The sequence below is a fragment of the Pempheris klunzingeri genome, chromosome 2 (assembly GCF_042242105.1).
Source record: "Pempheris klunzingeri isolate RE-2024b chromosome 2, fPemKlu1.hap1, whole genome shotgun sequence".
NCBI classification, from domain to species: Eukaryota; Metazoa; Chordata; class Actinopteri; order Acropomatiformes; family Pempheridae; genus Pempheris; species Pempheris klunzingeri.
Window position 1 is genome coordinate 22829880 of NC_092013.1, and position 72089 is coordinate 22901968.

The window sequence follows — 72089 nt, forward strand, 5'->3', positions numbered from 1 at the left end:
ACCAGTCAGTGTGTTATAGGGCTAGTACTCTACTTCCTACAGCATTAGACCCAACCCAATATAATTCTCTGTTCCTGCTGAAATGCGGCCATTACCATTTAAACACAACACAATTATGCAGATTAGTTTATTAGCTAATCTGCAAACAACAGCTGTTACAAAGTAGCTGAACTTTATTTTTTTTAAATCACTGAATTTCATGTATTTTGATTTTCCAAATGATTTCCACATTCTCTCAGTCTTTTATTCTATTTGTTGGATTATTTTGTTCTAACAGTTGGTGAGTGTTTGTACAGCTAGTCACGGTTGCTCATCTCCTGTTCATATTAGTTGGATATTTTCTCTCCACTCATGTTACTCGAATATGTTCCACTCTTCCACTTTTCTCTCTGTAGCTCCGCCCCGCCGGACTGCCGCGTTTTAAACACGCAACACACCTCCTCCATTCACAGATACGCTGCAGCGTCAAGCGCGCCGAACTCAGCATCGACCGGAAAGCTGCATGCATTCAAAATAAAAGCTTCAGAGGAAACGTGCACTATAGGAAAATAATTAAACATTTTTTAAATTCTAAGTTTTGTGTTTAGTTCTATCAACAGTTTGTCATCCATACAAACGAGCTTGTACAGATAATTCAAATGCTATATTAAAAACAGTCCTTTATTACTATTTTGGCTCATAAATGTCAGATGTGTTGAATTTGCACATAAACAGTAAAAGATACACAAAACAAAAGGAGAATTTTGTTTTAGAATTTTGTTTCATCAGTAATCAATATTCTAATCAGACAAAACAAACTAATAGACCAAATATAACAAAAAAAAAACCTGGCAACCCATGTGGTCCCTGTACGAAAGAGGAAGAGAGTGAGACAAATAGGAAAAGGTGTAAAAACAATAAATATAACCCTAAAAACTTTGTATTTCTTTGGTTATTTTCAAATTTGATTGTTTTTGTTTTGCAGTCAAGGCATCACATTACTTGGCCTGTAGGTGTCAGTGAACGGTGAGATGAATCAGATGAATTCAGATGAATTTTCCTAAAATGTTTGCGGATTCAGCATGAAAATTCGTGATTAGCATTTTTTATTTATTTCTTTTTCCTAAAATATGACAGAATTCATTATCAAGCCCGTAAAACATCCTGTGAAAACGTGTGTGAGAGATCTGCAACAATGCCACTGCTTAACAAGCTTCACCAAGTTTCACCAAATCAATGATGCCCTGCAGCTCATGGTTAACTCCCAATTAGAACTCAATATCTGCGTAAGTGTGTTAATGCACAGCGTTACTCATTGTCATAATGTGTGTTATACTTTTATATTCATTGATGCATATTTACTTAAATGCTACAGCTGTAAAGGTGGACACACACACACACACACACACACACACACACACACACACACACACACACACAGGAAGCTTTTGCATTTCACAGAGGATCAATAAAGTCTTATACACTAGAATTTATCATTAATCTGAATTTTTTAAGTAACTAGTAATTGAAGGTAACAGATACATACAGTGGAACACTGCATTTGGATTCAACTTTATTGTATTTGCACACAAATACAGAAATACTGAGTGCAGTTTAACATCTAACTATGCTTACAGGTGATTTAATATAAAATTTAATAATTACACTACAGATATATACAGTGTGATACACACTGTAATGACAGACATATGACATAAGTAGCAGAAAATCGAGATAAACAATTAAAATTCACATAAATGACATTCCACTACGGTTTAATTGCACTAACCTGAACGACAGGAGCCACGTCCACATTTTGGTCGAGGCTTTAATTGTGAAACTCCTAACCGGATGTGGCTCTCGTCACCGTGTGACGCGGTGTTGGGGGAGACGCTCGCTCCTTGCAGGTCAGGACTCCCGTCGGAGCCGCCGGAGGAGGAACAGCCGCCTGGAGACACGCAAGGAAACAACGTGAAATCACTCGGATACACTTCGGGACATAACGGACTGCGGGGGGATTTAAATCCGAGCTGGACGTCAGAGAAGAGACGCACTGATTACTGAAGGCGAGCTGATTGATCTGCGCGTGTTTTTTCCTCTTGGAACACACTCACACACACGCACACCCGCGCGCGCACACAGTCACAGGTTGCTAGCGGAGTTAACGCTAACCTAGCTAGCCAAGTTAGCTAGCTGCGGTTAGCTGTGTTTTCCCTTCACCGGGACTCCACGCCGCCAAAAAAACAAACACTGCCAGACATTTTCCAGACAGGCTGCTCCGTGATTCAGGCATGATGTGCTGCTTCTGCGGACGTTTATCAAGTTGGCCGGCCGGTAGCATCGGCTGACCGAAGCCCAGCGTTAGTGCGAGTCTCCCTCGACCTGGATTTTACTCCCGTGTGTGTGTGAGTGTGTGTTTTTTCTCCTCCGTTTTGCTGCCTTTCCGCGGCTGTTTTTAGCTGTTTTCTTTTTTAAAGGTGGACTTCGCCCTCGGGGTGTTGTAACTCTTCCCCCCCTCTTGAATAATAATAAAAAAAGCCTCTATCGGCTGTTCTGTTGGAGTGTTTCAGAACTTGGCTGGGAGCTTTTTCGGAGTTTGCGTGTGTGGAAGTTGAGGATTTTTTTTTTTTCCGAGCCTGTGGAAAAATGGATGCGGGTATAGAGAAGGAATGCAGCGCCTTGGGAGGGCTCTTCCAGCTCATCATGAACGACATGAAGGTAACAAAAAATCTTATTAAATCAACGTGTGTTCTCCCTCCTAATCACCTCAGCATGTTTTGGTCATGCATTTACTTCTTTTGCCCTCATTTACTAAAGCTGGCATGTCTGTAGTGAAGGGAAGTGATTCTCAAAATATTCTTCATGCTTCTCTTTAGTCTTCTCTTTTCCCTCTTCATCACTTACTGAGCTCCTCTCTGCGCTTTCCTTTCATAGTCTAAATGCTTTTACAGCTTTGCTATTTACTTGACACACTCAGTGATATCAAGGCAGTTCGTTTCTCTCGATTAAAAACAAAGTAAAGTAGATTTTTTAAAAAGTAGCCAGAATCTGCTGCTCCATTCATTGTTAACGAAGATTTTCCTGCAATGCTTCACTCAACATTTCTACTTCCTCAAATATGACGTCCATGTTTACATTTGTCCCCTTTTTATTAATGCAGGCATAACCTCATCCGTCTGAGCTGGACAGCTTAAAATAATGCTGAGACAGAAGTGAGATTTGAAATAATGGCTCTTAGAAAGGAAAGAGTGAGCCTGAGGTCCTTGTAAAGGTTAAAATGTAGGTTCTCAGTGAGAGGATCCGGGGTGACTGGACATGAGTGCTGGGGATGTTGATTGGGTAATGAGTGAGCAGAGGTTAAAACTGGAAGTGGGCCATCTGAGAAGGGAACAGAGCTGGATGGGGGTGGATTTTACCAGCTGTGTGCTCTTTGATGTTTGCTAAGCAGGCTGCCCTTTGCTGCCTGCCTGCCTGCCTGTCTGTCCGTCCGTCCGTCCGTCCATGTTTCACTGCTCTCAGATGTTCATCGTTAGCAGACTCTGTTTTCCAGTTGACCCTGAATGCGTCTTTCGGTCCAAAATAGTGAGGACGGTTCCTGGTGTTGGTGGAGTTTGTGCTCCAACGTTTGTACTGAGTGGAGCCTGAACAGCACATCGACATGTCTGCTGTTACTGACCAGTTGGAGCTTCTCACACATAGATTTGCATCCGTGCACACATTGGTGAAAAACTAACAAGCCCACACCACACACGACTTTATTCAATGAGTGTTCGCATTTTGAAACGTTCTTTATGTTCTTCTTGCATTTAAATTTTCAGCAAAGTCTTTTGTGTATCTATCAGATCAGCATGTCTTGGTAACAATTCCTTCGTAACCAGATCTCAGGGATCCTTATCAAACACATTGATGTGTCACCATTTGAGCCACACAAATTAGGTGGTTAATCGATCAGCTGATAAATGGATATGATTATCAGGTTTGTTTTTCACTGTTTCCAGATGTTTTACAGACCAAACAATGAATGGACGATCGAGAAAGTAATCAGCAGTATGATCAATAAAATAGTATGTTATGAAAGTATGAAAACAATCTGATTTAAAAAAAAAAAATCAAATATTGTTTGGTTTATTGGGATCAGTTTTTAGTGGATAATCCAAATATCAATATTGGCGTCAGCCTTGTTATTGGAAAGGTTGTAACAATGAGTCCTTATTGACTTGCTGTCTGAGAAACTGCAAGCCCCCACGTCACAGTAACACGTGTTATCACGTCTGTGCCAGTTCTTTTTCCATGTGCTTCTATACCAGACTTAAGTCTCTAAACTGTGGCCACAGAATGGACGGACATTAGCCTCGTCAAAGTAAACAAAAATGTGAAAAAAAGTTTAAGTCAAAGTTACAAGAATTGTTTTTGTTTTTAGTCCTGAGTCATGTGCTTTTATTTTTTTAACCCATTTGGCCTCATGCAGGAACCTTTTTGTCTTAAACTCTTCATACCTTTTTTTTCCTGTGACGCTCTCTTAACTGGACAAACTCGTCGTAAATCAACTCACCTCAGCCTGATAAGTGTCATCTGTTCACGAGGAAGGGCGTGCTTGTAACTATTAGAATAATGGAGACTTCCTGCTCCTCTCCGTCTGAGGGCAAGTTCTCTCCAAAATGTCACCAAAGTGTACAAAGAAGAACTGTGACGCTGCGGAGCCTCAAGTTCGAAATCGGCAGACAAAAAGGGGAGTTTCTCCTCGCCATTTCTTTCTTGATTTCTTGAATCGTTGGGTCTCTCTTAATCTCTCTAAAGAGTTTGGATTAGAGCTGCTCTTCGTGGGAAGTGTCTTGTGATAACATTTGCTATTAATTGGCGCCATATAACAAAAGATTGATAACAAGTTCAGCAGCGTCAGCGGTCATGTTAGAGGGCCCGGAACGATCAGGAAATATTAATAGTACCGCTGCCAACAGTGTGTCATCGGAGCAGCGCTGAGCTGTGACCATCACAGACATGGACAGAGGATGGCATGAAGCTAGTTGCCTCAAAACATGTAGAGCGAAGTGGCCCATGGCTAATGTGCCATGTTAATGAGAGACTGTTACACCTACAGCAGGCCATGTTACACAAAGCCCCCGAGGCAGCTGACGACATTTTCCTTTCAACGACTGAGCCGCTGAAGGTTCTGATGCCGTTAACATTTATAAAATCCAACCACACCTCTCTGAACTGACAAGTCTTGATGATCTGGTGGGCAGAATATTCATTTCGCATTAACTCTGACTTACTTATATATTTTCTTTTAATTGTTTTTGGCATCCTGTTTAGACTTAATAGGCTAATTAAGTCACATCAGGGCATTGTGATTCTGTGCAGAAAGGCAGGCTGTCTGTACCTGACTTGTACGACAGGCCCGGACCGATCGTAAATTCTAGAAAACTGGCGAATGAATTCCGCGGAATGGCTCGTGCGTGCAGTTTAAGAACGGACGTCTTTGTCAGAGCGGTTCTTGCACGAGGCCCTGCGTCTTATGATGTGGGAATGATTGCGACTTATAAAACCACAGAGGATGATTCAGCCCTCAGAAATACAGGAATATTGTGTAAGAGTGGATCTTCAGATGACTCACAGAATTCACAGTGGCCCTGCTGCTCATTTTCTGCTTTAAATTGGATGTTTTCGTGTCAGTCACCACATTTGTGGACTGCAGCCTTCCAGTTTTATCTCCATCCCAACAGAAGACAGACAGAAAAGGCTACCGTAACGTCACCCAAGAGGGTTCGATGCCTAGCAAAACCATCCCCGTTTTGTCCTGCAGATCATACGTTTTGGACGTAGCGTGACGGAGCTCGCAGCTGTCCTGTGGTGAGAACAGCGAGCAGCACGCCAGTCACTTCTGCTGTCAGATGACGGGGAAGAAGGATGGCTGTGGTGTGATTCAGAGCTGGTGCTATCATATCCTGGTATTTCACCAACATGGCAAAGAACCAGCGAGGGCACTCCTGCCATCTGCCACATGCACACACACGCACACACACACACTGAAGTCATGTCTAATTAAGTAGAGAGTTTCTGCTCAGATAAATCTTTCCTCAGGGCATCATGACACGCCCGTGAAGAGCTCACACTCTGAATCAGACTCTAGACTTTGGGACACAGAAATTATTCTGTAGGTCCTTCTGTGAATGAACCAAGCAGCCATTTTGAGCAAAGCACAGGATTTTAGTGTTGCTGTCAGATGAATTTAAGCGACATAACCAACCCAAACAGGTTTCTTCTTAATATGGTAGGATTTGCACAGAAACTGCACAAAAGAACCACATCAAGTCTAAACCAACAAAATCAGAAAACACTAGGTGTGTGTGTGTGTGTGTGTGTGTGCGTGCGTGCGTGTGTGTGTGTGTGCGTAATGTGTGCCCATGCTGGTGTTTTCAGCTTGTTTGCTAAGATCTCCCTCCACTGTGAACACCTTAACATCAGGGAAATAGCTCAATCTTCTCATCTCTCGCAGCGTGTGCAGGTGTTGATCAGAGCCTCCACGTCTTCTTCAGCGTGACTCTGTCTGTCTGTCTGTCTCCCTCCTCCTGCTCTCTGTGACCACCCTTAAGTTCTTCTGGGCAGAGAGACAGACAGCTTATTGATTTCTGTCTCAGCTATAGTAGGAGTGGCATTATTAGCCATCGACCTTCCTCACTCCTCCACCTCTGCTCTAATCTATACCTCCATCCTGACAGGTTCCCTGCATCGCTTCACTCTCGCTCTCTCTTCTTCCTGTTGTCCATCTTTTCTTCTTTCATTTTTCTCCTGCCCCCTCTCTCACTAAATACTTCTCCATCCACTCCTCTTCCCTCATTTCCCCTCCGTTCTTTCTCTCCACTTGTAGTTTTCATTTTCTCCCCCATCAGCTCCACCTGATGTGATTCTCCGTCCACGAGGATTTGATTAGTGTTTGACTATCACATTACTCCCCTCGTTAACTTGACTTTAAAGGAAAATGCCACTCAAAACAACAGTTGGCCTGCCCTCCTTCCCTTGGAGTTTGTTTAGCGAAAATGCGAGTGTGTGCATTTACGTGTTTATGCATTCATGCTATGTGTGTGTGTGCTATCCGTCCTGTACTGTTTACTGAAGGTAAAGCAGATAGCTGTCAACAGCAAGCTACAGCCGTATTCACTTTCTACAGCAACGCACACACACACACACGGTTAATTACATATAAACTGCACTGATTATAAAACAGTAATACAGTCATAACCATTATTTATTGGAGTGTGTGTGTGGTAACATACAGGCATTTCCCACACATGAGTTGTTTTGACCTGTGCACAATTACATCACATACACACTATCACACACACATGTATACAAAATCACACTGTAAACTACAGGCCATAAAGTTATGTGGTATCATCAAGCCATTGTCACATCACTGATATACTTTTATAGTTCCTGATAGTTAGTCTGCGTGTGTGTGTGGGAGTGGTTGATTTTAGAGAAGTCTCAGTGCTGACATGGAAATAGGCAGCCTCAGGTGATTGTAGGTGTGGACAGGCACACACACACACACACACACACATAGAATGTGCAGACTTTGCTGCAAAACTGGCCAACAAACACATATTATTGAAATCCACCCACTGTCACAGGCACATATTATAGAAACACGCACATGTAAAGCTAAATCACCTCTGGGTGTTAGCTGCTTGGGAGGAGACAAACGAGGGATGAGGTATGAAAGGATACAAGGAAAATAGTAGCTAATACAGGACGGAAGGAAGAACACGGGAAAGGACGAAAGAGAAATAATGATGGAGAGGAGAATAAGACCTGCTCCTCCTCCTCAGATGAGATGATCATACCTCACAGAAACCAAAACCATGGCGGCAGCTCAGATCAGCTAGGTCACTTGTTAATGTTAACTCTGTGAGTGACTCTGTGACTTTCTACTCTTTACTCAATAGTATGCTGTGTGGTTTACTCCAGTTGTATAAACGGGGACGGTAAATTTAACAAAAAACATGTTGTTTATTCAATATTTCTGTTTGAAGCAGTGAGTTTTTAAGAAGCACCATAAAAGACATCATTCTGACAAGGGGGACATAGAATGGATAAGGGAAAAACAGATGTAGTATGCAAAGTGTAGAGCTTGGAGAACATCATGGGTGTTGTAGTTTTGTAAATGCAAACAACAAAGAAGTCGTTCTTTAACTCTGTTGAAATCATGGAGGTTTCAGCTTCTACTATTAATTGCTGTAGCAGATAATCATTTACGTTAGAGTAGCTTAGAGCATGGATTTTGATAGTAAAGGCCAGAAGCACGTTTCACGTTATTTCAGAGAGACACTTGAAAGCAACCGCCAGTGAGACACTTTGCGGTACCAGAGGGAGCAGAACAGAGGCTGCTGATGTCAGGCTTCGGCCTCTCTGAGGGATACTGACTGCTGCTGCGAAGAACACACCCTTTGCTCCCTTCACATTCAGTCAAAGAGGGCTGCGTGTCTCAACTCCATTTGAAGAAGCATTTTAGATCAGGCAGACCCATTCTGACGTGTTCAGTCTAGAAACGGAGACTTTGGTGGATCCGGCTCGTTGACTGGGCCGCAGCCAGAGAGTGTGTGTGGAAAGCTTGGTAGAAAGGTGGAGGGATAGACGAACATGAGTGGGCAAGTAGAGAGACATGGAGGTGATGATGATGATGATGATGATGCCGCATGGATGGCTGCAGCTCAATGGAGGGTGTGGATTCATAACACACACACACAAACTGATATTACTACCGACTGATGGAGCTACCCACATACACTAGGCACCACAATTTGAGGACTGAAAGTTTTTGAGGGTTTGTAAGGTTTCATGAACAGATGTTTGAGAATTTAAAAATAGGACTTTTTAGCTTTTAAAATTTAATGTTTAGAGAATATGTCTCATGTGGTTAACTGTTCATTCGTCTGTGTCATAAAGATGCTTTTTGAGATTTCCTCTCCACATTTTTCAGCCTCCTCGGTATTGTTGTTTGGTTTCATCAGCTACTGGAAATAAGTTTGTAGTTTTAAAGTCTTAGTCAGTTTTAGAACTGTGAATTTCATCATCTTGGCTTTGGATTTGACAGATTTGATTTTGCTGAATTTTACTGGCAACCTTTTCTATGTTGTGCTGATCTAATTGAATTAATCACAGACACAGATGCATAATTGGCAAGAGACTGAGTGATGTGCCAGGAGACATACACAAATAGTATGCAAAGAAATAGACAAGTCACATGGAGATCAGCTGCCATTTACTTCCTCTCCTCCACACCAACGGGAACCCATGGCAACACTTTGGCAAAAAGACAAACACCAGGGAAGAGGGAGGGAAGAAGAAGAAGAAGAACAACAACAAAAAACCCAAACAAAGTATTGGTTCAGTTTTCGAGTTGGATTTAGACATAAAACTAACAGATAGACTAATAGAAAGTTTTCATCAAACATTCAGATTCCTCCCAGAGAACCACGTGCGAAGTAGAAAGAGAATAACTTGAACTGAATCTCTTTAACTGCCAATGAGCCACAGGAACTGGAGGCCAGCAGGATGGTATTCCAAGTGTACAGTCCCAAACTGATGAGTACACGGTGATTTTTACTCATCTGGTCGGGGATATCACACCTGGGACGGAAACAGTTCATTAACTGTGGACCACTAGACTTTAAGCTGGAAATGGACTGACTGAGCCTGGCAGCTGTGAGAGCTAAGAGGTGACTCTGTCTCCAGTGTCAGTGATTCAGAGAGGAGGGTGGTCTGCAGCAGCCCCTACACCACAGTGAAATGGTGAACAACAACAAAGGAAAGGGCAGTGATCTGCCTGTTCTTGCAATTAAAGAAAGAAAAGATTGAGAGTTATGTAAGAGTGATAAGAGGAATGAGAAGTACACGCTCTCCTCTGTTTGTTTGTCTTACTTCATAAAAACCTCATTGTTTCACATATAAAGGACCAAGCAGTTGACTGTGTTGAGCACATAGACTTCACTGAACAAACCATTAGCCCGATGTTGACACACCCTTGTGTGTCTACTTTCCCCTCTCTCTCATTCCTCTCTCTCTCTGACTCAACCAGTGTTTCTCAAATACAACATTAAACAAACCATCAACCTGCTGTTTGAACAGTCTCAACCTCCCTCGCCCTCCCTCGCCCTCCCTGCTGCTTTGACATGGCGGCTGTTTGTCTGAAACATAATTGCCAGGGCAGCGTATAAAATAGCCAGTGTTTTGTTTTATTACGTATTTTATGCTACATAGTTTTTAGGAATGAAACTACATATTTGTGAGCGATTTGTGTGCACAGTAGGAACCGATGGATTTAGGACAGAGAGCAACAAAGAGAAGCAGAGTAGAGAAAACAAAGTGCTGAGAAAGACGAGCATATGTTTGTGTTTGGTCTGTACAATGCGTTTGATTACGATAAGAACAGTAAAGAATAACACCGGCCTCAATAAAATGCTCACTAGAACAGAAATCCCACAGGCTGTTGCGATCCAGACACGGAGAGCTTGAATGCATACACAAAGCCTCAACATGGTCTTCTCTTAACAAAAGGAAGGTAAAACAAAAGTGACAGATGAGTCGTGATCCTCTGTAGTGCATAATTGTCAAGTTTCACTCTCAAACTGGTTTCAGAGGAATTTGCACCATCACACTCTTTTGGCAAATGCCTTCTGTGCTGTGTAACAGTGACACACTGTGTGTTATGATAATAGGGTCATCAATATTAACAGACATTGCAAACCAGAATATTTCCCCCCCCTGCAGCTAATTATTCAGAAGTGTAAGGCAAAGTGGTTAGATTTCCTCTGGACAAGGCACTGAAGGGTCACCTTCTCTGTGGTTACCAGTCTGTTTCCTCTTGAATAGGTTTAGTTCTGTAAGCTGCATTAAAACCATTTTGATTAACCTTTAATCACATGAGCCTTTTCTTTTTGCTTTTCAAAGTTATGTTTAACAGAAGGACAAGGAGGTTTGTTTCTAAGGAGGAAGTGAACATTTAAATGGACCAGCAATTGTAGTCCCAGCGTTTTCTTATCATTTGTTTGGCTGCCACACAGTGAAAGTGGCAGGTGACTGATGTATGAATTATACTGCACATAACGTTTCTGCAGATGTATGCAGAGAAGGGTGTTGTAGGCACAGTCACGCCTCTCGAAGGCGCTTTGTGAAGCCTCCCCGTGAAACAACGGGATTGGCCGATCCAACGTCCTGTGGTTCGAAATGAAAGACTGGAAGTGACTTGAACATGTTAAATACAAATGGTACAAGGATGAATGCTGTTGTCTCTGCAAGTTCCAGCCTTTAGTCTCAACGTTTCCTCAGGTCAACCTCTAAAACCGGTTCCCCAGAATTTGTGCTTTGAACCTGTTTCCACTGAAAAATAGTTTTGCTCTTCTCAATTATACCCACGCCTGTTTGAACATTTTACACTGCCTCTGTTAAATGCTACCATTTACTAGCCATATCAGGTTTCTTTAACCACCATAACAGCAGCTTTTTCAGCATGAATCTTCTCTCTTTTTCAGAGGTTTCTATTGAGCTGGTTCATGTTTTCTCCAATGAACTTCTCACTTTGAATGTGGTTCATCCTGTCATGCTTCTCCCGTCAGGTTGTACATTTTAGCCACAGCACTGTGCAGGGTGTATTATTGTCATCATAATTTATGATTGCCCTATTAGTGTGCTGTTGGTAGGGCTGAGCAATATGGAAAAATAATAGAATTTTTTCCTTTAGACCCGTATTGCAATTCAGTATGTGATTTTAAGTTCTTATACTATTATTCACTATAAACAAGCAATAAATCATTCTATAGTATGACCCACACAACAGTAGATACAGTTGCTTTTTCCTGTAGCCCAGGCCTATGTGTTATAATGAACTGAGATGAAATGATGAGAATGATGTCTCCATGCATACAAACATGCCTGCAAACTTGTATCACATGACCAATCGCCGACCCTAGCATGTGCATGTGCTGTTGTAAATAGGAAGAAATCAACTAAGATGTCTAAGATGAATTTGAGTACTTTATCAGTCCTAACCGTTTCTTCTTTGTACTCATTTTAAATTCAGTATCTTTGGTCAGACAAAACAAACACTCAGAAGACGTCACTTTGGGAGGTTAGGACCCATTTGCTCAGACAAAATTAATTATCAGAGTCAAGAATCAAGAAAAATGCTCATTAGACGGCTGACTGGCTGACTGAGCGTCTAAATAAAAGTCTTTCTAAAGTCAGTCAGGACTCTAGACAGGTCAACAGGGCAGTATTCTCACTTTCCTGAGATGCCACGCCAGTCCCTCTTCACCTCTGTGTCTTTTCTTTCTGTCGGTCAGTGGAGCAAGTCAGGATTATCATGGTAGGATTAGACGCTGAAGGCAGGTGACTACACACACAGACTATAGTAACTGTATACCTGGTCATGCTGACTGGTTGACTAAGCAGATAGGATAACAGCTCTGTATATCTCCTATACGTGGAGAGCTCAGGCTCTGTGAATAGAGTTTACTGTGTCAGTGCCAGTGGAGCATGTTGACCGCTTCCACTCATCTGCCCAAGGGTTTTAGGCACGTACCAAAGCTGCTTGACTTAATGAAATGTCTAAAATAAAGACAAGTGCTTCTCACATTGGCACATTGGTATTTTAACTTCATAAATTAAAAACTTGTCCTCAACCCATCTTCTGTGAAACATCTGATGGATTAATTGACCAAGCCTCTCAGCATTAGAGATAACTATCATTTTAGGTACACGTCTCACTCATGTCTCGCTTCCTATGTGGATTTCCAGTTAGACTTCCAGCTCATTCATTACGTTGTCTAGTCACCACCTTTGTTCCATTTTTGTTTTCCTCTGAGAGCAGACAGTTGTTTTCTTCGCAGCTGTCTCAGGGAACCCTCTAGACACCGCCAGTGACCCTTGTGGGTCCCAGGACCCTAATTTAGCAACCGCAGCTCTAAAGCTCTCTGGACCAAGCTGCAGCGGACCCTGATACTCTGTCTGTGGTGTTTTCAGCCCTGCTTGCTGCAAAAAACCTCTGCTGAAATATTTTGTCTGCAACTAGCTGTGACATTCCTGGTAGTCACAACAAATCCTGACAGAATTTAAGGTTTAGGCGAGAAGTGGCGAGGGAACAAGAAGGGCCCTCTCAGACTGAAATCCAAGCAGCAGAGAGATTTTGTGGTGCACATTGTTGGTTTGTAGCTTGACACTCCTGTCCTGAGTGACCTTCAGTAACTGTTTAGGTAGAATAAACTTCATTTCTTAGATAACCCACATTACACAATGGAAGTTAAGAGTCAAGAGCTACAGTGCCGGGTTGATATTCCTGTGATCAGTAGGGGTGAAATACTGCATAAAATTCACAGACAATTGATCAGTGGTGAGTGGTATGCACCACATGTATGTTTGGTATGTTTTCCATAGGAAATACGAAAGAAGTGCAGTCACTAAGGTTCAATGGCTCAATGACCATTGTTCTTATTTATCGCTGTAAAACTGTTAACATGCCAGTAATGCCCTTTTCCCACTGTCACTTAAATATAGTGGAAAATCATAACACTTTCGCGTTCATGTGATGCACGTGCAAAGATATAACCCTAAGAATATTAGGCTAATCTGACTGTAATTGTTTGTTTACAGGGCGCATGAAACTGAACGTGATTTACTAGAAATTTGATTCCATGCAAGTCCAGGCAGATTTATACATGAGTCAATCTTCCATGCATGGACAAGAAAGATTAATACAGCGGAACTCTCGCTGGAAAATGACATCAATGTTCAGATCACCCTAAATGTGCTTCATCTTAAATTTTACTTTGTGATTTCATGCTGTTTCATTCAATAAATCTCAGTATAAGTTTTGTTCCAGCCACAACCTATTTCTGTCCCTATAGGGATCACTAGAGGTTTCGGAGTGCAGTCCATTTCTGATCATGTCCTTCTTCCTTCCGTTTATCCCAGGTTCACTGTTAGTTGTTCACCAGAGGCATTCAGCTGGTCACCTGCAGTATTTCATCAAGCAGTGCTAAATCCTTGCAGCTAGTAAACCTGTCACCCCCATGCCGTGTGCATGCCTGGCTGGCTGTGAAGCAGGGCCCGGCTAACGGCTTTAGCGGTGTGGAGCTAAGAGGCTAATGGTGTGGTGTTAGGGGTTAAATCGGTATTATCCCCTCTCTGGTAGACCAGCAGATACAGAGGACGGTCAGGGTGACTGGGTTCAGGAAAATAAGGAGAGAGAAAGTTGGATTCAGCCCTCCGCTCCAACAGGGCTTTCCTGCATTTTTAATTGAATAACCAGAACTCCGTACCAGCAGCTGTTGGTCACAGATGTAACCCAAGGTCAGAGCCTGCAGCATGAAGCAACCTTAGATTACATAAGCAATCAGCTGCTGTTACAAAATGCAGACACAGAAACAGTTTTAACCCCCTAAAGGACGCATCAAAGCACCAGGAGGCTATTTTAATCTCTGCAGAAGAAAGAAACAAAACAATTTTTTCCTCCTTTTAAAGCTTTCGAATATCTTTCAGTGATGTTGTGCTGTGACATCAACAAAGTTGTTTTTTAGTAACTAATTCAGAAAAGAGTGCAGATATTCTTTAGTTTGTTTCCATTAAAACGTTGCACGTTTGAGCCAAATTGCAGAAAATTAATCAAAGTAAAAAGTGAATTAATGTTGTGACCCGATTTAGATCTTAAAGGTGTAGTGGATTAATTGCTTAAATTCTTATGTCAATTGACATAAATTTAAGCAAATATTTTGATAATCAATTAATAATTCGTGTAAATTTCAAGCCAAACTGCCAAATGTTAGCTGGTTTCAGCTTCTAAATTCTGATGACTTACAGCTTTTTTTTTTTTAAATGTAGTTTTTGATGTCTGCCATTTCTATTCGGGTGTTTTTAAAGGTCCAAATTGAAAATGTGCACGAAAAGACCACTATGGGGTTGGAACAGGATTCGTGGCTCAGTGGTGATAAAACAGAACGTTGAGATGAGCTCAGAGAAAACGCTGCAGTTTCATGGAGAATCAATCAAAGCCGCATGACAGCGGCATCGGTCTCTGGCCCTGCTTCCCTCCCTTTGTTTCTATATGTTTGCGGTGGGCCTGAGAGGCCCGTCCTCCGTCCTCATGTGAAACCCAGAGAATCCAAAAATAACACGAGTCAGTCAGCTGTTGTTGTTCAGAGCAACTCAGAGTGAAAACTGTAAAAGAAATCTTTTGCATTCAGGGACAAAGAATGCAAAGGTCACAGGTAAAGCTGCAACTGTTGCTCGAGTAACTGATTAGTCGACAGAAAACTAGTTGACAGCGACTTCTGTGTTGACCAGCTTTGTGCCAGTGATGCTGACCTCTGACCCCAGAGACTAATCTTTCCTGAACTCATTTCTCAGCACCACCAGAATTAACAACACTGAATACAATATCAGACTTCTGTCTCCATCCATCGTTTGTTTTGTCTTCTTCTTTCATTTGCGTGCTTCCTGGCTATCTCTTTTCTTATTCCCTACTCTTTTTCTATCTGTATGGCTCATGTCTCTCCTTTTTTCACACCCTGTAAACATTTCATAGCCCTATGCTCCTCTTGCCACTCTGACTTTAATTTGGATACGATCTCTAATTCATGTCGCTCAGTCCGTCAATCCTCACTGGCACCAGTGACACATTCTTTACAGATCTCATTCTCTCCGTCTCTGCACTGAAAATTTGGCAGTTTTTTTATTGCTGCCATACATACACAGTAACGTTATAAAACAAGATTAAACAGATCATTTGTACTTTCATTATCATATCCCTATGTCCCTTTACACAAAGTGTTTATGTTGACTGTGCTGCTTGGATCAAAATAAGATTAACGTTAAATACTTCTATGTGCTATGTCAGGTTAGTTTTGTTAGTCCAGTGCAGGGAAATACCTGACAGGTTTATTATTAATACTTTAATAATAGCTCTCTCTCCCTCATTAAAGTCATAAGCTCTTTAGGATTATTGGTATGAAATACACGTTGTTGAAGCTTTGGTTTTAATAATTCAGTTGAACTCGGTGAATCCCGTTGTGGTCAGACCTGTGCTGCTGTCGGAGGTTTAATTGATGTTCTCTGTGTTTGCTGCAGGCCAGTTATCCTACATGGGAGGACTTTGTAACCAAAGGAGCCAAGCTACAATCACAGCTCAGGTAAAACACACACACACACACACACACGTTCAAGCTGGTAACATTTTTTTCTCTGACCACTGGCCAGCAGGTCATTGGCTACTAACACTGTAACCAAATCAGATTATCTGTCAGATTTAGCCTGAAGTAAATCTCAGTTTGCTAATTTAATCCAGTATTTGTTAAGCACATTTTTTTATAGCTCCATGTATTAAAATAACACTACTGATGAGAGGTGAGAAGTTTGTCTTTGGAACCAAAACTCATCAATGTTATTGGCAGCTTTAAATGATGATCTCCCCATCTGGTGGCTTCCTACTGCCGAAACCCTTGCAGAATTTAGCAAAAACATATTCAGGTTATTGTTTTATACTGTTCTTGACAGTAAAATGCAGCATGTGTTGTGTTCTGAGTATGGCCCTCTCTGTCGCACAAACACACACACAGTGGCCCAGTAGCTGGCTCAGTATAATAACAGTGTAATGGCTGTCTTTCCCAGTAGGCCAGTTTACTTTGATAAGCATCACTGTGCCTGCTGCAGACAGTCACAGTCCATTAGCCCCGTCAGTCAGCCAGCTGCACACACACATAGGCAGAAATAGGACATCCATGCTGTTCAAACTGCTCTAATGTCTAATGCTACTCAAAAGACCTGCTGTGGATAATTTGCACAAATGAACCTTCAATCCAGAGTCCACAGTTTGTTTGTTCATTGAACCACCATAAAAATCAAATGCCCTTTTTAATATAAAACATCCAAACAAAGATGCATAGATGTTTTTAAGGAGATTAATGATTCATTTTTGTGCTGATGAACAGTTTTCACCGGTGGACTTTTTGCAGTTTAATGAAGTCTTAGCAGATTTTGTGCAGGAAACGTTTAATTAGGTTATTATCAAAGAGCTGCTGTGGCTCAGGCTAAAACAGGACTTCACATGATTCACATGAGTCAACTTGCAGACAAAAGGCTTCAGACAGAAAAACATCTGAAATAACATAGTCATTGGAAAAATGGCATTTTCAAATAGAAAAAGGCTAGACTGAAATAAAAACACAGTAATCTCTGTTGAAAAAAAAAAAAAGAAAGCAGGATGATGTTACCTATAATGAGCTTAAAACATGTATAGGATTGTTCCATTCTCCTGTGTTCCCTTATTCATTCTTATAATATTTTTGAATATTTCCATTATTCAATAGCTGTGTGGTTGGATAGATGGATTTTAATTCAATCATTGATATTAGGAATTTTCATCTGTGCTCAAAAATAACAACAGTATCACTGCCTCTTTGGAGTCAGGGACACAATTTCCTCCTCGTACACTGCCTTAAGCTAAAGATGATTTTACTTTTACAGGCATTTAATGAGACTGTTGTTAATTTGGGGCACCTAAAGTTGACTCATTAAACAGCTGAATTATTGTCTTAGCATCTTTTTAGCGTCTCATTTCCCTTGCAAGATGGGACAGAATGAATTTCATCACTCATTAGAAAACATTGTTTAGGAAGGGAATGATCAGAATATTTGCCCGTGCATTCTGGTGTGGGGTTCTGAAAAACTCTCTCAGTACCTGAACTTTAAACTTCAAATTGTGTGCCAGCTGAACAAAGACAAACCAAAGCTCCTGTCAGGCTCCACTGGGGTTTCTAGTGCCTTGTTGAGGAATGTGGGAGTGAGTTTTCCCGCAGCGCCACCAGAGTGTTCAGGCAGCCGGGGATCATGGGACGGCACATCAAACATGTCTGTGCACACATGAAGCAACAGCGGTGCGCTTTAATTTACTGCTTCTGGTACCAGATCTACTTAAACACCAGGTTTTAGTGTCTCATTAGTAGATTGGAGATACATTTTTAGCTCAAATTAAAGGAGATGTTTTGATTGATGTATTAGCTGTTTCAGTCATGTGTTCTTCACTACACACAATGTGATGATATATTTAGTGTGTGTGTTTATTTTATGAAAAAGATTTTCCACTAAGGTCAGACAGACACACACCCACACACACACACACAGAGAGTATTGGCAGCAGTGTCATCTGATCTCCTTAGTTAGGTTTTCAGGGGTAATGACTGTGCGTGCATTTGAAAGTGGGTGTGCACAGCTATAGAAACATAGAGCCGACTGGTAATGGAAGACACACACACATGCACGCACACACAGACAGATAGACACGCACACAGACAATAGATCCATTGATGATGATGATGTGTGTGTGTCAGAAGGTCTCCAGTTGCACTCCTAACACTGGCCTTTGAGGGCGACTGGCTTCTCATGTGGTTACCCCAGCCCTGCTTCCAAAATAAAAGTCCTTTATTTTTCCTTGTTAAACCCAGGTAGAGGTTTGTTTGTGTGGCTTCAACAGCAGATTGTAATCCGCCTGATGCTGCATTTCTCTGATCTGAACCAGAGAAGGAATTAGTTTTGCATTTTTTTGCTTTTGGTTCACACTGGCCAGTTATAAGCATGACTCGCATGGTAAACTGCCATCTACCCTGCGAGAGTACAGTTAGAAGATCTGATTCAGTCAATGTAATTTCAGTTTATCATAAGCGCTGTGAATGTGCCCTTTTTCTCTAGTGCTCACACCAGAATAGGGATGGATATCATTAGAATTAGATCTTGTAATTTTGAGTTTCAAGTTGTTAGAAATGCAACCTAATCTGAAAGGCACCCAAGAGCAGTCAGGAGGTGGTAGTCGCGTTGCCGTGTTTTTTTCGATTGGTTGAACTGTCCTCTGTCTAGGTGCTTGTATATGATGACACTGTTTTGAGTCAATCCGCTGACTTTGAAGACACTCTGAAGTGTGCTCTTGTCGGCTAGCGTTGCTAGTACGGTCTACGGGCTTACAAGGCAGACTATTAATGACACAGGTGTGAGGACAAATATACAAATTGAACATGAAAAAAACATAAATAGTATATTCTATATGCCTCCACATCAAATAAACTGATTTAATGTGAGTTAGGGGGAGGGGTGGGATACTGGTTGCAGCCCTGCTCAGGCCAGCTAGCAAACAGGACCTCAGTAGCACAGCTACTGTGCACTGTGACGCTGTAGTGGAAACACCACAGTTTGGCTTGGCACAGCACGACTAATGTGCTGTCCCCAGCACAAGTGGGGGGCACTCTAGTAAACCTCAGGAACCAGGCTGTGTGGGTATCATATATGTTATGTTGTCTTCAGTCAATATATGTGTAGTGTTTGTCTTTGAACCAGGACAACCATCGTGGTGACCGGAGCCTTCCTGGATGCTTTTCAGAAGGTGGCAGACATGGCAACTGGGACCAGAGGTATATATGCACACACACACACACACACACACACACACACGTATACACAGTGCAATACAGACATATACAGTTGGATTGTGTTCTCACCTGTGATACACACCATGAGAAAAATCCTGAGATCAGCCTTGTTTCTTATGTAAATGTGTGTGTGGATGTGTGTGTGTATTTTTGACATTATGCAAGTCAACTGAGGAAAATGTTTCCCTCATGATCAGTCTATTCCTTCCTTCCTTCCTTCCTTCTTACAGTGAGATCTTTTATTGTCTCTCTTTTTATTATAAATAGTGAGATCATGAGGGAACTAATTAACTAAGTAGCTCTCTGTTGACCAGGGTGTGTGTGTGTGTGTGTGTGATATAATATAATGTAGAATCTGTAAAGCATTGTGCTACTTGAGGATGAAATGGGCCAGGAAAATTACTTTGGCAGTTTCAGTACATCTGCGTTTCGTTCGTGTAATGTAATGTCTCTCTCTCTCTCTCTCTCTCTCTCTCTCTCTCTCTCTCTCTCTCTCTCTCTCTCTCTCTCTCTCTCTCTCTCTCTCCCTCCTCTGTGGGGGTGTGTGTTTCTGAAGTGACACAGTGAGACCTCGTGTGCAGCTGCCTTGTTTTACCCTGGATTAAGTTACACACATTCATACATACACTTCATAGAGGAGGGCGGTCATGGTTCTTCAGTGCTGAAGAGGTACTCCAACATTGTGGGAGATACTTTTGTATTCCTAATTACATGCGTCAATCAGTTTCACCATGTTAGTGAATCAAATATAGAGCTATCAAGCTCCACTGATTTAGTTTTGTACTCCCATAACTTTGTGAGACTCACAAAGTTGCGTTTGAGTTTACACCGAAGATTCACGGTGAGACAAGTTCAGACTTGCAACTACTTGTGGTCTCTAACAGTCTAAAAGCTTCCAAAAATAATGTGTCCATAGCAACAACTCTTTACTTGACTATAGCTCAATAGTTTGTCGCACAGCTCCGTGCTGCTTTCATGGGAATGGGATACCAGAATGTCATCTATAAAATTTCACTAACATGGCATTTAATCAGCTTGGGAAAATGGACACCCATCCTTCATATTCCCTGAAATAGGAATGAATGCTTTCCCCTTGAAAGCATTCATTCCTCACAAGGATACAAGGATACACTTGTGAATGCCATGTTACTGTGGTTACAGATTTACAATAGGGATAGTCTGCTGTCGGACTTCCCATGAAAGCAACTTAGCATGTAGCTCCCAGACACCTGCCACCTGACGAGCTGAATCACAGCAGCAACAACAGCCGCTCTGATTCCAGCTGAGATGGAGGAGTTCACAGCGCTGCAACACACACTAACAGCAAATGTCACTGCGAAATAGATTATTTCCTGCAGAATATAAGTATAATGTATATAAATAGGCATAGAATACACAAGCACAATTGCCACGCTGGAATGGGGACACATGCCCCCATTGTACGAAAGAGGGAAATTTGTAATGTTACAAAAAGAGTAGTGGTGTACCACAAAAGAGGCAGATGATTTGTGTGACTGTGTGTGTATGTGCACACACCTGCTGGTAAAGAGAGACACATGAGGCAAAGAGGCGAGTTGGAGGTGAGCACCAAGGCACTGATACTGTTGTAGTTTATCATTTCAGAGCTGGGCTAACAGCTAACCTCCATATGGATAGCTGCTGTCCTGAGGTCTCTGTGGACGCTGGCTCTGAAATACTTGACTGAAAACTGCTCTGAATTTCACTTTGTGAAATTCTCAATTGTCACTTCCAAGTTGCTCAATTGTAAAAAGTTGATTTTCACCATATATAACGCAAATTCAAAGAGAAAATTCATGCAACTCAAAAACTGGTTGCTTCAATGTGCTAAATCAAATTCAGACACTAAATCAGGCCAGAACTGAAGGGACGGGTGGCACATGAGTTCTCTACCTGAGTTTGAGAACCCTAAAAATGACTCTGGAAGCAAAGTTAGAGCTACAGAGGTCTGGTGAGCTCGCATGTTTAATTTTTAGACTTGTAATATTGAGACCCAACAGCAGAGTAGCACTCCCCAAGACCCGTGAACACACACATGAGTAAAATCAGGCTTCCCCTTTAATGTGCTATCTGGTCCAATCGCCTCCGCTCTTTCTGCGAAGGCCCTCTACCAGATGTTGGAAACTGGCTGCAGGGATTTGCTCCCATTCGGTCACGAGTACTGGTGAGGTTTGACACTGATGGCGATAAGGTCTGACTCGTGGTCTGCATTCCAGTTCATCTCAAAGGTGTTGGCTGGCTATGTGCATGGATGTGTTGTCATGTTGTAACAGGAAAGAAGGAACCGTCACTGTTTGAATTATCATTGTATGTGTAGCACTGAGATGGAGACTGTGGAGGGGTGTGAATATCATGTTTATAGTGGTGTTTTTTTCTTTACCAAAATAATTAATTGAGGTGTAACATTTTTGTTGTTGGCCCACTTTAAATGTTAACAGGACATCTTCTCTCCTGAGGATAAAGCAGTCTCAGCACTGAGACTCACTGATGCAGACTACAGTCTGTATTAATAGATACAAGATGTGGACAGGGACTACCAGTGTATTCAGAGCTGCAGTGATTGTGTGATGGGGCTTTGTTAAGACAATCAGCTGCGGGTATGATTATGTAACACAGAAATCGTTCGTTGGTACTTAGTTGGTGTGTGTGTGTGTGTGTGTGTGTGTGTGTGTGTGTGTGTGTGTGTGTGTGTGTGTGTGTGTGTGTGAGAGTGAGTGATGAATCATTGCCACTCCCCTCCACGGAAGCCTCTGTAGACCTGCTCTGTCATGTCCCTGTGTTCATGTTTGCTAACATAAGCATGCAGCACACATTGAGAAATAAAAATGTTAATCGGGCAACTCCTTTTGGCTAAATTGTATCTGTAGTGGCTGTTGATGCTCAGACAGAAAGAACACAACCTGTAATAACACAGACAGAGTATGTTAAATACAGAAGTAAATGTGAAATAAGCAGCTTCAGGCAGCTTCAGATCACATTGTGCAGCACATGACATCACCTGAAGCATAGAGAGCAAAGCCTGAACATCTCAGTATCTTAAGGTATCACGAATCTCATATCACAAGACAAAATTATAGTTCAACACCAAGAGGGGGAAAATTTCAACAACGTACAGCACTTACACCTTGTGCTTTTCTCTCTGTTAAACTTGCATGGACAGTGTCTCATACCTTTTCTAATATGCACCTCCTGTGTGTGTGTGTGTGTGTGTGTGTGTGTGTGTGTGTGTGTGTGTGTGTGTGTGTGTGTGTGTGTGTGTGTGTGTGTGTGTGTGTGTGTGTGTGTGTGTGTGTGTGTGTGTGTGTAAATGACAGCAGGCCATGATTGTTGAAATCCCTAAATGTGAGGGGTAATGTAAGTTGCTTTGTACAGAAGTGTGTGCCAGATTAATTTAGTTGCATTAAAAAAAGGGACCCCTTTACTCACTTTTCTGCTTTGTGTCTGTAAAACAAACTGTTGACTAATCGACGTAAAATTGATCAACAGCCTTCAGCATGAAATCTGTAGAGGATATTTCTAAGTAATGACATTCAATAAAGAAAACAAAGGTCACAGATAACACAGCTGTTGATGTAAGCACGGGCTGCTGCAGGGTGGAAATAGTGCTGAAACTGTTAATCAGCTATGGCCAGACAGTATTTGTGTATGGACCTACAAGTGTTTCCCTCCATGGATTCAGGAAAAAATTTTACCCAAGTCTGAAGCCCCACACAACAAAATGTTCCAAATTTGACAGAAACTCTTTTTCGGGACCTGTTAGGTAGAAAAATGACGCGACACCCTTCTTACCCTGCGGCGGTCCAGCTTGCATCAAGAGACATGTGTTGAACAAGACTTACACAGGGTAGAAAACTGGTATGATCGTGGTGGTTCAGCCGTGCTTGGTCCTGGCCTGGTTTAGTCCCTGTTACCCATGTCTGGTTTAACCTTATTGGCTCTACAGCAGACACAGGCCAGTTGCCATCTGTTAGCAGTTAGCTCAGTGTAAAGCTAATACACTGCATGTTGAAGCACATTCCTCTGTTCTGTTCTGTGTGTTGTGTGTTTTGACAGCTGTCTCCTCCACTGTGGAAGTATACTGACGACAAAAGGCTTGAAAGAGCACAAAACAAATCCTGAGCGCTACCCAGTCTGCTAGTCAACATTAAACAGGGTCCGTAAAGAGCAGAATCACATTTGAGTGATCAGTCCTGGTCAAACGCACATACTCTGAGTCTGCTCCTTAATTTCCTCCAGCTGTTTTGGCAGCTTCTGCGCACTTGAGATTTCAAGAGATAGCTTGCCAATCGTTTTTGACGAGCAGGCTTTGATTGAGGTGAACGTGAGGATCCCTGTTGTTGGCTCAAATGTAGTGACACGATTCCTTTTGCATGCTCAAATCATGTGTTTACTGACTTAAAGGAAGGCCACTAGTTACCTCTATTCCATCACCTAATACACACACATACTCACGCACCCGTACACACGATGACAAGTCATGTCAGCATGTAAAGACACTTAATTGTTTTCCTCCTTTCAGTCCACCTGCAGAGGAGTGTGTGTGTGTGTGTGTGTGTGTGAGCGAGAGAACTGGTCTGGTGGGTCTGTGTGTGCGTTTTGTAGGTGTTATACCCATGTTCTCATCTTTCTGTAATCTGGGAAGTGGAAAATGCTGCGTGTTCTAAGACTGTTTACCAGGATACACAGACAGACGGCTGGGAACCCAGTCCCTTGCTCAAAGGCATTTCAGTAGTACAACACGCCCATGTGGATGTTTCTACATGGGAACGTGCCAGAACATATCTCAGATGACTTTAACTGTACTTAATCAGTGCATGTGTCTTATGGAAACTGACAGCATCCTCGTGGTGTGTCAACACTGGTAACATCAGTACTTGAACTCAGTGGCAGCCACAAGGCTCCTGACAAAAATTTCAAACAGGTAAACTATAGTAATCAAGGGAAAATTCCTAATCAGCGTCTCCTAATGCCTGACTTGTCTGTTGGACAGTAGAGCCCGTGAGCATCTGAGCTTTGGTTGAAAAAGCAGGTGCAGCAACTGAGTATCACTGAATAAAAACACCTACAAGCAGCTAGATGATAAAGTCATACTCTCACCTTGATCTTAATCTAATAATGCCATCGTCTTTGATGTGAGAGAAGCAAGAAAAACAGAATTTAAGCAGAAATTTTGTGGAATGGTGATTTCTAATCGGTGTTGATAGTCAATGTGGTCAGTTGAAGAAATATAAACTTTAATGCTTGCTATATTGTATGAGAAAGCTGAGTTCTCCTGCTCACAGAGCCATGCTGACAGTGCCTATACACATAATAGGATGCACTGTGCGCAAGCTTCTGACACCCAACACCCAAATATTCCTCGCTCTGCTCTCTCGTGCTTGGCTTTGGCAACAGACGGCTCAAAAAGGACAAACACAAGACTCAACAAAACTGCCCACAGTGAAATTCATTGCAGCTCAACAGGCTGATTAGTAATGGAGGATCTAGTATGGACAGCTTAAGCTTACACAGCTGAAGGCTAGTAATGACCATGTGATAAGCTAGCGATTAGCAGACACTGAATAAGCATTCAAACTGCCCAGCATATGAATGACAGTCCCTGTAAGAGTCACTATTCATCAAGCATTCGGTAGACAGAAATATAAACAGCAGAAACCTTACTGTCGCACACTGTTACAAGCTAACTTTAGTAAACAGACACAAAACAACAGCTCTAGCTGTTGGCATGTCCCTCTCGCTCCGCTGTGGTCGGAGGTACGCACAGCGTTTACAAGAATGATTCAGTTTCTGTTGGCATCAGTTTGAGTAAAGGCACCACGAGCCGCTGGTTGCTCTCTGCAGCTCAGGTTGTGGATGGTCCCTGCCAGCCACACTGTCCCCCTACACTGTTAATGCAGGGGCAGCCTCGGTTTCTCTCTGCTGCATTTCTTTGGCCTTATACTTATGTTCGAAGAAATATGGGCTGAATATCATAGTCAGACAAAACCGTACAAAATGTGTCCTCACCCATAACGTCCCCTGCACTCATATTTTGGGATGCCATTTTGGTTGGCACGGCTAGTTTGAATCACAAGCGAGCAATTTTTTTCCCTCCTTCCCATCTTTCCAGTGTTTTATTGAGAACACATTCGAATAAGCTGTAATAGCTGGTAGTTCAGTTTTAACAAAAACCAAGGTTGCTTTAATTGACTACATTTGACAACGGCACTGATTGAGCATCCACATTGGTGGGCAGTGACAGTTTTGTTTCGGTTATACATTAATGTGCTTTAGCTATCCCATGGCCAGTTTTTCCAAGTGCCAAGTTTTAAGCCTAGATGTCATATTAATGAGCCATTGATTGCCTGACACGACTGACACCTTATCGATGAGCGTCCTTAAATAGGTGTAGAGTGGCGTCAGTCTGTCTCTCTGCCTCCCACTGATGTAAGCTCTTTCTGCTGGCAGTGTGTTGGATTAAACCAGATTGAGTTTACATCAAATTAAATCATGTGACTTCATTCTGTTATATTTCAGTAAACAGAGACGAAGGCTCTGCTCTGTCTGAAAGCTCTGATTGCTCTGATCTGCTTTGCTCCCTCCCTCTGTCCCTGTGTTGCACTTTTGGCTTTTTTCTTCTAGATCTAGTCCTTATTTTTCTTAATTTCAAACTAAATTCACCCACCCTTCAGAATAAAAGTGCAAAAGTTGAACATAATATAGATTTACCGTATTTTTGGATTCTACATTTTAGATTATTGACTGTACATGAACTGACAGAATCTATTTGTAACACACGACGAATGTCTGCACACATGAGTGATAATGTTCAGGAGTGATGGTAAGAACAGCACCACAGCTAAATCTTGTCATAATCAGCTGATTTTGAAAGCAGGTTCCTCTTGTCCCTTCTCTGATGATTCCACATGACTGGTTTCCCCAGCAACCAAGGAACAGTTGACGTCTTTGGCATCATGAGGCTTTCAAAGACACACACACACACACACACATACACACACACACACACACACACACACACACACACACACACACACACACACACACACACACACACACACACACACACAGATCACAAGATGAGCTACAGAGTGCTGACTAGTTCTGATGGAGGTTTGCTAAGGTCTACTCTGCAGAAGTGAGGAGACGGCTCCGTCCTGACTGATAGGTCAGCTGGTCAGTTAATCGATAACTGGATCAATATTAAGAGCCTGTTGCTGTTATAGACTGGAGATGTTGTCATGGTGACTAGTCTAGTTCTGATGTAGGATGGGAGCGAAATCATAGTTTTAAGCATTGTACCTGCACACACACACGACATTTCTTAAAATGGAACTTCAGTCCAGACAGGACGTTTGTGACCTCATAACGTTTAACAGAAGTTTGTTTACCTGATGGTCACATTCAGTTAGGGGAGTAGATTCAGAGGAAAACAAAATCATTGTGGAACAACCTGAGAGCAGAGAAATCAACAGGAATTAATACACACACACACTCACAGACTTTTCTGAAAGGACCACATTATGAGCCGAGAGGAGGAGAGTGAAGCTGGAAAATCTGGGTTTAGTAGGAGGGGAACAGTTCTCTCTCTGTCTCTCTGGCGTTGTGTCTTTGGAAAAAAGAGGGAAATTTCTAAAAGACTGGAGCAACTTTTTTATTTTCCTCCTCGTCTTTTTCCAGCCAGAGGAGTTCATGACTGACTTTAGTCGTGTCGTTCACATTTCATGTCATTAGTGCATTTTAAACAACAGCTGACGTAGTGATCTTTTTATACAAGAATAAATGGAGAAAAACAGAACAAAGCTAATAAGAGAAAGAAGCAATAAATAAGACTGTTTTATCCAGTTTGGTGGTTTTGTGGCTCAGAGGGAGCAAATCTTCATAGCCAGGTTCCAAACTCTGGTGGAAACACCTCTGAGAGGAGCTGTGGCTGTTATGACAGCATGTTTAAAGGCACCCTGTGGAGTTTTTCACAACTTTTAGCACTATGGGGTAGTGTTTTGGTGAGTGGATCCCTGAAGGAAATGTGGTCAAGACCTAGTTTGGGCCTCAAGGATACACACAAAGTCTGATGTTGAGAAATGTTTGGATAATGCTTGGTTTTGGAATGAGATTGTTTGCCCGTCACATGGATGTGTATTCACAGGTGACACAAAAAAAGCTTCCTTGATCAAATGTCACTCATCTCAGGTTATGTACTGATGAAATCAAACATTTTCCAGAGCTGTGAATGAACAGGACATTAAAAGCTGAACAAAACACAACGTGTGAATCAAGGACTCCCACAGTGAGTCTGTCTGATCTTGTCAGGTCACATTTTTCTCTGAAGTCATCTCCAGATGACTCTGAGCTCCATTAGACATGTCCGAACAAACGCAGCAAACGCCTACAGTGTTCAGCACCTGGTTACACAACACACACACACACACACACACTGCAATGTTACATTTTGTAAATCAGATGTTGCTAAATTAATATTTACAACATCCCGGCAGGGCTGGGCAGTGTGCTTGGATACTAATTTTATGACAGTCTGTTCAATAAAAACAAAATATTGATTCAGTCATTGTGAAATTTCAGACTGAGGTATTGATTAAGAACCCTAGACTATAGACTATATTTGAATGAAACATGCAGCAGAGGAGGATCAGTGCAGTTTCAAATGAAAAACCCAAGCACCATCAGATACTTGCCATACCTTGGAATTATAGGATCATTTTTTACAAATTGGAATGTACTACTGTTGTGGGTACAGGAACAAACAGTAAATGTGACTTGAAACCAAAACATAAAGCCAAAAGATCCTGCAAAAGAACTGCAGGGTCAGTGGTGGCTTTCTGTGAGGTCGTCACTGCCGTGACACCTTTCACACTGCAAGTCATGATTGGATCCGTTGTTAATATGAAAATGTTCATTGGAGCTTCTTAAGGGTGGTAAGAAAGTATGTTGTCTTGATGTTTTGAACATCACAGAGCCTTGCGGATTTTACTTTAAAGTGAGACAATGCTTTTAATTAGTTAAAAGCAAAAAATGTGGCGTGCCCCTTAAACCAGACAGAATATCACACACACACACACACACACAAAACATTGCCAGACTTTTGAAACATGTACTTTAGCTGCATTAAGATAATGTCAGAGTCACAGCTGTGGTTCGCTGTTCGAGACTTAAATGTTCTCTGAACTCAGAGAACAGGGAGGAACAGGCAAATAAAGCAAACACACCTCGCCACACCTTTAACGATTAACTCACGCCTCATACCTGAGAGTGTGTGTGTGTGTGTGTACCTGCCCTCTGCCACGTTTCTGCTCATGTTCCTGTGTATGTGTGGTAGATAATTAATGTTTTATTTCTAAGCATTCACAGCAGAACGGGGGAGAAAACTGAGAGGAGGAGAGAATGAAGTATGCAGAGCGAGAGAGAGAGAGAGAAGCAGTCAAATGGAGGACAATGATGGAAAGAAGGATAAGAGAGGAATGAGAGGGAAGAGGGGATGTATGAAGGCAGATGGAGGCTAGATGGGGTTTTTGTGGTAGCGGGGGAAGAGGAAAAAGAAGATGGAGAAGGAGTGTGTACAGTCAGCGTCAGTCCAGGTTTCACTCTGACATAACTTCCTGTTGGTGATGGAGCTGTTGGAGGCACGCATGCACACTCACTCACACACACACATGCACACCTGATCTTTCACTGTGATTGCTTCCTTTTTCTTTTTTCTTTTACATAACTCAGCGATGACTCAGCGTTGCAGTGTGTGAGCCTGCCTGTTTCCTCCCCATGCAGCTCTCAGATTTAATGTCCAAATGACACGAAATGAGTCAGTGCGAACTCACTGTTCAAACCCTTCAGTGGAAATCTGCTGTGTCGCTTTGCTCTGATAAATCAAATGACACTATATGATGAATCAGTATGATAATCAGAATAACAGACAGTGTCCAGCCTTGGAGCATTGATCAGTCTGCCAATTGTTTTCTCATCTTATCTTTAAAATATGCTCATCACTGTTTCTCAGAGCCCATTCTGAGGCCTTTAAATGTTTGTTTTGTGGGACAAACAGAGCTGACAAAGTTCAAAAGTAGTCCGTTTGCAATGATGTGAAACAGGAAGCTATGATAGGAGACTCTGAGCAATATACACAGCCAACAAACAAGTCCCCCGTTAAAAAGAACAGTTACGCTGAATTCAAATTATTTCAGTAACAGTCCTGTTCCTTTCTCTCACACACTAAAATGTTCTAATTTTTCTGTCAGATTTCCCGGGAAATTACATTTATCGTAGAATCTGAGAGAATTTCAGATCCTGTTAAGTATGTAAACAGCACTGCATTGTGTGTGTGTGTGTGTTTAACAGGAAGTGTTGTGTTCACATACACACTGAGTGCCACAAAGAAACCATTATGATACTTGTGTGGGGGTGTGTGTGTGTGTGTGTGTGTGTGTGTGTGTGTGTGTGTGTGTGAGAGAGAGAGTGAAGATGACAGCAGCTCTTTTCCTTCTCTCCCTGTCTGTGTCAACATTTATGCTTCTGAGCAAATGTTTCAAAAGTTGGCAAAACAACATGTAAATCAGTGTTTGTTTCCAGCAGCTTAATATGAGTCTTCTTTCGTTTAGTCAGTTAGTTCAACAGCACATTCACAGTCTGAAAAAGTCTCTTACCCTGGGAATCATTTTATTGCTGTTTCCTACTTAAACCAAATTTACCAAATTACAGACACTATGACTGCCTCCAGACCTAAATTTACATACATCACAATTTTCAATAAAAATCTTGGAAGTGACAGAAGGTACAACAACCAATGATGGTCTAACCAGCAGTGCAACTGACTAATCAACCAGCAGTCTAGTACTTTCAACTAGTTACACTGTAATTAAACAGGACAAAGAAATCACAAGTGAGCCAGAGTGATGTATTTATAAAAAGAACTGTTACTACTATTGAGGTAAATCTGATTCATAGCGGGTATTGTCCAGCCCTGCTATCACATTTATACTACATCCATTAATTATTTGGAGCTTTAATGTCACAGTTGATAACATTAATATGCTGCACTGCTGTTAATCACATTTTCTATTTGCAGACGTGCTAACTTTTCCACATCAGTCTAATGTCAAAAACTTCTTGAAAGATTTAGTCGTTTTTTTTTAATGCACCAGTTCAAGATGTGTGTCGCAAGTATGTGGATGGAAATGTACTTTTTTCTCTCCGGTAAAATATAAACGTGTTAGCGCGTCGGCATCCCTTCGTCTTTGCCCAGCTGACCGGCCACGTTTTTATTCCTCCATCTTCAGCTCTAGTGGAGTGATAAGACCTTCTGAAAGAAAAAGATTTAAAGTCTACTTGAATTAATCCTTTAAACAAAAACATGCCCAATCACCTTTCCAGTGAGTCTGAGGACCAGTACACCAGTAAATCTGTAGTAGGTTGGATGACAATAATTCATTTTATTTTATTACACCTTTAATGGAGTGCAAGAGCCGACACGTATCTACATTACTGGTTACTGTGTGTGCATTCGCGTGTTGGTCAGTAATAAGTGTTGTGTCAGTCTGGCCGACCCGATTGCGTGCAGAGATGCTGTAATATGTTTGGTTAATAAAATCACTGGCACCGTGTGTGCTTGTGTGTCCACATGAGCTATAAATGTCTCATTAACTGGTATTAGGCGCTGTATCTTATTATTGAGGACTACTGCCACAATTCTGTGTGTGTGTGCGTGTCTGTGTATGTGAGAGAGAGAAACCGACTATTTTCCATCTAATTAACAGAGGCTGATTGTGAAAGGAGGTGGTTTCTGTCTTACATAATAAACTAAATGATACACACACACCCCTATAGTTTCAAAACACATTACAACATTCATCATAAGATCTTAATCAGATTGATTTTCTTTAATACCACTTTATGAAGCAATTACTACACACACACACACACACTTCGCCAAACCTGTTGCATTCTGGTTGTGCAGACCACAGCACCAAGCCGAGACCGCATCACTGTTTCACTCTGTTCACTCTGTTTCAACACACGTGAAACATTTTCTAATAAAACATACATGTGTGCTAAAACCTATTATGTCATTAACCGCCATTTTATTTTGTGTTTTCAGTGCGTCAGAATGAGCTTTATTTTGAAATTCTTCTTGTTTTCACTCATTTGAGTTCTTCTGGAAAAATGAAACTCAATACGTGATCGTGTTGTTTTGTTTCCCAGGTGCCACCAAGGAGATCGGCTCAGCGCTAACCAGGATGTGTATGAGACACCGCAGCATCGAGTCCAAACTCAAACTGTTCACCACGTAAGGCACACACACACACACACACACACATCCCTATACTTCTATACTTGTGAGGACTTCATTGACATAATGCATTCCTCAGCCCCTTACCCTAATTTTAACCATCACAACTAAATGCCTAACCCATGCCCTTACACTAACCTTAACCTAACCCTAATTCTAACCTTAACCTTAAAACCAAGACCTCAAACTGCTCTTTGAAATTGTGAGAGCCAGCCAAAATGTCCTCAAGGTCCCAAGGTCTATAACTGAAATTGGTTCTCACAAAGATAGCTGTACAAGTACACACACACATTCACAGTATGCTTGTGTTATTTACTAGAAAGGGAGGACAGGTGGTTGTTGTGATTGATGGTGTGATGGCACCTTTTATCTGACACTAATTATTCCCAACTGACATGGGCTCATACAAATGAAAGTAAGTGTGTGTATGTGGATGCGTGAATGTGTGAACAGGAGTTGAATGCTGTGTTGATTTCACACGTCGTCACTATCACTGCTACAACGTCGCAGCTGTTTATCAGTCCTGACTGTCTGCGGTTACAAGAGAAACTGTCAGCTAGATGGTTCACACAGAAACACACACTCTCCCTCACTCACACATGTGTAGAGCCCTCGGGATTTTGGCACAGCCCGATATTAATTTCTGTTGTGTTTACCACCGTTTAACCCAAAAGCTTTACTGCAGAGTCACTGCAGAATCACACAATTTCACATTAAAGCAACTATAATTAATATATATATATATATATATATATATATATATATATATATATATATATATATATATATATATATATATATATATATATATATATATATAAATAACAATGTATCAAATGGCAATGTGAAAATTATGTGACTGTGTGAGAGGGGTTGCCCATAGTGATGAACCTGCAGAGAATCAGCACCTGAATTTGCAGCTCCCCTTGGCTTTACGGAGCTTCATAGTAAGGTTCACCAAGTTGTGAATGTCCTGCCCACAACTTTACTGTTTAGGTTCACTGTCACTGCTCTTATAGAGTTGTTTTTCAGAGAAAAAGCTCTAAAAACCTAGCCTAGCATCATCAGGCCAATTCACAAATGTGAATTTGTCTGGAACCTCCCAATTCATTTTCTATTTCCAAGGGACATGATCAGTGGGCACAGACGAAAATGCCCCTTGATGCCATTGGAAAGATCTACAACCAATCAGAGCAACGAAATGTGACTTGCAGGAAACTTAGCAAATCCTGTTGGAAGTACGGCAAACACACATTTGTCATCAACAAAAGCAGGGATAGTTTGGATTATTAAAAGGGGAGTTGTATGAGGTACTTTTCCATACACAGTCAATCACCTACAGGAGATTGCAGACGGGAGTCCCAGCATGCACATGAAACAATGTACTGCTTTGGATTGGGACAGTAGCAAAATGCATTTCAGCCCCCTAAAAATGGCCACCTAAAAACATCTATATCTGTGTAAGTGAACACTGTATTTAGAATATTATCACCACTTTACTTTCCTATCAGGCAGCCCTTTCAGACGGGCAACTAAAGCTGTTGTACCAGACTCCACTGACACCTTGCAGAACATGGGAGTTGCCTAAATGGATTAGTTTGTTTGTGTTATTCTGTGGCTTTGATGTTTTAAGAGGTTAGTTCGTATTTGAATTAGCGTGTTAGTTTGTTAACCAAGGCAGCATTAGACCTGCAACTTCTGTGTGTGTTTGTCAATGGATCAGTGGCTTTGAAGAGAGCATAGATGTATATATAACAGCTTCAGTTCTCCAGTGGAAAGGGCTTTCTGATGTCAGGTATAGTGGGGACATTTTCCAAATATAGCATACACCTGAACTGATCATGAATTTTTAAGTTATGTGTATATTGCATATGACTCAACAGAACATTCCACATCAGTGGCAGCCATTTTGGTTGTTTAAAATACCTCAACAGTGCTTTTCTGTCATTCATTGTATCAAACCCACCCCGTATTAGATAAATGGTTGGCCATGGCCAGCCCTGCTGGATATCTATTGATATGGGAAGGTGGCCAGATGTATCTGCCAGAGCAAATAAAAGATGAGCTTGCAGATTTTTCTGGTTCGCAGGCCACTAAAAACCAACTCTACTCTGTCTGCTGTTTGGTCCTGAGTAGGTAAACACAATTTGCGACAAAGTGAAGTATTTAGCAAGAGCCAGATATTTCTTGAGTTGGTAGAGACCAAAAACGGAGCCAAAAAAGTGTGAAAATGGACCATTGATGAGGTGCACACAAACAAGTGAATGATAATTTTGCTCTATGACTGTCCTCCAAGTTCACCATATCAACTTAAATGGTCATGATATGTTTATGTTGTGTTAAAACTTGTTTCCACCACCTCTTAGTGGCCAGAAAAAAAAGTTATTGCTGGTTTAAGTCTATGATGGTGCACAGACCCCCAGTTTAATCCAGTTATCTAAACCACTCAGTAAGTTATTAGCCCATAATTTGGATAATTGATTAATTGTTGCAGTGACTTATCAAGCAGAAATGTCACACATTCTCTTTTTGCTCTCCTTTTGCTGCTTTTCACTTTATTTATGTTATAAAGGATGAATTCAAGTAAGTGGGGTTAAACTTAATGAAAATATTTTTCTTTCAGAGCTCTCTCAGAAAGTCTTATCACTCCACTTGAGTTGAAGATGGAGGAATGGAAAAAAGTGGCCAGTCAGCTGGACAAAGACCACGCTAAAGGTATGCCAACACGCTAACACACACACTCTCTACACAAACATGTTTACTTATGTCACGTTTGGGGACATTACATAGACTTAGATTAATTTGCTGGAGACTCACCCTAACCTTAACCAACGGCCTAAAAATCAGCTTTTACCTTTTTACCAACTGGGGACATGGCCTTTGTCCCGAATTTGACACGCCACCCCCGATTTTCTTTAGTCTGAAATGTGTCCCTGAAGGTAGCAGTCAAGTCAGAAACACTCAAACGCACACACTCTCCCTCACTATCTGCCTTTTCTTCATGTTTAGAGTACAAGAAGGCCAGAGCAGACATCAAGAAGAAATCATCAGACACCATCAAACTGCAGAAGAAGGTCAAGAAAGGTAAGAAAAAAGTCCAACATCACCTACATCTCACATGCAGCAGGTTTTCAGCAGCACTAAGCACAAAAACAACAAAAATGTCTGGCAGTTCATACCATCACACAGTCAAAAGTAAAGAAAGACAAGGATATCACTTGTTTTTATATTAGCAGTGAAGCTGTAGATTGCAAAGTTTATTTATGTCAGAAGAAGAGGCCACCTGCTGGATCTTTAAACCATCTTCCATGGAGTGTGATAATCCTCCACAGTGAACATGAGGAGTCTGTTTGATCCTGCCCTCATTGTGCTGAGATAAGTGTTTTCAGATCTCTGCTGCGTTGTGTTATGCTCTGCCTCCTGTCAGTCATCTGACACCCCAGGGGAAGAAATAATCCCCCGGAAACACGTTTCTTTGCTCACACAACTGCCACATCCATCTTTTATGCATGTCGTGTTTTTAAGCTAGGACAGTAAGGTTCTTATTTTCTTCTGAAGGTTTTTGATATTTCTAAGGATCCTTTTAAGCACATTAGTGATCAAAGAGTCGTTTTACTGAACTTTTTTTATCCTTTCTGTGGTAAACATGCAACTTTTTTCACCCTGGGAAAGTTGAGTTTAACGTATATAGACCCATTTCCCTTTTTTCAAAAATGGCCAACAGTGCATTGTAAGATAAAGTGAGAGGGCTTTCAGATCTTAGCTTTTCTTGCATATGTTTGTCAGTGCAGTCCAACAGATCAAATCATGACTTTTTAGGGACTTCAGCCTCACAATGCAGCATCTGTGGTGTGAGCCTGTAGTGACTTCAAGCCGGTTGCAATGCTGCCACAGCAACAGAGACATACTGCCAGGTAGTCACCTGGGCCACACCCTTCTCCACTAATAAAGCACACCCTGTGGTTACCATGGTTGCACCTGGCCTTGCCAGCCCATAATCAAAGAGACTGAAAGCTTGCCAGGAAAGACTGCAGATGGCCATATATGGTGGAAAACGCCCAAACCCGTGTGCAAACACACACACACACACACACACACACACACACACACACCACAATCAAAATGAAACCTCAAGGCCTTTATACAAATGCCCGTTCTATCCTCCCTCTGGACAAATCCAATACACAAATGCACAGACACAGAAATAGTCCTTACACACATCACACACATGCACACACACATGCACACACACATGCACACACACACACACACACACACACACACACACACACACACACACACACACAGTCTCAGTGCAGACCCGCCCATGGTAAACAGAGTGATGTCTGATGTGGGTTTAACATCTCCGAACATGTTTTCTGCTACGTGCCTTATTTTTTTCTTTCCTCCTTTCCTTTTCTTCCCCCATTCTGTCTCTTTCGACACCATTTCCCTCACTGCATTTCCTCTCTCCGTTCAGTCAATCATCACAACTTTTTAGCATTAACTGAATTGCTAGAACAGTTTTAGTTTAAATGATCTGCAAACATTTTAAAACCTTTGGTTTATTATAGCTTGACTCATAGCCATTCTTTCTACCAGTTATGATGACACTGTCCTCAGGAAGTAAATTAACTGATCTTAACCCGTCTGCTGCTGTGAGGGACAAGTTTCATGTAATAGTTTGTAAAAAGGACAAAGATGTCTGAGGTTGAGAAATTCAAGGAGTCGCATAATAAGAAGTGGCTTCATCCAGATGATCTAACCCACCTTATTTGGGTTTCAACCTGAAAGTTTGATGTTGCAGTCCCTCATTGTACACGAAATCTGTGAACTCATGACTGTAGTAAGTACAGGAGGTCAAAGTTGAAGCAGGAAGTGGGTCTGTACTGTGGACCTTCACAACGACTTCCTGAATAAGTTTGACTAACCAGCTTTCCACTATTAAATTTGTGAGTAGCTGCGCTCAGATTTTTTTTGATGGACAAAACCACAAAAATCAAACACGTTGTATAAAACAAACGAGAATTATTCCAGGTATTATCAAAGAATTATCTGTAACATCCCTCAAACACAGAGACAGAGCCACAGCTTCACATTGTGTCACCACGTAATGACACAGCACACACACACACACACACACACACACACACACACAGTACACAATTTTTTCCTGCACAGTGTACCAAAACTGTTTCTGTACACTCACCAATCAAGGCTTCACATTGTAATTATCCCAACTGTGTGTGTGTGTGTGTGTGTGTGTGTGTGTGTATGTGTATGTGTATGTAGACAGCATAGAAAAAGTGAGGACAGATGGAGGGAAAGAAAAGAAAAATACGCTTGGCTAAAGTAAAATTTTTTTAAAATGATTTTGTCACCTTGTGGATTAGCTTCATTGAAGATTATTTTCTGTTCAGTCTGCACAGTAGGATCCACCAGTTTGCAGACAGCATTGCTATCTAATACACACACATAGTTCATGGACACTAATGTTGTATCACAGTCACACCTTCATTTAACTATATTTAACACTGTTTTCACACGCTTTCACAAGCTGTTTTTGTCCTAAAGTCCCGTGCCCTCTGTTTCTCTTTTCTCAGTTCACTTCAGTTTGATTTTCTGTTGCAAAAATGTACGTAGCATAGTGGATGGAGTTTGTTTGAATGAAGAAAAAAAAAAGTTTGTAATAGTAAACATCTGTTCCCTGGCTAATCATTCTATATCTCATGGTTCTGTGTGTGTGTGCTCTATAATTATGTGGTGTGTAACCACTACAGAGAATGAGGGAGGGAGAGAGAGATGATGCGTTCAGAGTCAAGGGAATAGAAAGGCAGACATAAAGGTGCTATTGGCTATCCCATTCTTTTATAAAGGTGGAAACCAACACTCTAGGGCTGGTGCTTTCTCAGACAGTTAAGTTTGAGTTGAAAGGTAACATTTAATTTGTTCAAATGAAATCAAACATAACTCTTGCCTAACGCTACACGTGCATAAGCACCACCCAGGGAACTAAACACAAACTGTATTTGTATAAATATTCAGATTCAGACTGTTCAGTTTTGGTTCATTTCAAATGTCATTCATCCCCGTTTTACTCAAACACAACTCAGCATCCTTAATTTCTTTACCCTTGACTGACTACATCGACGTGTTTCAGCTATTGAAGCTCACATTGAAAGCGGCCTGACTCCAGTCTCTACACTCACTGATAAATACAGCTGGTGGTTCATAGCTGTTTCAACTTAGCTTAGCTTAAGACCTGCTAGCTGCTAGCAGCGGAAATGGACTGTGGCAGAATAAAAGGTGTGAATGAGTGAAAGGAAAGATAGAAGTTCACCCCAAACACAACAACACCACTGGTTTTTTGGTGGTAGCAGGAGCAGCAGTAGTACAAGTAAAGGTTTTTGCTGTGGAGCACATCATTAGTTGATTATTCTTTTGGAAAAAAAGCTGCAGCTGAGTTGTGCTGAGGTCCCAAATTTTGGTAGCACCAGTAATGTTGGCTAATGTTAGTTGGCTCTTAATGATACAGGTGGGGTGCAGGCCTCCGTTTTAAGTTTGTGAAGTGTAAACTGACAAAAATATCCACAAAGAAGAGGGCAGAGCGATGTACAGATCTTAGATGGCAGCTGAACTTGTCCTCCATGTGGCTGTGCTAGGATGAAGGGGCGGGGCTGAAGTCATCCTCTCCATGACTCGACAGCGGTTACTGTGGTTAGAAAGACAGGAGGACAAAGATTGGGGGAGAGAAGAAGAGAAAAGGGAGAGAAGAAAGAGGAAAGGAAATGTATATAATGATAGAGTCAAAACAGGATATTCCTAACTCCAAGAAAAAGAAAGAAGAGGAGGTTAACGATTGAAGGAGAGATGGATGGGTGATGTAATTATCTCTTTCTCAAGTGGTTGAACGCAGGGATGATGGAGGACAGAGCTTATGGTATATGGCCCTCAATTGGAGAGAGACTAAGAGATGAAGAGAAGAACGAGATGGATGCACACAATGGAGGAAAAGAGTTGAACATGTCAAATAACAAAGGAGAGGGTAAAGGAGAAGTTGAAAGAGAAGGAAGGAAGCACTTGAAGCATGAAGAGAAGTTGAGGGGGGGCAAGCGAAGGAGTAAAGAGTATGTTGGAGGAGGAGGAAGCAAAAGTACAGACAGAGAAGTTAGAGGAGAGAAGAAAGAAGAGAGTGAGGAGCTGTGAGGTGAAAGGAGGTGAAGTGTGTCGAATGTCCTCATTTGAATCTCTGGGCGGCTTTTGCATACAGCTGCTTCGTGTCTCGACCTGCCTCAGAGAGCTCCACAGAAACCCATTTATCACCTGATCCATACGGCCTGGCCACCTGTCTGTCTGACACTGATGACATCATCAGTGTGTGACACAGATGGTCTAGACTGCTGGATGAATAAGCCTTTGAAAACAGTGGGTTAACATTAAGAGTGCTGCGAGTGAGAGCTCTGTTAGTCATCAGATTAAAGCCATACTGTATGTTGTCGGCATCAGCAGAGGGCACATTATCTGGTGTTGTAGCAGCAGTTATGTGTCATTAACTCTTTACCGTCACCTTTAACTTTATTTTTACAAATTTAACAGACAGAATTACAGTGGGAGATAATAGTAATTAGGTGTAGAGGTTTTAACAGGTCCACTTTGTTCCCAGTATCTAAGACCCAACCCTGGACCCAATTCATTGGTGTTGGTGCTCTCTCTCTGGTTGAGCAGACGGTTTGGATTAGGTCATGATAATACCACCGTGTTTTTGGCCACAATAATCGAAGCGTGAGAGCAGCACTTCCAAGAATTCTGTCGTATCTCCCAGATCTGTATTCATGTCGGTGTGGACGAAAGACCTCTGCAACATTTTGATCATCACAGAGTACATCTCCCCGCCAAAACCCAGATAAATGTCACGTCTGTTGTTTCCGATAGCAACAATCAATACATATTGTGACATTTTTTATTAAATATCTTTCAAACTAGCAGTTTATGAAGCCATAAAAGTCCTGTTACAGGGCGTCCAAACTTTGAGAAGCCCGTGGGGTCGGGGAGCAGTGTGTGGCGTTCAGACACCAGCAGCTCTTTGGTGCACTCTCCCCTCACCTCTGCTCTCATCATTCCCAGCCACTGAATCTAATGAATGTTTCAATCTTACGAGCTAGCTCGCACAGTTGCTTGCTTGCTGGTGCGTCCTGCGCATGTGCAACAACTGCGTAAATGAACCTGTGAGGTGGATTGGATTAGTCAACTACTTCTTCGTCTCTCCTCCTTTTCTTCTTCACCAAGCCGCATATAATCTCTCAGCGTAATCTCTCTCAGCAGCCGGTTATCACTGTTACTCCTCATTTAAGCCAGCCTGAGGCTAGCTGTACCTGTATGAGCGAGGAATGCGAGCAGACTGGTTTATGGCTAAAGAAAGTGCAACTAACGAGGGACTAAGGTATTTAGAGGTTGTAACTGTTGGTTTCAATCTTCATGCATTCCAAATGCACTCTGTAATGTTCTTAAATAACAACTTAAATACTCTGTGACACGTTCTTATCACTAAACATTTTCCTCTCCTTCCTGTCAGCATATACTATATATACTTTTTATTTGTCATAAACTGAGGTCTAGACATTCAGCCATTGGTAATATTATGTGTTTTTCTTATTCATAAATCCCATTAAAAGACTAAAAACTACAATATGGTAGTCTGTCTCTAAATACGTTTAACACCTCAGAAATGTATAGTTTCATTTTAAATGTAGAGGATTCGTTCGGGACTACTCACAGCTGTGGATTAATACGTATTTGGTGTACTAGGGAGCATATGTGGGATTGATGCAAAATAAACTACATTGTGTATGTTCATGACAGCGAAGTGTGAGTCATTGATTTGATTTTAATAGTTTTTGGGCAACAATGGAACTCTGTGGCACAGAGGAATAAGATATATCAGGCTATAAATGCACACACACACAATAGTAGGAAGTTCTCAGTTAAACACAATAAACACAAGAGCGGAGACCTGTGCATGAGCAGCGAGCCACCGTCGTAGAATCGGGGGAAAATGATTCAAAGTTGGATGTGAAGATACTCAAACTTCATCAGCAGAAAACACATGACGCCATAGTCCTGCCCACACTGTTTGATTGGTAGAGGATCTCTGGGAAGTGTAGTCCAGAGCCACAGTAATGGGAAAAGCTCCCTGTTAGAATTGGAGAGTAAGGTGTGTCTCACTTGTATAGAATTACGATGAAGTTAACTTTTGACTTTAGCTGACATGAGGCGTCACGTTTGTTAGCCTGTCAGTCCCCTCTGTGGTATTTACTGCCAAGTCAGATACATCAGAGCTTTGAGAAAAACACAAGATACCCACAAATGTTATCATCACCACATGATCTCCTTCTCCAAGTCAGAGAGTGATAATTAAGGACACACCCAACCTGTTTGGAAACAAACATGAGGTGTTATTACAATACAGCTGCTGAGAAAAAGCTTCATCTGAACTGTGTTTCACCTTTTAACATAGCGAATGGGTCGACTTTGTGCAGAACGGAGCCTCTGAGTTCAGGTCTTTGTGTTTTTGTGGGTGTCGAGCCAGAGCCTTGTAGAAACACAGTCTGACAACACGCAGTCTGTCTGTGTGTTTCCACAGAGGCCAGACGTCAGGCGGACCAACAGCACGCCGACACTGAGCTTCTGTTGGCAACGTGGAAATTATCCGCTGTCCTCTCCATGCTCCCACACACACCTGGGCGAGCAGGTTGTGTTTAGGTTGAGCTTTATGATACAAAGTCTGCAGTGTGTGTGTGTGTGTGTGTGTTTGGCTGTGGAAACTGCTTCTCACTGTTTTCCACAGGATTTACTGTCTCTGTTTTTCTGCCTCTCTCTCTTTAAGTTGGAAAGAAGTTTTGTTTTTATCGTGTTTGCTAGAAAAACATCTCAACGTTTGAGCTGAATTCAGGTGAACAGATAAGCCCGGTGATCAGGGGGGGGTTATGATTTTTCCACCAAAATAATCATGCTGCAGAAGTATTAAGAAGTAAAAGCAATACCTTAATGTGAAAATACTCAATACTCCGACACATGAGATACCTGCATTCAGTGTAACAAAGGTAAAAGTACTCATCATACAGCAGAATATTAGTGTTATAATAGAGATGCAGCACTTTAATGTTGTAGCTGATCAAAAGGAAGCTAATTGTAATTAATATATACATTTGGGTAGTTAATATGTTACAATGCATCACATTTTATAAACTAGGGGTGGGCTTTGTATATAAAATCTTAATCTTGTAAAATTTGAAATGTAACCATAACATTAAAATAAATGCAGTAAAAAGTACAACATTTTAAATGTAGTGAGGTAAAATTAGTATAAGTACCTAATTAAATTAATAAATGATAGCCTGGAAATTGGAGCGCGACGAAGGCTGCTGCCCTGTGGCTTGTGCTGAAACTCCTCTGTGTTGGCGGAGCTCTGCGCTCCCTCCACCGCTTCTGGACTTATTTTTACATTCAGTGGGTGTATTTCCACAGCTGGGTGGTCTGCAGGTCAGAGCTCTGTCTGTCGTCTTTACCTGCAGGTCTGAACCCACCAGGCTCAGACCAGATCAACACTCCACCACACAGTTACACTTTGGCTCTGTTACTGTGTGTCCACATGGTTGGACTGGGCTCCGCACTAACTTTTCCACTGGTAGCACCGACTTCCTCAGTTGGTCACAACACCCCTTTGTTGGTATTGCATTCATCTAAGAGCTTCCTTGCTGATGAATAGTTGTCTTTATTTGGATTCCCTAGTTTTGCATTGATGCACAGATTGGCAGTGACTGACAATGACTTGCGATTTGATATTGGCAAAATATTCTAATCTGAATATAAAGCTTCTCTGCCAGGAGCCAGGAATTAATATCAATCATTATATCAAGAAGGCTTTATTGGTCCCCTGAGGGAAATTCACAAGCTGCCCAGCAGTATGTGAAGTAATATATGAAATACGTGCGTATAAATTGAAATGAGCTCTGTCTGTGCCAGTTGTACCATTAAATTAATGAACACATTAAGGCATCAGTAATAATAATCCAGTAATGTTATTAACAATTTCATTTCATTATGCAACATTTCTTTAAAACTCGTACTTTGATGCTAAGACTTTTGTACTTTTAGTTAAATAATCTTTTTTATGCAGGACTTTTACTTAGTGTGGTATCATTAAGTAAAAGATCTGAGTACTTCTCCCACCACTCTGTGTTTGCCACTGTGGTTGAAAGTGTTGCTTTTCCTTCTGCACTGACTTGGTCTCTCCCTGCCAGCACTTTTATCATCAGTGCCGTCCGATCGTCTTGTTGTCTCTGCTCCCTTTTGGCCGCAGTTTGGAGTCTGATTGATACAGCATCAAATACTAGAGCTGATTATTTTGTGCTGCTATTCAACCTTCAGTTTTACTTTTCTAATTGACAACATTTTTACTTTCCAGACATTTATGATGTATTTTACTGGCATCGTAAGCAGTGAGGCATGACTTTAAGTCTTATTATTATTGCCTTATTATTATTGGCAGTAGAAAGGAAGCTTAATATGTTTCACTTCATTCTAGTTGCAACTTGCGTGGCAAAAAAAATGCTGTTCTTCTCATGTCTAGTACGATCACAACATGATATCATGGTCCTCTGATCAGAGGGATTTTCACCCAACAAGTCCGTCAGATTCTGAATGAAATCCTGAAAACATGACGCTATGATCTACATGATCAGGATTTGGTGACATCACAGCATTTGGAAGCCAGTCGTGGTCAGTGATGTCACAAGTGGGATGCGGTTAATCGTGATTGATTATAGCAAGTGGTTACAGGGGTTGTGTGATAGGCTGAACGTGTAACTGGCCTGTTTCTGTTTGTGACCGACAGGAGTAATTTATGTAGCTGCTTTCTAATAATCGAACATTTAAACTGCTGCTCCAACACAAACAGGGGAACAAGGTCAGACAGCACGTGTGTGACTAACAGCTGACATGCAGCTGTGTGTGTGTGTGTCTTGTCTCCCCTAGCTGCTGTTACAGCTGGTGTGTACTATTGTGCTGACCCCTGCTGGTAGAATCTGGGTATCGCAGCCTAAGTGTGTGTTAGCGTCTCTGCTGTGTGTTACTGAAAACCCTGTGTGTCTGTTATCACTGTCACACATGTGATACTAACATTATTTTTCGAGGGTACAATTTATCTTTTCTGCTCGTCTGACCAACAGAGAATTGTATTGTCATAATCATTGGCAACATGTTGTTGTACAGTACTTCTGGAGTTAAGTTGTGATTTCCACTCCCACCATCTGTGAAACTGGTAGAAATGTTCAATTTCTACAAAGTAGACAAAGGTGGAAACAGTTTCTCCCATCATGTTCAACATTTTCAGTTTTTACCAAATCCAACTCTACAGTGATGTTAAATGTTAATGTGGCCAAAGTAGGAGAAAACAACAATTTAAAAAATAAAAAAAAGATATTCTCCTGGTTTTGTTACATTCTCAAGCAGCCAAAAATTGCTGTTTCCTCCCTCTAGATGACACTGTACTGTAGGTCCTGCTACAACAAAGAATCTTGATTTCTAGTAAGAGAAAATGGTATTTATTTTTCAATCAATGCAACTTTTACCTGGTTAGTAGTAGTAATAATAATAACAATATTAAAATCCCAGATTTTTCCCCCCAAAGTTGCAAAATGACACCTACATACTGGATGTTTTGTGTCCTTCTTTTATATGCAGCTGTCCTTATTTGTTAGTTATAACAGATTAAGACCTTTTGTAAATGTTTTAATGAGTTACTATGACCAGCTGTCAATCACGGAAATAAAACCATGTTCCTCCTGTGTGTGTTTCTGTAGGAAAGGACGAGGCTCGGGGTCAGCTGGACAGCGCCCTGCAGGATGTCAACGTGCGTTACGCCGTCCTGGAGGAGACGGAGAAGAGAGCCGTGTGCAGGGCGCTGATAGAAGAACGAGCGCGCTTCTGCAGCTTCGTGGGCATGCTGAAGCCTGTGCTGGTCAGTGCTCTGTGTGTGTGATGATTCAAGTGATATACCATCACCACTGTGGCAGCCTTTAAAGCCTGTTTAACTAGAATTACCACACTAATCATTTATGTGTGTGTGTAGGACCATGAGATCAACATGCTGGGTGAGGTGACCCACCTTCAGACCATTCTGGAAGATCTGTCCAACCTGACAGCTGAGCCCAATAAACTCCCACCAGCCAGCGAGCAGGTACCCTCCTCTTTGCCTTTTTTTTGTTGTTGATGATGGTAAAAAATGGAATAGCACCATCCTTCTCCTTAAAGCAGCACACCTAGAAACACAAAGTCACCAGAGTCAGCTTTTGTGTTTTATTTTTCTTCTTAGGTCATTTTGGACCTGAAAGGTTCTGATTTCAACTACACGTATCAGACACCTCCAGCCTCTCCGAGTAACACACTGTCCAGGAAGAGCAGCATCAGCAGGTAACACACACACACACACACACACCACAGCTGTTATTGTAGTATTACATCCACTAACAGCATTTCCAACAGAATGTTGAATGTCTGCACTGCTGCTTCCTTCTTGTTCTGCATCTCGCTGTTTCCAGGTTAATAAACCACTAAAAAACCACTTACCTGTAGCGTTTGTGTGTACTTGTAGTAACTACCAGTCCGGATCAGTGAGACATGTCCCCTCCTTGGACTCAATCAGCTGTGCTGTCGATGGAGTCCACATCCAGGTAATACACACGCACGCCACAGATACAGTGACTGGTTTCAGATTTACCTGAACATTTTCATTTGATACCGTATTTTCACTTTTTGCTCAGGGTCCCTCTGTCAGTATTTTAAAATGATTTTGTCCACAAAAATAACTTCATTCTGCAGATGACCTTGAGCCTTTCACATAATAATTATAATCACTTTATCTGTGCCATAAAATGACATCCCCCATCTATTGGCTATTTCAGTAAACATACATTTGATATGCAATATATGGCCAAAAGTAAGCAGACACCACATGCTTTAGTGTACCTTTGGTCTGGGCTTGTTTGTTTCTCCTGGTTTTGTTCTCTTAGCTCTAATGCATTGAAATCTTGAGGCTATTTTGGACAACAGACTTCTTTGCAACAGTTTGCAATAGTAAAGATCCTTTACTATTTCAACACGGTCGTGCCTCCGTACACAAAGCCCTGTCCATAAATAGATGGTTTTGCCAATGTGGTGTGAAGAACTTGACTGGCCCTTAGACTCAACTCAAATGTTCTGGTGTCTGCATACTTTTCGCTATATTCACATTTTCAACCAAACTGAGTAAATTTAGAAATTTAAACTTAAATTCTGCTAATTGTGTTTAAACGTGTTTAATATCTTAAAGGCACATTCCACTCAAATGTAAAACTCCCACAGTCCCCCACACACACTGACCCCTCTGACCACTCTCAGCACCCCACACTTTAAAATGAAACTGTAGGCTTTGAGGATCTACAAAATAAGAGCTTTTCACCGTGACAAGGACTACACATGCCGCTCTAACCCTCTCCTGTGTGTAGCGCTGCTCCTCCCCCTATCTGCTGATTGGCTGTGATGAAACCGGGAGGTCCCTCAGCGAAGGGAACTCCCCTTCACGCCTCGGTCGGCAGGGCAGCCGTGGTCGCTACAGTTATGCTGCTGGCCATGGCCACCACCCCGCGCTGAGCCGCCGCGTTAGCCGCAGGGATATGACCACCGTGAGAAAAAACTACAACTATTACATTCCTCCCAACCCGAGTATCGTCCTGTGTTTTTACCGCCTTGTAACCGTTTGTCTTCCATCGGTCTGAATCCGACTCCATCTCACATTATCTCCCGCCGCTCCACCGTCTGATTCCTCATATTTTCCATCAGCTTACACTCGGCACTGACTTTTATACCCTTTGCCTTTGACTCCACCTTTTATGTCTCCGATTTCATGCGCTTCCGAATGTATCAGATTGAACTTCACACATGACTAATCCAGCTCTGGCTTCATCCCATAAAATGTGGATTTCCCTTCAAATTGTCATTTTAAACATAATTCTTGATCCTATGCCATAAAACCTTGTACAATTGTGTGTGTTATTAGGTCAGTCATTAGGTGTTTGCCTGAATGTCTGTGTATTATGGTGGTTTTCTGACTTGTCAGTGTCTTTTTGTCTGTTTGTATCTATGACATGAGTTCATCACTATGTGACTCTTCTGATACATTGTATTTGTCTCTGAGTGCGTATTAGACCAACAATTTAGTAGATTCTTCAGTTTTTTGGTAATACAGCTGCAAAGTCTTCAGGCTACAGTTTCCAAATGGAATTTCATGCCTTCAGTGTCAGGTGTTACTCGCAAATGACGTTCATTAAGATGTGTAAATGAAAGTGTTATGAATCTCATCTGGATTTCATCTGGGTTCAAAACACTTGAACTGACAAGTGTGATCTACTCACATTTCTTGTTATCAGCAGACATAGACAACAATACAGACATATCTGCATCAAGCTAATATCAGTTTATATATCTGGATTAATCAGTGTAGCGCTAACACTTATTTTCATGAGAGATTAATCTTCTGATTACTTTTTCAGTTAATCATTTGGTCTATAAAATGCCCATCAATGTTTCCCATAGCCTAAGGTCACATCTTTAATTAGCTTCTTTTGTCCAAACAGCAATCTGTAAACATATTCAGTTTTCCAATTATATAAAACAGACAAAAGCAGCTACTCTCACATTTGAGAAGCTAGAACCAGACAATGTTTGACAATTTTATTAAGATGATTAATCAGTCATCTAAATTGTTGCAGAGTCGTTTCAGCTCGAATTTTTTTTATTCTTTTCACTAAAGGTGTCTGTACTTATTCAACAAGTCTTAATAAGTTTGTTGCGCCTCCCTGCTCTTCATCACACCCTCCGCATGTGATCACCCCGTCCCACCCTACAGCCCTCAACCAGCCTTCGTCCCACTGTTAGATACCTCGCCACGTCTCTCCCTCTCTTACCAAGACACACTCACTCGTTCCACACACAGTGGAACTTACACGGGTGTTAATGTTACTGTCAGTAGTGTCTTGTCAGTGGTGGAGTATTTTCTTTGCTTGTTAAGTGAAGCTGGAAATAAACATCAATCATTGTACTTTACATAGAATAGTTTATTTTCAAAGTTCTACACAGTGGATGTGTTTAAATCCCGTAAACTAAAGCGTACAATGTCCTGACACTGATTTACCGATCCACAGCTTCTCTAAAAGTGTCCCAACTGAAACGTTTTCTGAAGTTATTTTAAACCAACATTAATGTTACACTTTTAATCTGAGATTATAAAGAAAACATTTGGGCAATATTGTGTATTTTTCTCACTGTCAACAAATCACATGAAAGCCAACAGTGAATAGATCAGACAAACAAGTCCGTGTCACAGAGCTCCATTGTTGGGTGACATGTTCCTTTATGACCATGAACACACACTGTAGTTTGTTTGGACTCAGTCCCACATACAACGTCCTTCTGCAATCTACATATAATCCGCCACTGAAAATAGTTCCTGAAAAATGCACTGTTTCCTTCTCTTTGAAGAATGTTTGAACCAATACAGTGACTGGCTGTTACAGGATGGTATTCAACCTTAGGTTAATATGACGCTATATATTTGCGAGCTGTTGTCAAAGATTTACATCTACATGTTACATGTAGGAACTGATCTTGGTGCTGTGAGCCACAGACAGGGAGGGGAAGTCACAAACTACTGTAACACATTGTTGGTTTCAGTCTTTCCATGGGATTTGTTGACTGTAAGAAGGATATAAAGCAACACCAATTCTGCTAGTTAAAAACATTTGAGCTGTTTTGAAAATGAAGGTTTGACTTTGGATCCTCTCCAGTTATAGCTGGTCACCTTGTGGAAACCGGCTTCAGCACCAGTCTGGAGGTTTCTCTTCATACCCGATTAACTCGAAAATGTGAACTTTCCCCATTGAAACAGAGATGCACGAAGATAGATTGTAGCTGACTGTGACTCTTGGTTTCACTGACCGAGGCTGACTGAGCAAACACAGCCTTGTCCTTCGCTAACATGTGCTGATGTTCACAGACCAACAGCCAGTATAGAAGTCCTACTTAATACAGCGAATCCAACATTATACAGGATGACTTTTTTCATGTTTATGATCTGCTGGCAGGGGAATACTTTTTTTAGTAATGTTTAATTAATGTGGTAACCTCTGTACCTGCTGCCACAGGTGCTGTACAGAATAAGTCTTATAATTGGTGGGCTATATGGGGACTTCTACCATGGCTGCATGGGATTATATCCTGCGTACTTTGGTAACCATGTTGTCGTTTACACTGACAGTACTGATTAAAGTGACTCTGACTGTTTCATTTATGACAGGATGCAGTTGGCTCCACCAATCAGCTTGCTGCTGGGGGTATCGGTGGGGCAGAGAACGGCATGTTGGCCCCCCCACACAGCGCCTACACACACCACGGAGAGAGAGCCCGAGCCATGTCTGCGTCTGGGAAGGTAACACACACACACACACACAGTGGTGGTGAAGTAAACATTAAGAAAATATGAAAAGCTACTTTGAACTCTGACTTCTCTCCATCCTTTGGTTCAAAATTCGTTTAATGTTCTGATGACAAAGTTGGTAGTGCTGATTCATACAATAGCCAATGGGGGGGGCAGCAGGAGACCACAACAGAATACGCATCCTCTCTTCTTATGTCCTTTCTTTTCTTCTCCTTTCCTTTCCTTTCCTTTCCTCGTTTCCTGTTCTCTTGTTTCTCCTCCTCTATCTCCTGCTTTCTGTGCTTCTTCTCCTTTTTTTCCTCTCCCCTCCTCATTTCCTCTTGTCCTCCTCTCAATTTCTTTTGATAAAAATCCGTCCTGTTATTTTGAAAATTGTAAATGGACAGTGGTACTTTGTCCTGGTAAACTGTAGAACTTCTCCGTCCTCTCTGTCTCTCAGTCCTGCTCGGCCCGGGATCAGCTGGCGTTGACGCTGGGTGCCCTGAACTCAGACGCCCCGAGGAGCAGCAGGGACTCTCTGCACTGTTCCAGCGGCTACAGTACCCAGACCACCACCCCGTCCTGCTCTGAAGACACCATACACACACACAGTGAGTACACACACATCTGCACGAGAAAACACACAGTCAGAGACACCATTAAGCACAAAAGAAAATCGATTTTCATCCAGATTTCCTGTCCTCCTGCTTCGAAGCGATGTTGGATTTCCTTCTGCATTCAGTGATCATAGAAAAACTAGAGGAAATGGAAATGAGCTTGTGATTATGTGCTGCCTGAACTCTGAAGCAACTATGAGCAGCCTGATCCAAATAGAAACTAAAGAGGCAGATGTGCCAACAAACACAAGTCTTTTAATGAAATATTGAAGACACACTCCCTCAGGGAGCTCTAACCCTGGTAAACCATCTGTACGACTGAACCTCTCTGCTGTCTGTATTTCCTCTGTTTATGTGGATGAAACGGACTCTGTTGACCTGTCTGTTGTTTACTAGTTCTTCTGTATTCCTCTGTGATACTGCTGTACCTTCTCTTTGGTTCTCTGTGGTCTTCTGTCAGTAGTTTTGTGTTTTCTGGGCTAAACTTCCTTCCTTCTCTTCCAGCTGTAAAGAGAGATCCTCCCCTCTATGGTAGGTCTCTGTCTACGTCTGTTTATGGGCCTGTCTGTCTGTCTGTCTGTCTGTCTGTCTGTCTGTCTGTCTGTCTGTCTGTCTGTCTGTCTGTCTGTCTGTCTGTCTGTCTGTCTGTCTGTCTGGCTGCCTCCTTGCCTGCCTATCTCTCAGCTAGGATCAGGGTTCGACTGCATGCCACGCATCTCATCTGCATTCAGCTTTGCATTCAGTTATTCAATCTAAATAGGTTCAGTTTTTCCACAAATAATTTTACTTATAAAGTGTTAAAATTCTAACATTCGGTTTTTGAATCAGTTTTTGTTTGCTGAGAAGACAGAAACACTACAAACTATAGTCTGGAGTAGCAGCCTAATTAGTACAGATGTCCTGATCACGATCTTTTGACCCTGATCCAGATGTGAGTCCTTTAGTACTGGCTACCTGCCCGAACCCAGTCAGTCATTAAACATGCATCCAACACGCTGAAATAACAGCTGTAGACTGCTAAATCTTACTGCGCTGCATGGTTCAAATGCTGTTAAAATGTAGTTTATAATGTTTGATTATCAATGTGATAAATGAATGTTTAAGTGGGAGAATGTGACTCCAGAAAAGGATGTCATCCACTAGAGAGGAGACGTCACTCGTACAGAATGGACCTCATGATCTTTGGCCAAGTACAGACGCTGGCTGCAAAAACGGCGCTTTAGCCAGACAGCAGCCATGTTTAATGCTGTCCTGTTATTAAGTTACTCACTGAGTTGGAATAGATTAGCAGCAGCTGATATGACCTGCTGCTGTTTGTCATTTTATTCGGTCACAGCGACGGTCAGCAGCAGCTAAAAAATGAGAAGCTACTAGCTGAATGTTTTGTTTGCTGCTCTTTGCTGTTGATAACTGGCATCAGAGCATAGTGAAAACTTTGTGCACTTTGCAAACGTCAGTGCCTGAACTCAGTGGTGCACCCACAGAATCACCATAAAAAATCATGATATGCTTAAAGCTGCAATTAACATTATTTTTTGTCACTGGTAAGATGACAGAAAACAGTGAAACACCCTCATTTTGATGTCTCAGAGTCTGTGGTGGTTTTAAAATGTCTTGTTTTGTCAAAGTTACAGTCAGAGATGTTCAGTTCTCACGTACAGCAGCACATCCTCCCATTTGAGAAGCTGCACCCGGTCAACGTTTGGCATTTTTGCTCAAAAAATGACTGAACGAATTGATCAATTATTAAAATAGTTGCCAACTAACATGTCAACTATTATGCGACTGTATTAGTCAGTCAATTAATCAACTAATAATTTCACCTGTAGACCTTTTAACAAACCATAAGTGAGTAAAATCAGGCCTCTTAGTCAAAATGTTGCCTTCTTTAGTAGACCTGTAAGACCTCTAGAAAATAGTGTTTCCTTAGTGTTTCTATATTTTTTCAAACATTTCTCTCTTTCAGTGTTTTAAACCAAAATATACAGAAAATGAAGCCAGAAACAGACTTAGCAGTATCGTCTGTAACTAATGTCTATAAAAATGTTTAACGTCATTCCCATGAAGTGACATCTATTTTTAACTTCATTATTCAGAAAATTGTGCTGGATTTGTGTGTGTGTGTGTGTGACGGGAAGTAATTGGATTGCGTGTTCCCTTTATGTTGGATAACAGTTTCCACAGTGATGCATATCCTAATTGTACTTAGACACATGGCCAGTGAGTCACTGATGTAATTACGTGTTCCTGCTGCTTCTGTTGTTTGTCTGTCAGATGAAGAGATAAAACACACTAATAATAATTATTAAGAAAGCTGAATGCAGAGCAATAACTAATATTTTTTTTGTCTTTTTTTCCCCAGTTGACTATGAGTCCATCTCTCTCCATGGAGACGCCGACTCCATCTCTTTACATCACCTCTCCCACGGCAACAGCCAGTCAGACTTTGACAAATCCTCGACCATCCCGAGGAATTCCGACCTCAGTTTCCAGTACAGGAAGTTTGCTCAGTCCAAGCGTCCCTCCTCCACTGTCAGCCTATTGGCCGAGCCACAGTTGATTGGCGGGTCTGTCCGCCAGCTGCCGTCCCACACGGCAACAATCAGACGCAAACCATCATCCAAGCCGGCGTACCGTAGGGGCACGATCAGCGGGGGCGTTCCCATCCCCATCTCCACCCCGCAGGTTCCCCTTAAAGCCCTTGCAGGAAACGGTGGAAGTGATGAGAATGTTTTCACAGTGCCCTCTGCTGGAGGAGCAGGAGGTTTAGGTTACAGTAAACTCTGCACTTCCACACAGAGCCTGAGTGCCTTACCTCCCTCGTCCTCCTCGTCCTCCTCTTCCTCCCCATACTACCAGCTAGTCCCTGGTCAGATGCCCATCCCGGTGCCTGTACCCACTGTACCCTCCCTGCCACCAGAGGGCAGCAACGCCAAACTGCAACAGCAGAGACAGTACCAGCAACAGCTTCATCAACAGCAGCAAATCTACCACCAACTAAATCATCAGCAGCAACGCAGTCAACCACAGCAGCACAGCCAGCAACTCCAGATTCTGCAGCAGCAGCAGCAGCAGCAGCAACTACAGCAACAGTTTCAACATCAGCAGCAGCTACAGCAACAGTCTCATCAACAGCAGCTACAGCAACAGTCTCATCAACAGCAGCTACAGCAACAGTCTCATCATCAACAGCAGCTACAGCAACAGTTTCATCATCAACAGCAGCTACAGCAACAGTCTCATCATCAACAGCAGCTACAGCAACAGTTTCAACATCAACAGTCAGTGCTTCAGCATCCCCAGCAGCTGCATTACCAACAAGATCAGTATCAGCAGCAGGAGCAGCACCAACAACAGCTGAACCAGCAGCAGAAACAGAAGCTGTTCCAGCAGCAGCAGCAGCAGCAGCAGCAGCAGCAGCAGCAGCAGGCTGAGCTCCAAGCCCCTGCTGCCCAGGGAGAGCCCTCCAGTGTGGGCCACAGTTCTCACTACCAGCCCCAGGCTCCTCCACCCTCCAGCCAGGACCAGAACCCGGAGCAGCTGACCAAGGAGGGAGGTGGAGACATGCTGATCCAGATCAAGGGAGTAAAGCTCAAAAGGACTGTCACCAATGATCGCTCCGCCCCTCTCCTGCCCCCTCCAACCAATCACAAATGAGGCGGGACAGCAGATTGCTGTATAGTTTAAGAGGGTTTGGCGCCCAAAAGAGGCACCTAAGTGTGTCAGCACAGACCGCTCAGAGCAAAATCAAACACTTAGACTTCCTGTTTCATGCAGATTGTGGACAGATTAATCGCTGGAACTTGACGCGTGTCTTATTTTATTTTCTGCCTCCTTTTTAGAGCGTTTCGATTTGTGTTTTAAGCATTTTTGAGGCTTTGTTTTCACTTCCTGTTGCCACAGTGACCATCGTTTGCCTTTTTTCGGTTCATGTTTGCATTTTGATCGTGCATGTGTTTTTCTGTCTGACCCAGTCCTGCCCATAGGACAGTCGTTCTTGTTTTAGTTTCTATTTACTTCCTGGTCAGATGATCAGCTTGTTGATTAGCCAGACAGGAAGCCTTTACTGTCTCAGATCCTCTTCAGTAGTGGGTGTGTTTGATTTGTCTTTAGCCTAGACCCCCAGCTGGGTGGGGTTTAGTAATTAGTCCAGTAGCTCCATTGTGTCACATGGTTGAGCCATAGTGTGTGGAGGTTTTTAACTAGCTGGCTGTGGGTCTGTGTTGGTCCAGTATACCTGAATAGTGAGTCACAGTTCAGTCATCGGAGTGTTTTGTTTGGCACAGAACCTGATACTCATGGCTGGAATAAAACTTCGGCTGGGTCTGTAGAAAAAAGCTCCTGGGGAGAATGTTTGGCCTAATGGCGCGTTGTTAAAGGTCTGTACAGAAGTTTAAAGTGAAGAGGAGTCACAGTTTTGATTCCATCACCTTCAAGTTTCCTCCACAGCGATGCCAAATAGTGCAAACTGTGTCGATAATTAACTGCTTAACATGAGGAACTGTAACAAGATGAACACAGTGATTTGTTTCCATCTTTTGGAGGGAACACTGTTGCTTTTGGAGAAGCAGATTGGCTTCTATGGATGACATCACTGCTGAGAACATAGCGGGCTATGAGAAGCAGAACTGTGCAGGAAAGTCGAGCTGGTCACAGCTGCTGGTCATGTACACGTCTGTTACAAGGGTCAAGCTGTCACGTTGGATGATGTAATTGAACCCTCTGCTTCCACAGAAAATACATGTTTTAGTTGTAATAACAGAGCCTGACCCACACAAGCTTTTAGAGGCCAATATGTGATACTTGAGAAAGATACTTGAGAAAGATACCAGCAGATATTTGTTGTCAACATAAGCATTTTTTTTTGATAAGGACCCCTTAAATTTGGATATTAAGAATTGCGACCAAGCTATGTACTGAGTGGACAAGCTATGTAATGGAACATACTGTTGGCTTGTGTTATGTGGCTTATTACAGCTAGTGGGATCTGTGTCTGTTCAGCCGATAGATAACCACAAAAGTTAGTACAGGACTGCCATATGTTGTAATTACCTTAGAAACAGTGTCTTCATTACCTACTTTGTCCATCAGAGTGCACTGACAAATTAAAATAGATTTTTACAATAGAAAACGTCCACTTCAGTGGATGTTTTGGTCCTAATTCTGTAATAACCAAATGCTTTTTTTGCTTGAAAATGACCATTTCTGATAAATCTTCTGTTGATCGGCAAATTGTTTGAGCTCTGGTTATTTATTTTACCAGTTTAAAGTGACATTTACACACACCACATGGCATCCATTTTTAGATTTTCTGCAGGTAGACGTAGGAAGACTTTTTTGATTCTGTTGTCACTCCTCCAACGTGGAGCCGTGTCCACCTTAACGATCTGAAAACTACTCTACTTCCAGGTCTCTGATTTACCCTTCAAAGGCAAAAATCATTGACTTTTAAAAGAATGTCATTCTCTTTCTGTTTCTACAGATACAAGATCTACATGTTTAATAAAGACACTGGTAGAATTTGATTTTGTTTGAGTGTTCAAATTCAACTCCTGTCACCGAAGAATCCCCGAAATTCTGTTCAGTCAGCATTTGAACTGGAAAACCTCCAACTGGACAGATTTACTCTCTTTGAATGAGCAGCTGATAACCAATCAGAGTGCAGGACTGAGGACTTTGTGTTTGAATCCACGTTTCAACTTTGAGTTGAACTGTATTTATCTAGAGACTTCGGTTGGGCTCCAATAGCTGGTTCTATTTTGGATCCTGTTCCTAGTTTGTAAAATATTCAGATCTATTATTTTGTTAACCTGCAACTCTCATAAATCTCTTATTTGACATTTCATCTCCTCTGTGATCTCGGTTTTGTTCGGCTGACGTCACTTATAGACGTGATTATTGACGTGAATTTGATTTGATAAAAGACGTGTTGCTGCCTGCTGAGTGTCGGCTTCATTAGATGAGCTGTCAGGCTGATGGGCTGGAGCTGCCACTGACGACTGAGGCCATATTTTCAAGTTATGGGGGAGTGAAGTGACAGGAGGAGAAATTTATTGGAGCAGCAACTAATGATTATTTTACTATCGATTAATCCATCAACCATTTAGTCTCTTAAATATCAGAAAACAGTGAAAAAGTTCCTTCGCAGACCCCAGGTATGTCTTGTTTGTCTGATCAACAGTCCAAAGAGATTCAGTGTACAACCACAGGAGACTGAGACTGTTGCTGATTCATTTCCTGTCGACTGACTAATTGTTTGAGGTCTACAGTTTTACGTTCTAAACACATTCCACATGAAGGTTTTCCATATGACCCTTTCTGATATATTTTTAGACCAAATATCTTAAAATGTGACATTTTAAGTTGGACATTAAAGTTAAAAATAAAAGCAATTTAGTATTTTCGAACGCAATTACATACCTGAAGATGTAGGGGAGTAGAAAAATGACTTTATTTTTCTTTTTTTTTAAATGCTTAGTAAATTGAACAGAGTTTTGTTGGCGGCTCATCAAACAGCTGTATAGGGTGTGGGGCTCTATTGTAGGAGTTTAGGCTGAGGACCTCAGTATTTCTCAAGTCCTGGAAACTGCCGGGTAGAGACCAGCTGCATGCTGGGAAATGCAGTCCAGTCTCTGGTCCTGTGGCCCAGAGAAACTTTTCTGTGTATTTAGGATTTTCCTGCAGCTGATTAAAATGTTTATGTTGTTGACGAGACAGAGAGGCTGCCTTGTGATCGGTCGGAGTGCTTCTGGTATTCATTTTGATTGACTGATTGATCGGACCCAAGCAGTTCTGTGTGTATGTGTGTGTATATATTAGTGCTTCTACTCCTGGGAGAGATTTAAATCTATATATAAAATGTATGTATACATATTCTGATTGTATTTTTTGTTGATTTATTGATCAGATGCTGAGATCGGATCTGACCGCCGTTGGTCGTCACTTGTCATATTTTTGTAGAAAAGCTTTAAAGGAGGAAACCCAGTGAACTTCCTGCTGTTTGAGGATCTGAAACCTGATCAGATGTCTGACTGTGGAAGCGAACGAAGAACTAAACAGACCTATGGACAACATGAACCAACAGAATGTAGAAATGTTTGTTTCTTCATCTTTTGATGTTCGCTGTGGGATCAATAATAATAATAATGATAACTGATTCATCCGTTCTTGTGGTTTTCTTTTTTCTGTCCTGTGTTTACTGTCGGTCCAGAACTGGAACAGTTGATATTTAGCGTGTACTGGGATTCTTTTTTTTTTTTCTTTGAACTTTATTGGGGAAAAACTCAAAAAGCCTTAAATTAAATGTTGAATTTTAAGCCAAAGATGAGGCAGCACGATGATCCCTACTGAAACAACATGAAGCACATCCGGCCTCCACATCAGCAGAATTAAAACAAAACAAGAATTTTACACATTTTTCCTATTTTCATTTGTTCAAATGGAAAAGTTTGTCTAAAATCTTAGCTGCGGTCACAGTCTGGGCAGTCAGCTGCTGATACTCAAAGCAATTCAGTTATTTGTATTACTGATTAAACTGCTGATTATTTTCATGATTCATTTTTTGTACAGTTTCCTAAAATAGTGAAGTGTCGCAACTTCAGTTTTTTAAAATCAACGTGCCCTGTTTTTCACAACAGTCTAAAACTAACAAATATTCTGTGAACTATCACATAAGATAAAGAAAAGAACCATTTAATCGATTAATAGACTCCTCAGCCCTAAAAATAACGCAGGCAGCCGTCTGTCATAAAACATAAACCGATCATTCTTGGCTAATAGCAGATGACAGAATAATTTCACCTTGAATTTCTGACCTGTGTGTTGACACATGACACGGCACATGACACACATGTCTGGGTCTGGTCTGTCAGGTTTGAACACATTCTCGGTATTTTGACACACTTGAAGACCAAAACTTGGCTCTGAATGACTTTAAACATACCAGACCAGACATCCGAGCAGGTCTGACGTGAGGATCAGAAGTGTGAACGCCGCCTGCAAAAAAAAAAAAAAAAGCACATCTTTGACATATCATCAGCTTTTATGATAATACAGCAAACTTTTTTTATCAAATGATGCTTATATACACACCCAGCTGTTACAGAACAACATTATCTTTCATTTGGAGCCATGTTTGTGTCCATCTGATGACTGTAAGCCCTAATATTCACTTTTAGCTCTGTTTTTGGTCTCTACCGACCCCTGAGGGAAACGTCTGGCTCTTTAGCTGTAAATGTTCCAGTATGTTTGGTGCTGAGCAGGTAGTGTGCACTGGGTTTTTAGAGCAGCTGCCTGCTGTGGCTGAAAATGCTAAAAACGCTGTGAGAGCTGTGGGCCAGACGGATAAACAGTTGAAGCGCTGAAGCTCCGTAAAGCCGAAGGGAGCTGCAGACTCAGGTTGTAATTCTCTGTGTGTTCATCACTGCTTAGCAACCCCTCTCCCGTTATTTCCACATTCTCTCATCCTCAGATCTGTTTCAGCGCAGCAGAGCTGATAAACCACCAGCTCTTCTTAGCGGTTAAGCATCCACAGTGATTACCCATGATCCTCAGGGTGTAATTTAGGCAAGGGCGGGGCTCGAACGCAGAAACGCCAAACTCTCCAGAGGTTATTGTGAACACATCAAACCCCCATGTGTGTCTGCGTTAGCCCCTTGCAGCAGTGAGTTCTGCTTTGCTCCCTCTGTTATCATGTGTCGTCCCTTCAGGCTCGTCTCGCTGAGTTATTTTCCCATGTGGGAAACATGCGCCGCTGCCAGGAGAAGTTAAATCACACACAGACAGAAGAACTCATTGGCCCTCGAGGTTTCCTCAGTATCAAAGTAATCCAGTGATCGTCGTCTTTACATCCATGCTGACAGCTATTTCAGCAAACTTTTGATGCTCCCAGTTTGACAAAATGAAAGCAAATGAAGGCTTTCTGACGTCTCATAATTTTCATTATTTGTCTTGTGCCGATATTTTATGTGTGTATTTGCTGGGAATGAGCTCTCACACTAATGATAAAAAGAACAACAAGAATGAGAAGCAGTTAAAGTCATCATCATCGTCTAACATGTTTTCTCCAGCATTGAGGTCAAAGTTGAACGTATCAAATATAAACAGCAGCGGGCGAGAGACTAAAGGAGTGACTCAGCTCTCTCTCTTTGATCACCTCGACAATGAATCAGACTTATATTTAAACTCTTCTCTCTCTTTGATTCACGCATCTGTTCTTTATTCTCCTCTCCTGTTGTGTGTGTGGGTCATCTGATACTCGGGGACAGCAGGCGGAGGGTGACACACACACACACACACACACACACACACACACACACCTCAGTCCAGTAAATCAGATGTTATTGTGTTGAGATCAGACTGCTTACCGGCCAGCAGTCCCTTTTAACAAAGAGAGAGAGAGACAGGTGAGGATCACATCTAACACACTGAGTCTTCGACACTATGAACACACACACACACACACACAGAGATACTGTCACAGCTGTGAGTCAGACTGACCCAGATACTGAAGGAGAACTCTCTCTCTCTTTCTGTGGCAGCTGCTCGATGACTCAGCTCACATCACAGTGACTCTGCACAAATCTGTGTGTGTCAGGTGTGTTGCACCAGTGTTGCACCAGCTGCAGTTCCACTCTGCACCATCCGAGGGCACAGCAGCCCACGGCAGAGGAGGCTTTACCGCCAGTGTTTACTCCTGCAGGGCAAGGCTCTCTCCTATATTCACTCTAAAATCCAGTCATTCTGAAACTGTGGGCTCGAAAGCTTTGATTTTTCCCTCTGAAAAGAAAGTTTGTCTAATGTTTTATATCTAACTTCATCTGGAAGAAGGACTCAGATCCCCTACTTAAGTAGAAGTACCACTAAAAATACTCCATCATGAGTAAAAGCACCTATAAATGCTGAAGTATTATCAGCTCCATGTACTCATTCATGTACAAAAAGTAAAAGTACATATTATTCAGTAAAATGTCCCACACCTGAGATTATTAGATTTTTAATACTGATGCTCCAATGTCTAAGAACCATTTTATTGTACTATTTGTTGAGCTAGTGAACTAATTCATATACAATGAGAGACTAATCAGTCACAACACTGTGGGGCTGTGAAATGATTCATGCAGGAGGGAAGAAGAAAACATTGTTTTATTTACCTTTTCTCTAATCTGTGCTATTTTGTGAAATATTAGAGAATTTGAACAGTTGTTGACAGTGAACCCACAGACATCTGAAATAAGAAAAAAGATATAATCTTAAACTATATGCTGTACAGTAATTGATAAATCTGAAAAGTAACCGGTAACTAAAGCTTTCAGATGAGTGTGTGTGTGTGTGTGTGTGTGTGTCAGACCACAGACAAGTGGACTCTGGTTTGAACTTTGCTCCACATCAGTTTCCTCAACTCTAGCAAGGAACTTCAAACAGCTCAATGCTGTATTTTTTCTATTAGGGTTGACATGACATAGCCTAAGACCTAAGAGCTAAAAAAAAACAAAAAAACAACTAGTCCACTAAATAATTAGTTGATCAACAGAAACTCTTGAGTCAGAACCAAAATAAATACTTAAAATAAATAAATGCTGATTCTGACTTCTCTTTTCTCTGTTCTTTTGTTTTATAGTTTTGGACTAAAAAACAAGCAACCTGAAGGCATAAAGCTGGAGTTAACCTGACCATTACATGTTACTCTGTATTGTAAAAGGTTTGTTTGTTACATTCCTAATATGTATCCCTGTGTAGAATATCAGCGCATTGTTACTGATGCTTGTTTTTCTCCATATTACTGCGTCCCCTTCCTGCTGTGTGTAGTAAAGCCATCTGGCTTTTCCCTTTAAATAAAACCTCCTTTCTACGCTTCCAAATCTGAAAACAGCTCAACTAACCTAAGACACTTCTAGTTCCAACCACGTGTTGTCCAGTCATGGGACTCCAAACCCCTACAAGGCTGCAGGCTACAAGCTTACAAGAGGCATCTGAATCAGAGTCAGACCCAAACCACCTCGATTACGTTCATTTGATTCCCTTCAATACAAAAGAGCAGCGGCTCTACACCGAGATCTCATTAGTTCACCTTCAGGAATTCAGTACAACCACATTTGTGTGCTGCCGATGTATCATCATGTCAAGGTAGCAGGTAGGGTGACCAGCAGCAGGTGAGAAAAACAGCTTCTTACCAAACACAACAAATCCTGCCCCCTGGAAGACAACCAACTAGTACTGTACGGCACTTTGCACAAGCAATTTGCAAGTAAGCAGTAAGTACATGATGTCTGAGGAACGAAGCAGTTACAGCTATTGAGTACTGAACTCTTCCCTTCCTTCTGTAGTCTTTTGAAAAGAGCAGCCTGGAAATGAGTTTGAGGAATGTGTTTAAAAAGCAACAGGGATAATGTGCAAGTTCCCAGGCTGGATTCAAACCAGGTATGTTGCACTTATATGGTACAGTGCTTAAGTCTTTGGCCAGAACCTGCAGAAGCTGCTGCACGTTGAGTGAGATGAATCAAAGACCTCTGAATACAGATTTTTATGTGTAAGACATTACAAGCTGTACAAGATGTTTTGTTTGAGATTATGAAAATGTCCAAAAGAAGCAGTTTAATTTTGTACAGGCAATAAATGAGGACATTTTCTTATAGATATGGAAATAAAATCCTTAATGTTTCCTCTATAGATAGAAATAAAAGCTGTTTGGGTGTGTGTGTGTGTGTGTGTTTCATCTGCGTCATCATATAGTGTTTTTCTCTGCTCTGCATCATTGTGACGCCATCAGGAGGTCATTACATGATTGGCCTGCACACGGCTGAGTGGTTTTATGGGAACACACACACACCCACAGACACACAGGCAGGTAGGAAGTGACACTGCTATTTTCAGCTGCTTACCTCAGAATGATGAATCACTTTCAGGGATGTGTGGTCTCAGATGAGTTTTATCAGATCTGACTCACAGACTGTGTGCAGGACATAAGCAGCAGTTTGTGATCATTTAGTGCAGAGATCATTACAGTCTGGAGACCTGCAAGGACAGGAAGGATGCAGGTTCAAATCCCAGGACCCTCTGTAAGAGTCCAGTGCGTAGACTAATTGGTCATTAAAGGCAGGGTATGCAGGGTTGGGGAAACTAGCAGCAGTGGCTTTATTTTGAAAGTATCTAACCGAAAAAAATCCCAAAATTGATAGTGATGATACCGCCACCATTGCTCTTGTCTCTCTTTCATTCTGTGCTCTCTCGGCTCGGTGGGTGTGCTTTATGCTAGTGGGTTAGCCTAGTGGATGCATGGTTAGCTCCCTCAATGAATGTACGTTGCAGTACACAAATTTGAGAGTCGTAGCTTCCTAGTGAGTAACACACATCAGTCTGTTGCTGAGCCGCGTCTCCGATTTTGTCCACGTGTTCTCTGGCTAAACTAAGCTTGCTAGCTTTAGCCTTGTGGAAGACAGACAGCAGACAGGCAGGTATTATTACAGCCACAGACGCTGGGTTCTTTTCTTTTGATGGGGTGTTTGCTGGGGTGACAATTTCAACAAACATAACAAAAATGCTTGTAAGATAAGTAACAGACTCTGTGTTTAAGCCAAAATATATCATATTACAGCAAAGCATATCACATTTTCTGTTTCTACGTGTTAAATCAGGGGTGCCCACACTTTTTTCGGCTTGCGAGCTACTTTTAAAATGACCAGGTCAAAATGATGTACCTACATTAAAAATGCTAAACATATATTCATTTCTATATATACTGAGTATACTTTATATATACAATATATGTTGGCGTACACTGCATAACTGCAGCTAATGTAACCCTTGGTATTACACATAAAAACTGACAGCAGTAATGCAGATAGGTGACAAACAGTGATGTAACCATCAATACTGCACACAAATGACAAGAGTAATTGGAACATTCAATACATTTATGGTCACTTCCTTACTCTGATGACTTGCACTGAATGGAGTCAAATATCCCTTCCTATCCTGTTCCCCATCCCAGAGTATCCCTTCTTTAGTAGATATAGATTGGAAGGCTAACTAGGTCACTTCGCTCACTGGAGTTTTGCAGTAGCTAGCGCGTTTGACTGCGTGCATGTCCCTGCCTGCGACCCGTAGCAGAGAAGAGATCACAGATTGGCCGCCCTGTACGTCAATCAAGGCGCAAACGCGACTTTTTAAAAAAAAATTTTTATGTCATGCGATCTACCTCCGCGATCGACCGGTAGATCACGATCAATGTATTGGGCACCCCTGTGTTAAATGCACTTCTTAATGTGTCGGTTAAATCAGGAGGACTTGATGTGCTGGGAGGCTTTTGATTTCAGACACTTCAATCAAACATCGCCATTTGGCATCAACACTGACCTCTGGAGTAATGTTCAATTTTCTTAATTTTAGAGAGTGGAGCATGGCATTGTGGGAATGTTTGCAGAAAGTAGCATATTTGCCAAAGTTGCTTTTTTCATTCCATTGTGGGAGTGTTTGAGGGAACTATAGTGCATTAATGAACACACTCAGAGCTTAATCAATCAAATAAAATGACTAAGGAACCAAATAGAGGGTGATTTAAGACACCGGTATTCTGTTTATTCAAAATTTGGAGGTGCTGCGATCGCATAGAATGTCAATGAAAAGGCACAATTAAAAATTTGCCTGGGGCAGCGCAAATTGACGCAAAAATGTGTCCGCGCACATTGAAAGAGGACACTAAGTTAGATGTTTTATTGAGTTCAGTCAGTGGGCTGAGATGAAAACAAACACGCTCCTGCAAACATGATGCGACCAGTTACCTTACAGTGACTAGATGTGCCCATTACAAGCTGGGCATCCTGAGTCCTGACAAAGATCCATAAAACACTAAAATGTCAGTTTTCATCAGTCACTACCAATTTCCCTGATATTCGCCACAATTAAAATCCTAATTATTATACTTGTCTTCATTGCTTACATAGACGATGATCATAGATGATGTTTTGTCCCACTCATTATTATACAACATAAACAATGCACCACGAGCCTGAATTCAACAGGCAGTGTGTCGTCGTCAGTGCTGTTGGCTGTTGGCTGTGACTCTCTGACTCTCTCTGACAGAGCCTGTCAGTACCCAGGTTACAGTACCAGGTCATGCTGAGGAGAAAGAAGTCTTTTTTAAAGAGTTCCAGGAAGCTTTACGCCTTCTCTGGCGGTTTAAACGTGAGTGCTGAAATAGTTGGTAAGATGCCTCGTAAAAGGCATTTAGACTTTAAGCAGAAACCTTCTTAATGTTGCCACAGGACACATCTTGAATTGGTATATCGCTGAATGAGCGACCCAAACAGAAATCCACGGAGGGATTGCTAGTGTCACTTTGCAAGTGAGATTAATTCATCTTAAAAAGTTACATCCAAATGCCAAGATTGATCAGTTTAGATGCCACAGGATGGTGTGCTGTGATCCTTATATTCTTCAACAATAAGTTAGCTTGTAAGTTAGCTTAGAGGAGCACAAAGGAGCATTTCTGATAACATCATATCCCCAAAGACAACAAACACTTTTTAAAATGCTTTTATGGACAAACAGACTGTTTTGGATGATGTGTGGTTGTAAATCAGCACTAGTGCAGTTGATGGCGTTTCAAACTTAGAAAATGTGAGCTACAAATTGTCAGGTGAAACTGATACCATATATACACTGTTGCCCATAAAGTTGGAATAAAATATTTTTTTCCTCTTCTCATGAAATGATTGTGACAATGTGATTTATTCTTGATAAATAAAGTGTATATCTTCTCAACTTTATTGATCAAACTCTTCCAAACATATCACAGTGAAACTTAAACCACAATGAACCTTTGCAAACTGTGTATTCAGGCTTTAACAAAATTGGGGGTATTGAACAATCATTCCAACTTTATGGGCAACAGTGTATATATATATATATATATATTGTATACATTGTGCCAGTACTGATATGCTTCTTTTATGTGCTAGTAGTGTGCTTGTACACTGTAAGACATTTCATGTTATTTCAACTTGCAAATGAAAGTTCACCTGCTGCCTTGAAAACACAAATTAACTCAACTTGAAGACAACCTTTGTTTCAAGTCGTGAATTAAAGTCCATCTAGTTGATATGACTACAATGTTCTAGTTGTCTCAACATTGTTTTTTAAGTTGTCTAAATTGATTTAACTTTGGACTCAGAGTTAAAACAACAACTAACCTTACATTATCAGTGCAAGAAAACCTCATTTACCTAGTCAAACAAACTCACATTTTGATATTGTTATAACTCACACTTTCAAGTTCAGTATTTATATAACTTGCCATTTCAAGTTAAGAGGATAGTGCAAGTTTGCTTGATTTATTAATCACAATTAACAGTTGCTGTTCTCCCCAAAACACATTAACCCTACCCATAAGTCCTTGCGGCGCTGCCCTGCCGATGCCACAATATGAAGGTGATGCCTCAGGATCATTAACAGAATCCTCCCCTTTGTTTTTTCAACTGATAACTTGATAAAGCAAGTTCAGTCAATTTGACAAAATGTTCAATTAGTCAAGACAATGAATAAATGTAAATTTAACCTACAAAAACTAGAATAGCTGAGTTCAAAATCTAAAACTTATCAGAGCACTTTGAGTTAAAGAGAAAATGTAAATTGACATAACTAAAAGGGGCTGTGATGTTTTACAGTGTAGAGACAGGTGGGCAGCATCAGACTTCCTGTACAATTTCCTTCAAGAGCGGAGCAGATTACCAGTAACAATGTTAAAATGTAACACTTCATAAACAGCAGTATGTAGACATTTATGACACTTCTGCTCCTGCAATGTTTGAGTCACACACTTACTGCAGCAAGTTCTTCCATAAAACACTGCGGCAAACAAGCTTGAGTCTGACTGATTATGACTCCTGATCACACAGCAGTGGGAACAAACCCAATATGGTGAGTCACGTTAAAGGTTAACTGATAATATGAAGATCAAACACTGTGTGCTCAACCAGCCTGTTATCTAAAACTAAACAGCGGCAGGACAAAGGAAGCAGAAGGCCACAGCCTCCGAGACTCCTACAGATAACGGACGGACGAATGGACTAATGGATGAATGGATGGACGAGGGAGATATTGTCAGGGCTATTCTACATATATACTGAGTTCACCCTTTCACTCAATTTTCAAATATACATTTCACAATTTCAAAACGTGCCGTGAATGTCAGTTGCAGCCTTCCTGGGTTTCACGGTGATACTGTGGCTAAAACGGGCGAGTGTGCTGATTCAGGGTCAGCAGCTGGACACATGTGACAAAATGTTATCAGGCGACTCACTTCACCCTCTTGATCAGCCTGTGTTTACACACTATATAACGTATTTGCTTCAGTGTGTTGTCTCTCTCTCTCTCTCTCACACACACACACACACACACACACACACACACACACACACACACACACACACACACACACACACTGACAATGCCTGTATGTAATATTGATGTATTGACAGTGTGATAATGCAATAAATGCAATATATCAACCACAGGGGACATTTCTCTGCAGAATGAGTCCTTTTACTTTTTTCTTAGTACTTTTACTACTACCAAGTACTTTTACTTGAGTCAGATTTTGAGTGCATAACTTTTACCTGAAATGAAGCACAGTGTTTCACATTGTGGTGTTTGGATCTGAGTACTTCTTCCACCACTGCTGCTACACACAGACATCAGAGAGACCTCTCATTACCTTTCTGATGAGATCATTCCCTGATTATATTACATGTACACACACACTCTCTCTCTCTCCCTCTCTCTCTCACACACACACACACACGCACACAGAACAGATTCTCTTTCATTCATCTACACAAACACACGGCCTCTGTTTTGTCCGTCCTCTCTCATACAAACTCTCTTTCCAATACACACACACACACACACACACACACACACCACATACAAACATACACACAAAGACTTCGCGCCAAACTCGTCCTCTGGGTTGGCCTCCGGGAACGTACCGACCCTTTCAGTTGGCCCTCGCCATGGAAACGGTTTGTCTCATGTTGTCGCGGCGCCACGTGGCAGACAACGGTCTACAAGCACAAAAACACACTCTGACACACAATTGGTTGTTGTACACACACACACACACACACACACACACATTTTGTATTTTTATGTGTGACATCATGTATGAAAGTACAGAAATAAAATGATGTCATACATGAAAATAAAAATGTGTGTGTGTGTGTGTTCATCTCTTCTGTCATGTCTCCTCAGTCAAGTGTGTTCTGTTTGTTTATTACTTTCCCTCACAGGAGCCTCTGCATGATGCAGAACACTGTAGGGAGTGATGATAGGAAAGTAGTACAATGACATCAGGCAGGTACTCAGGTGACAATAGTTACCAATTACACACACACACACACACACACACACACACACACACACACAGTGCTAATTCATTGCTCCTAAACCCACCAACCAAATAAGTGGGCTAAAGTAATGGATTTTGTTGTCTTATGCAAATCATTTTAAGTTTGTTGTGTGTTTGAAAGGTGCCGTACAAACAAACATGCCTCGTCTGGCCCTAGCTAGCAAGACAACAAGTTTGAAAGTCTGTTCTTGTTAAAGCCAAATGGAAACAAACAAAAGTAGAACAAATAACAGAGACGAACATGAAGATTAACATTAAAGCGTCCTTAGGATGTGTTTCAGTGTGTGTGAGAACAGTTGAACCTGTTCTTACCACTAGAGGTCCTCTGAGGGTCACTTTGGGGTGAACTCAGGCCAGACCGCCTCCTCTCCCTCTCTCTCTCTCTCTCTCTCTCTCTCCCTCTCTTTGTATTTCTCTCTCTTTCGTCATAGTGTTCGCTCTGATCCGTTGACCGAAAACAAAAACCTCTGATCCGTCCAGTAAACACACGTCACTCTGTTCCAAACTTTCTGCCAAGTTTCACCTCACTCTGTTTGCTCTCTCTGGTCTGGCGCTGATATTCCTTTCCTTTTCTTTTTTTTTTTTTTTATTTCAGGACTGCAGACTGAATAAATGTCTGCTCATTCTATCCAGCTGCTGAAAGCAGGACAAACTTGATGACCGGCTGTCTTTTTGATATCAAACCTGATTAAATAAAAACAGCCTCAGCTGCAGCAGCAGCTACGATATCAGGGCCCAAGTCGAACATTTCCATGATCGCTCAACCAATACGATAAGATTCAAAGTTGGTGAAGCTTCTGTAATACAAGAAAAAAGGAAAAGAAAGAAAATCCAGTAAAGTGACACACTTTCTTGAAAATCAAACTCTCACGGTCTCTGAACATAGGAAATACTCATAACACCGTCAACTGAGGAAATGAGATGAATTTGATTATGAGATATCATAACCAAATTCATGTAAATGATGCATCATCTCTGCCTTAGAGCTCCACTGTTGTCCAAAAACTATCGAAATGAGCCACATAGTTGCACTGGGTAACGTGTTCTGTCATGACGATGAACCCACGCTGTCGTTTATTTGACTCGGTCCCACATCCTGCTGATGGAAATATTCACTAGAGCAGCAAATGTGGATTAATCCACTGCTGAAAGTAGTCCCCTACAGATGCACTATTTATTCCTGTTTGAGAAAAGTTTGGTAAAGAAAAGCTGTTTCAGAAAATTACTGAGAAATAACACTTTTTTTTTTTTAAAAAAAGGTATGTTTTTCCATTTTTGATAGTATGAAAGTTCAGAGACACTGGAAACACAGGTAGTTAAGTGACCTTTCCAAATCAGGTCCGTTATTTTCATTTAAATATTTACAGTATATAAAGATATATCATACATTTTTGTCAGCTATGTTCACACACAAAATCAAAGTAGATGATCTTTTTGAAGGTTTTTTACGAATTTGCTTCATGCTGCCCTGAGCTGACGAGGATCATCACTGCCCTGAGGGCTGCATTTATAATTTGCGAGTTAAATCCCATAAACTAATAATAACGACACACTATATGAATGAATGAGCTAACCTCTCCCTCTCAGGACAGTTACACTTACGGGGCATGTGATATTTGTTATGAACAGCATCGTGCCATATCTTATTTTACGAGGTCAAGATATTTATAAATGTGCACTCTGTTTCCAAGTAACGTTAACATAGAAGACAACGTCGAAAATAAACTGCCCACATCATGACGCTGCAGCTTGACAAGCGGTCTGTCATAATGTGCAGTTATGGTCATATCAGCCACCGACAAAACGGGATTTGAAATGTAGCCAGAATCATTAATATTATAAATTAGCTTGATTTAGTTTAAATTTAGAAGATAGTTGTGTTAAATGTGATGAACTTCCATTGGGCGCCATTATCAGGTTAGCCAGCTGCAGATATTTGATCAGCTGTACTTTGTGCTTAGCGCTAATAAGCAAACAGTAGCCTGCAAGCACGCATCAACCACCTCACCAGCCACACTCAGATTTTACGTTTTTTAACTTTGAAGCTCGACTTTTATCCACGTTAGCATTGCTATTCTGAGCGTGTTAGCATAATGAAGTTAGCACTAAGCTCAAAGCACCACTTTGCCTTTGTGCCGCCAACCAGAGCCTCTAGTGTGGCTGCGGATGTTTCTACACACACACACACACAAAAAGTGGGAACACCGGGCAAAGCTACTCTTCATTGTGAACGGGGCCTGACATTGCAGCGCCACTGTTGTAGGTGAGAGTCAATCACGCTCCTTCTGACTCCCACAGATATGGAAACAGGCAGGAGTGGAGATGATGGTTCATAGGTGTGTTACAGGTGTTAATATGTAGGAGGATGACTGTGTTATTACATACATTTTAATACATACAACATGTTTCACACACTAAGTTGTAGTTGTGCATTATTCCAGCTGCACTGTGATCAAATTATATTCTAACGTGCATTATCGTATAACCACAATACAGACATCTACATCCATGTGTGAAGAATAAAAACATATTTCAGAGAGACATTTGGTTCTGTCTTTGTCTCAGCCTCTTGGTTGTCGCGTTCTGTGGACTCAAACAGAACTTGTCCATCTGTGAAACTGTTTCTGTCCCTGCTGCTGGTTTCAGCCTCTTGGCCTGCAGCCTGCGGCCAGTTTACAGAGCAGGTTGTGTTCGGGATGCGTCGCTGGGGAAACCACCCTGCTGAACTTTTGTTCCCGCATGTTGCCTCGATGACTGCAGCAGCAGTAGTAGTCACGAGGAGGAGCGAAGCCCGCCAAACTTTAGCAGCCAATCGGGAGCTGAGGAGGGAGGGGCCGAGCGAGCGAGCAGCAGGGGAACACAGCAGCTGGGAGAGAGAGAGTGTGTGTGTGTGTGTGTGTGTGTGTGGGTGGTCATACACTGCAAAAAATGACACGCAGCAGGTAATTTTGTGTCAGGCTACAATGTTTTCACTTTGTATAGGTGGATTTATACACATACTGCTTCAACAATCATCACAAATGATCGGGCATTTTTCAAGTTTTGTGTGTGAATCCTCTAATATGCAGTTTTAGTTCTTTTTTTTTTACTATATTCAATAACCATCTATAACGTTTTTCTGTTTCATATTTTTGAAAAACAACCTGCTCTCAACATTTTTATCTTTTTTCTTTCTTCGCCATTCTGAGATGTCACAATATAAGAAAATAAAACACACAGCACTGAACAAGCACCCAATGAGTGAGAAACGTATTCTGGAAATAATAACAGCTTAAATGAAATGTCTAGTTAAGCCTGTGGATGAAGGGATTGAAAGAAAGCAAAAAGTCAAGGGTTTAACTTTAGTTTAACTTTAACCTGTAACCTTTGACCTTGTTGATGCTTTGTCGATCAGCTGACTTCACCTGCTGCCGTAAGATCTTTACAGATCAGATCTATTTGGTCCGAGGGCCTTTTAAAGTAACGGTCTTTAGCTTTGATAAAGGTTGAGTTCATTTCCCACAACTCTGACTTCCATCTGACCTCCAAAAGAGACTGCGAGCCCTACCACCTCAGTGCATGCTGGGAAGGATCTAACCCTGACACCTGCCGACAAAGAAACGAACTCTGTGTGAACAGGTTAAAATTAGAGTCCACACTCGTCACTTTTCACAGTGTGGATGTGTGTGTGTGCAGCGCTTTTCCCGCCACTGAGAAGTTTCTGGAGCTGTGCCAAGAATAAATTCCTCTGAGAGTGAGAAAGAGGAGGAAAGAGACAGAAAGTCTTTCATTCACAAATGTGAACATGGTGCTGGTATTCACTGGAACTGCCTCACTGTGTGTGTGTGTGTGTGTGTGTGTGTGTTCTTTTTGCCTTATAGAAAAAAATGCTTATTGAGTTTTGCCTACTAGAGAAACCATGAGGGATGAGATGAGAAGTTGTGTGTTTGTGTGACGTTCACATGATGTGGTGTGATGAATTTTTTTCACAAATACTGCTGCACACACACACACACACACACACACACACACACACACACACACACACACACACACACACACAAATACAGTCAGTTCAGATCAGCTCAACAACAACCAAAACTTTTGAATTTGCATTAATGCACCTTTAATCACAATTTTTTTTTTAATTGCAATAAAACATTTTCGCGCTCAGGTCCAGTTTTGGATTGCAGCGAGGAGAGTTCTGTTTGTTTGAATGATAAAGACACAAGAGTAACCTCGTACTTTTCACCACTCTTTTGTAATATAAGCAACTCACTGAAGTCAATGTAATCTACTAAATCCATGGAGGGGATTTCACACATTACTGTGGTGTCACTGATTTACACTGTTTCTTACCATTTAGTCACTTTTCCCCAGTTGTTGCACTGTTGCCTCACAGCAAGAGGGTTCCAGGTTTGAATCTGTCGCTGTTGCAGTTTGAACTGCACCCCCCGCCTCTCTCCCAAAATCAGCTGGGATTAGCAACAGCCCTCACTGCGACCATGGAGGATAAGCAGTATAGATAATGGAGGGATATTCCTGGGTCTTATATTAGCAGGCTGGGTACAGAATTACCAGCACATTGCAGCAATTCTCTTCACTATTCCTTAACTTTTGTTAACTTTAACCTCTGTGAGTTTACTGTATCTAAGCTTTCCTGTTCTTATTTTCATATTATACACTCATGAGATTATATATCTAATATTTATCCACTTATCTTATCGAAGATCTAATCGAATTAAAGCTTTTAATTTCAGTACCCATGTTAACAGGTTAGAGCAGCCTTGCATCTAGCATGTAGCATCTAGAGATTCATCTACGT

The 72089-nt window shown here is 41.6% G+C and overlaps 1 protein-coding gene across 2 annotated transcripts; it reads left to right on the forward strand.

The window, feature by feature from the left end:
• Window positions 1-1910: 1910 nt before the first annotated feature.
• On the forward strand, window positions 1911-53551 carry mtss1 (MTSS I-BAR domain containing 1). 2 transcript variants are annotated; one of them, XM_070844894.1, is made up of 14 exons: window positions 1911-2697; window positions 16099-16160; window positions 19354-19427; window positions 31668-31752; window positions 34379-34470; window positions 34765-34839; window positions 44616-44773; window positions 44885-44992; window positions 45128-45225; window positions 45407-45485; window positions 49145-49276; window positions 49725-49875; window positions 50386-50412; window positions 52244-53551. In XM_070844894.1, the coding sequence occupies exons 1-14, from the start codon at window positions 2626-2628 to the stop codon at window positions 53536-53538; spliced, it is 2508 nt and encodes an 835-aa protein (XP_070700995.1). In that variant the 5' UTR covers window positions 1911-2625; the 3' UTR covers window positions 53539-53551. The 2 variants fall into 2 exon arrangements, with proteins under 2 accessions (XP_070700995.1, XP_070701002.1); XM_070844901.1 differs by lacking the exon at window positions 50386-50412.
• Window positions 53552-72089: the final 18538 nt, after the last annotated feature.

What these genes read in the sequence shown, in the direction of transcription:
- mtss1 (XM_070844894.1), top strand. Translation starts at nt 2,626, where the DNA reads ATGGATGCGGGTATAGAGAAGGAATGCAGCGCCTTGGGAGGGCTCTTC. An exon ending in AAGCTACAATCACAGCTCAG is followed by an intron (nt 16,161 to 19,353) that starts GTAAAACACACA and finishes TCTTTGAACCAG; the next exon opens with GACAACCATCGTGGTGACCG. An exon ending in GCAGAAGAAGGTCAAGAAAG is followed by an intron (nt 34,840 to 44,615) that starts GTAAGAAAAAAG and finishes GTGTTTCTGTAG; the next exon opens with GAAAGGACGAGGCTCGGGGT.